General features: G+C 40.7%; 2 protein-coding genes and 1 long non-coding RNA gene across 3 annotated transcripts; all 3 read left to right on the forward strand.

Moving 5' to 3' along the window:
- Window positions 1–1,461: 1,461 nt before the first annotated feature.
- Window positions 1,462–14,686, forward strand: smyd2a (SET and MYND domain containing 2a). Its single transcript, XM_038294617.1, has 12 exons — window positions 1,462–1,774; window positions 3,060–3,123; window positions 3,384–3,494; window positions 4,501–4,561; window positions 4,958–5,085; window positions 6,241–6,308; window positions 6,485–6,587; window positions 6,678–6,788; window positions 10,143–10,263; window positions 10,368–10,542; window positions 11,177–11,285; window positions 12,352–14,686. Exons 1-12 carry the CDS (start codon window positions 1,602–1,604, stop codon window positions 12,433–12,435), a joined length of 1,308 nt encoding a protein of 435 aa, XP_038150545.1. The 5' UTR covers window positions 1,462–1,601; the 3' UTR covers window positions 12,436–14,686.
- Window positions 14,687–16,597: 1,911 nt separating this feature from the next.
- cenpf (centromere protein F) lies at window positions 16,598–41,459 on the forward strand. The gene is made up of 38 exons (XM_038294647.1): window positions 16,598–16,684; window positions 17,938–18,102; window positions 18,232–18,357; window positions 18,591–18,661; window positions 18,868–19,004; window positions 19,079–19,170; window positions 19,247–19,499; window positions 19,581–19,783; window positions 19,889–20,014; window positions 20,101–20,229; window positions 20,341–20,463; window positions 20,551–20,686; window positions 20,775–20,904; window positions 21,252–21,531; window positions 21,650–21,856; window positions 21,971–22,179; window positions 22,444–22,573; window positions 24,913–25,191; window positions 25,342–25,929; window positions 26,081–26,233; window positions 26,711–27,615; window positions 27,967–28,178; window positions 28,252–28,357; window positions 28,441–28,510; window positions 28,612–28,702; window positions 28,919–29,166; window positions 29,248–29,356; window positions 29,449–29,654; window positions 32,534–32,752; window positions 32,909–33,052; window positions 33,132–33,321; window positions 33,401–33,498; window positions 35,091–35,132; window positions 35,231–36,283; window positions 36,398–36,527; window positions 38,247–38,951; window positions 39,071–39,180; window positions 40,545–41,459. The coding sequence occupies exons 2-38, from the start codon at window positions 17,941–17,943 to the stop codon at window positions 40,722–40,724; spliced, it is 8,352 nt and encodes a 2,783-aa protein (XP_038150575.1). The 5' UTR covers window positions 16,598–16,684; window positions 17,938–17,940; the 3' UTR covers window positions 40,725–41,459.
- A 16,501-nt stretch (window positions 41,460–57,960) lies between these two features.
- LOC119789631 lies at window positions 57,961–58,819 on the forward strand. The gene is made up of 3 exons (XR_005281608.1): window positions 57,961–58,068; window positions 58,144–58,258; window positions 58,327–58,819. It is a non-coding gene; the product is annotated as an uncharacterized LOC119789631 (long non-coding RNA).
- The last annotated feature ends 12,601 nt before the right edge of the window (window positions 58,820–71,420 follow it).

Below are 71,420 nucleotides of genomic sequence, written 5' to 3' on the forward strand. Positions count from 1 at the left end.
GCCGACATCTCAAAACCTCTTGAGTAGGCAGTTTCTGTTAAACTGTTGCTCAAAATATAGGCAAACTATTAGATAAATCATGTAGCATCCATTGGTACCTGTTTGGGCACACGTTGCGAATCCACAACATTGAAATCGAGATGCCTCTGGTGAAAAACCCAAAGGAGATTAAATCTACTAATTGGCATGTGTCATATCTATACACATTCATGATTCCTCTTATGTAGTATTGATTTCAAAATAATAGAAATTGGTAGTGATACTTACATGAAATTGGTGCTTAGAAAATCTGTTTTAGTGACACCAAGGACTCAGCCATGTTGAAAGTGAGTCAGCAGTGCTATCTGGTGAGCTGGAGAGAAACTGTTGCAAATGCATAACCAAGTCCTTCTGATGTACTTCTGAGTAACAAAAGCTCTTGAAATATGGATGTGGAGTAATTAGCTAAGTGGCATTTAGCTGTTGCAAATCTGCAACATCTGCCTGGAGAGGGTTACGCTTACAATTGTCGTATTCTTTCTTCTGATCTGTTTTCTTCTATGATTAACCCACTTCTAATCAAGAATGTCAATTTAGGTAGATTGCTAAATCTAGTTTGGTTCCTCTGTTGTTCCATACTCTAAAAATATCTAAAGTTTTTCCACATTTTTATTTTGTTCCTGAAGCTGCTTTAAATATCCTCACAGCTTTATCCATAACTTGTTTTACTATGTTTCTTAGTTTCCACAATACTGCTTTTCTATCAAACATTTGACCACTTCACACAACTGAATTTCCAGTGAAATGGAGCAACACAGAAATTCACTGCTAAACAATAATAAAATAATAATCATAAACTCTAAAAGATATATATTTTTTATTTACAATTATCAAATGAGAGAAAGCTAAAACATATGTAAACCACCCTGTTTAGATATGTATTAAAAAAAAATAGATTTTGTGTTAATTTAATTGCATTAAATCTTAGTAATCAAGGTTCATGTTGTATCCTTAACCCTTTATAGGGCACTTACTGAAATCCTTTGAAAATCCACATTTCAAGCCAATAGTGTTATTGGAATCCTTCTTTATTAGCGTGTTGCCTTTTTTCCTTGACTTTCAAACATTTCAATTAGCTTTGTACCTTTTTTTCTTTGACTTTTTGACTTTTTAATACATTATGTACCTTTTTATTCTTGACTTTTTAACATTTTTGTTTTTCAATTAAATTTCTAGTAGGTCATATATCATTCAATGGCTCATCTAATTGGTCAAATGCCAAAATAAGATGTACAGCCTTGTAGCAGCATGTTTGCTGAACGGCTGGATATTGATCTTTTGCTTCTAGACCTCACTGAGGGATGGGACGGACTCTATTTGTAAGGGGGATGCAAGTGATCAGAAATGGTAACTTGCCCTATAAAGTCTTTAAAAAAAAAGAAGCAAAGCTGCAGTTCTATTGTTTGTCCAGCAGGGGGCAGTGGCAGAACTTGTAGTCCTCCGCGGTGTGCCGCCGCAAAGGAAGAACTGGGCTCAGACTGGAGCGGATTATCTCACTCAGCAGACCTTCTGTTGGAAGAGGGGAGCGTCTGAGTTGGAAAATAGAAAAACTAACAAAAAACATGAAGAACGAAGGCATAGAGGGGACAGAGAAGTTCCTGAGTCCGGACAGAGGTAGAGGCCTGCGGGCGGTGAGGCACTTCGCGGTGGGGGAGCTGGTGTTCGCCTGTCCTGCCTACTCCTACGTGCTTACGGTGAATGAAAGAGGGGCTCACTGCGAGCACTGCTTCACCAGGTAACCTGCTCCTCAGCCCCCTGAAAACTGCAGGGGAAACACGTTGAAACTGAAGGGTTTAGCCAGTTTGAAGCTGTGTGTTAGCCACTCAGGCTGTTTGATGCTACAGCAGGTGGTGCTGCTCTAATAAAAGGGCTCAGTGATCATTCACCTGCATCCTACTGCAGGCTCTGCTGCTGGCAGAGGCAGGTTCACCTGCCTGGACCATCTGAAGCTGGACAGTGTAGGTAGGATATCAATAAGCTGTTGCCACACCAATGGTTAAATATATACAGAAAGGCTGAAGTTTAGTTAGTAAATAAATCCTCTTATGTTTACCACCACACCAGGTCCATCATAATAATATGTATAGGTAAGTTAATTGAAGGAGCTTCAACTGACATGTGTCCCACCCAGGCTTCCGTTGAACCAGCAAAAGGTTATGGTGCTAAATATAGCTGGCCATGTGTCCGAGGAGAGAAGAAGGCCAGGGTGCATGTTTCTGTTAAAGTGTGGGTTGAATGAGAGCACAAATATCTATTCTTAAGATATGTCAATCCCTCTTAAAATTTGATTAAAAATAATTTTATTTTGTTCAGCTGTAATCTGACTTTCAATGCTTTAGTAGAAATTGATTCTCCATTTTTACCAGGGATGCACTTATATGGGTTTTTGGTCAATAGTTTCTTTCTGACCAACTTGTTCTGATTACTGCAAATATTTTTGATAGAGAAGTAATTATCTATTTAACTGAAATCTGGTTTTATTAGATTCTAAACTGTTTATTATGCTCTCAGTCCAGTGGATATTGACAGAAAATACATCAACACATTTTGTGGCTAGAGCAGTGCTCTTGTGCTTTGAGAAGGTTGCAAGTATCGATCCCCACAGCCTGCACTCTGGGTTCCTGAGCAAAACCTTTAACCCCCGGGTGCCACACAATGGCAGCCCACTGGTAGATTTCTCCAGTGCAAGATCAATAAAGTTCAGTTATTATTATATGAAGGATTTTTTAGGTCAGCCGTCCTTTGTTTAGCTGTCGGCTTTTGATGCTAGTCATCAGCTCATCTTGTTTTTCCTTTATTTCAAGATTAAATACAATAAAAATATAACTGATAAACCGAATTAAGCCTGTATTCAATACAGGATAATTAAGTAGAGGTGGACAAATGATTTGTTTGCTTACTTAATAATCAGTGGAGTATTAACTTTATTTTTGTAAAGTGTTCATCAGGGTTAGATCGTCAGGTTTAAATGCTTTAATTTAGATCTAATAAAGAAATAATGACTTTTTTTCTCTTTGCAGGAAAGAAGATCTTTCTAAATGTGGTAAATGTAAGCAGGCCTACTATTGCAATGTTGACTGTCAGGTAAGCAGAGCTTCATTTTTTATATGTGTAGTTTCTGCATCCTTTGCCACAATTCAGAGGAACCATCATCAGTGAACAGTTTTAAACTAAAATGTTGTTGGGAGTTTGGCAGATTCAAACTATTTATTCATTTAATTAAAACCAGAGGATATTAGGTTTAAAATCAATAAGTGATGTCTGTTGTTTCATTTGTTCATGTATTAACTTTTAAACCTGAGTTTTTTATTTTTTCGACCTCCTGTTTGCTTTTATCTCCTCAGAGAGGCGACTGGCCCATGCATAAGCTTGAGTGCGTCGCCATGTGTGCATATGGAGAAAACTGGTGTCCATCAGAGACGGTCAGACTGGTGGCCAGAATCATCATGAAACAGGTAGTAGAACCAGATGTAGGAGAATCTTCACAGCTCTGTTTAGCAGACATGCACCTTCTGTTCATTTTTAAATTGACTTGTTCAGTTGCACATTTATTTAACAAGGTGAAGAACCTTTCGCAGTCTTTAGGATCTGTCACAGTCTGTGGGATCCGTCGCAGTCTGTGGGATCCATCGCAGTCTGCAGGATCCGTCGCAGTCTTAGGCATCCGTCGCAGTCTGTGGCATCCGTCGCAGTTTGTAGGATTCGTCACAGTCTGTGGCATCCGTCGCAGTTTGTAGGATTCGTCACAGTCTGTGGCATCCGTCGCAGTTTGTAGGATTCGTCACAGTCTGTGGCATCCGTCGCAGGATCCGTCGCAGTCTGTAGAATCCGTCGCAATCTGCGTGATCCGTCGCAGTCTGTGGGATCCATCGCCTTTGTGTTTTTCTGTTTCCTCCCATCTAACTTCAGTTTTAGCACTAGTCCCTTCCAGTTCTTTTAGAAGAAGCAAAGTAAAGAATATATTTCTACTCTATTTTACATAATAGGTAAAGCTTTCTCAGTTTACAGTGTGAACTGAGAAGCAGCAGTTTAATCCAAAATATAGGAAGGCAGGGATGTATTTTTGTCAGGCTGCTTATTGGCAGGAAAGCAAACCACTCTACCACAGTCCTCAAACATGGCGGTGCCTTCCAGTTTGAGTGGGCCTGAGTAAAACAGCTATTTTTAACAGCAGAAATGTGGGCATTAAAACGACTTATCCAACTGAGACTCATACTGAATATTTTAAAGCTTTTAACACTTTTCTCATCTTGAAATATATTCATTTAGTTCTGAATTTAAACAGATCTGCAAGCTGAAAAATTTAACTCAGAATGTAAAGATTTACACAATCAGGCTATAGTCTGTATAACATTGAGCCTGATTTAAAAACTGTTTGTATTTTGTTGCATAATTATGTCGTTTGCATATTTATGTGCCCTGACCAGAATATGCTCCTTTGTCTAAACTGTTCTGTTGAAGAGAGTCACGACAGAGCGGACCCCCTCAGAAAGACTGCTCCTCCTTAAAGAGTTTGAAGCACGTAAGTTATCATCCGACTCTGCAAATTAAATCACAAGCCTTTAGTTACATATTCATGCACTTTTAGTTATGTGGTGTGTGTTCGTTTGTTCTGCTCAGTGTGTTCTTGCTGTGTATCTGCAGTTTAAGCTAAGCGTCTATTAATATTCTCCACCATAGCCTCCAGTCCCGATTCTGTCTCTTTCACTCAGAGCTCTGGGACTTAAATCCCAAGTTACTGGATGCCTTAATTTTATTATTTCTCTCTGTTCCCATTAAAAGCTGCCCCGATCCCTTTAGCAAGGTGCTTGATCGGGATTGTACTCTGATAGCTGAACAATAAGAGGTTTTCTACATGTTTGGTGTATCTTTTTGTTGTCTCTTCCTGACTTCCTGGTTTGTCACCTTTTTTTTGCAGATCTGGATAAGATGGACAGTGAGAAGGAAGAGATGAACCAGGCGGACATAGCAGCTCTGCACCATTTCTACTCCAGACACATCAGTGACCTGCCCAACGACCAGGCTCTCACTGAGCTCTTTGCACAGGTAAAAACAGAACAAACAGCATGAGGCTGCGTTTATCTCCAGTCTAGGAAATACATCAGTCCCACACCAGTATCCTTTCCTAAATAAGTCACATTTTTATAACACATTTCACCAATGAGAAGCTGAAATGGACCTTTCCACATTTTCCTTGTTTCAATCACAAAGTTCGACATATTTCCTTAAAGACTGCGTTCACCAACCTTTACTGTTAAACCCTTAACAAACGATGTAACTGTTTACATTCACAAGTTTGATGCTGAAAGTTAATATATTCAGTCAGTACCTAAACCTTAGTAAAATTATTTGGGATACATCTCCAAGTTAAACCACTAAAGAGCAGCATTTTTAAGTCTCGGTTTGATTTAGGTTTGGTCTTTGACTTAAAGACAATTCTTGTACAGGAAGCTGAACATCTGCACCGAACTTCTTTTACACAAGGATGGTGAAGAAAAAATACACCTTAAACATTTTTTTTTCTGTGTCTTTTTAATACATTGCTGCACAGAACTTGTAGAACAGAACAATGGTAATATTGCAAGTCATATTTTCCTTTTTTATCTAAAGCACAAAGCAAAAAAACACAACTGCCTTTTATATAGAAAACTATTCTAATGACAAAATAAGCTTATAGTTTTAATAGTTCATGTTACTTCTCTTGCTTTAAGATTGATGATAGAAGAAATAAGGACAAAAAAACTGGTTTCATATTATAAGGGTTTCAATATGTATTTTGGCCATTTTTTTCTTTCTTAGTTGTAATCACACTAAACTGCATTTAAGTTTGCAATTCTGTAACAAAACACAGTATGTGTGATAACTGATGTGGCCCTATTTATGGACGTGAGCTGCAAAATGCAGCTTTATTTGTATTTTTCAGCAGATAGAGACGAGTGCATGTTGGGTATTTTTGACTGGATCCTGTCTGCAGCTCTTATCTCGTTAATTTGATCCATCTGGAAGAGTTGGACCGTCTTCGCGTTTACGCTGTGCTAATGGAAACAGCCTCTCTCACCTCTTATCTCAGAACTACATTAAATATCCTGCAGAATGTCCTCCGTCTCATTGGAGCTCTCACAGGACTTTAGTGAATGATCCTAGCTTTAACATTCTGTATTTCTGCTCATGCTTTCTCTTCTTTACTTGTTTTCTTTCCAGGTAAACTGCAATGGTTTCACCATAGAGGACGAGGAGCTCTCCCATCTAGGATCAGCTGTTTTTCCTGAGTAAATACTTTGCACATCATCACTGAAAGCACCCCATCCCTCCATTAAGTTCTGTACACTATCAATGTTAAGGATGGAGTTTTGATATCTCAATAATTACACATAGCCTTTATCTCCACGTCTGATTTTTCCTGTCTTTTAGGGAATCTTAATTGTTTTTTTTTTTTTTCTTATAGTGTAGCACTGATGAATCACAGCTGTAGTCCCAACGTTATTGTAACCTATAAAGGCACAGTGGCTGAGGTGCGAGCTGTACAGGAGATAAACCCAGGTGAAGAGGTAAAATTACCCTTTTTTTTTTTTTTTTTAACAAAAAGCATATACAGGATTTAAAATGTGTCTTCATTCATATTTTATTTCTTTTTACAGATCTTTAACAGTTACATAGACCTACTGTATCCAACAGAGGACAGGAGAGAGAGGCTTTTAGATTCCTATTTCTTCATGTGCCAATGTACAGAGTGCACCACCAGGTCTAAGGTATGACTGACTGCTGCCCACAAACGTGTTTGCTGTTGCAGGTCTGAGAGAAGCAAGATAAAAATAATATAAAGGTAAATGCTGAAAACGACAAACTAAATATATGTAAAGATGGATTCGATCAGTAAATCAGTAAAAAGCTGCTTTCTGTCAGATCTCCACACTCTCTGGCTTATACACTGTTATTATGGGATCCTGCTTTCCGCTTCAGACTGCCTCCAAACACACTGCTAACAGTTTAAAGTCCCATAAACCTTAGATCATGTAGCAGGCAATATCTGTTTTGCGGATTTTATTGATTACATTCCATTATTCAGCAAGTATGCTTTTCAGAAATGCAATGATTTCCATTACCACTTCCAATTATAATGTGTAATTACTATTTTAGAGCCTATAGTTCTAAAAAAAATAATTTTCTTGTTTGTTACATTTTAGAATTACTTATATCAGTGTTGATGATATTTATGTATTAGGAGTATTTTTTTTATTGCTGGTGAAAAGTCTGTCATCCAGGTCATAGTCATTCCAAATTTCATTTTGAATTGAGAAAGCTTTCTGGATGGGAAGCAAAACGTCTTCAAACTTTGAAAACAAAGTCCAGTGGTTTTGTTTTTTTTTTTTACTTTTTTGGAATTTTCTTTTATTGGAAAAATATATTATTGAATTTTCTAAAAAAAGAATAAAATAAATAAAACTGGGCCACAATTGTTAAAGAGGAGCTCCGTTTTATTTTACATTGACCCATTGATTTTACATTATCATGTTCTACTCACCCATATGAGTTTTGTGTCATTTGGAGCCGTTCTGAAGATATTCGGTTAGGTTATATCCAAGTAACGTCTTTCTTTGGGCAACGACTTGAAGGCATCATTTATGGTTCGCCAGCAGTCATAACATGGAGGCGAATCACTGTCCCCCAGACATCTGCGGTTATATTTTTTATATTTATATCTTTTAAAAACAAAGTGGTGTGTGTATGACGTCATCCGCGTGCGCCGGCTACTATTCCTTCATCCTGTCCGCTGAACTGCTGCTAGTTTTACTCACATGCCTGGAAGATGTCTAGTGCTACTACCACAGATGATCTCGCTCTCCAAATGGAATTGAACGATTCAGGTTAGCTAGCTGAATGAATAGAAGGGGTAGAAGGTAGCCGCCTGTGGCAAGGCTGCCTGTCACAACTCTAGTCCGGCGCGCGGATGACGTCATACACGCAGTGCTTTGTTTTAAAATGTACTATTTGCTTGCAAGTACCTAAATAGATTTTTATTTTCAAGGCCAAATTTTCTCTTTATTTTTTCTAAGCTTATTACTTTCCCCTTTTTAATCAGTTCCCAATATTCTTCAGACCAGTGGCGGCTGGTGAAAAATATTTTTGGTGGGGCTGATATAGCCTAGTGCAGGGGTGGTCAATTCCAGCTCCTGGGGGCCACTATCCTGCAACTTTTAGATGTGTCCTTGGTCCAAAACACCCAAATCAAGTAAATAGATGATTAAGAGGACTGAACAAACTGACAGCATACTGAGGTGGTAATTAAGCCATTTGATTCAGGTGTGTTTGACCAAAGACACATCTAAAAGCTGCAGGATACCGGCCCTCTGGAACTGGAATTGCCCACCCCTGGCCTAGTGTATGTCTCCAACTAATCCAGAATAAGAATTCAAATAAACAATTGGAAGTGAAATACAATTTAACAGTAATGATTTCATTTACTATATAATAACAGTAACAGTGACGATTTGGGTCACTGTGACGGGGTTCTTTGGCCTCCAAGAATCCAGGCTCAGTCGGGTTACCGGTGTTGGTGATTTATTGAGCTCAAAAACTCAAAACAGGGTGCAAAAGAAACTAAACATATACAAGATCCTCTGGGCCTCAGCCTCCCTCCAGTTACCAGCAATGTAACAAAGAAATAGAAAACAGAAATTGCCGCTTTTCTTCCCACAGCCCTCATTAAATAGTTTAAGCCCCTACCCTCAGGCTCTATTTCTGATTTCTTCTCATAAATCAGTTTTGTCCATATATTACCTCCACAAACAATTGATATACAAAAACAAATAATTTTCACAACTTAATTCTTTTACACAGATTCATTGACTTATTCAATTACACCAAACTGGGTTTGAACCCAGCAAAGACGCAGCCAGACTGAAGATGACGAGTCCCCGTAGCATAAACACGTACACACCCACACCCTCCACACACACACACCCACACACACACACACACATGGCTAACCCCACTGAAATATTAAGTGTGCACCCTCAATACGCCAGCAGGTAACCAGGAACAATTTGTGTGTTTTAAGTTCATGGAGCTACTTGGCTCTGCGCGAGTGTATTGGTCCTCACAAACACAGTATAACAGGAATGTGTGTGTGGCGCGCAAAGTTACAGAGGTTATTTTAAGCGACGAGGTGGATTCGTCACAGTCACAATAACCATGACATGAAATGTTCATATCCTACAACAGGGATGTTCTTCTGGCAAACGGGTAGATAAATAAGGATCTCACCGAATTTGGTGGAAGCTGCATCTCGTTCGTTACGCTCGCCATCGTCCCTCTAATTGTCTGCACCTGCGCATTGGGTGCAGAAGCCTGTTAAAGGGCAGTATTTTCAGAGCCCCAAGACCATAAATTTTTGAGACACTGATTGGCCATTAAATTATTCAATTCACCTAGCAATAGTACATGATTGGCAGATTCTCTGCAAATGTGGCGCAGTCTGATCAGCGCCCCAAGACAGAGACGGTAGGAGTCTGTCTGTGGAAATCCACAAATGAATGACAGTAGATAGGGAATTGTAGTTTATATAATTTGTTTTGCTTATAGGTACACACTCTAGAGAGTAAAACTGACATTTATGAGTTAATTTCTAAAAATATATTTTACATTTCTCTCTTCTTATCAGGGAGGGCGGTGCCCCAGCGCCCCCTATGGGCCGGCCGCCACTGCTTCAGACCCCTCGCCCACTCGCCAAATGTTTTGTCCATTGTATTCGGTTTAAAATCTGAATCATTGGCTATCCATCTTAATAATCTAAACTGCTCTGTCAAGAACTTCTTATCTTAATATTAAAGTTTGAATGCTGGAGATAAATGCCACTCTATAGTTACTACTTGTTAACTAGAAACATTTGGTTCTACTGGCGTTTATTTGGTTTTCCAGTAAATCAGGTTGACCACCATAGTTTTTGGTGTAAGAGTAAAAATGTTGATATGTTGATAAAGCCCTGTAGACTGCTACTATTAAAACATGATGCATGCCTCTGTTTCCTGCCTTCATTAATGGGCTGTTTCATTTTCTGTCCAGAATCTTCATGATTTTTTTCCTTTATCTGTTTCATTCTGCAGGATAAAGCAAAAATGGAGATCAGGAAGCTGAGCTCCCCACCAGAACCGAAGGAAATCCAGTCCATGGTTCTTTATGCCAAAAATGTCATTGAAGAGTTCAGAAGAGCCAAACACTATAAAAATATCCTCCTCCTATTAGTGCCTTAACAGTCACAGTTTTCCACTTTCCTCTCTGCTCTCCTTTTACTTCTTGCTCTTTGTCACTGCTCCTTGACTCTGTTGCACGTCCCAGCGAGCTCCTAGAGATGTGTGAGCTCAGTCTGGAGAAGATGGGAGCTATTTTTGCAGACACCAATGTCTACATGCTGCACATGATGTATCAGGCCATGGGCGTGTGTCTCTACATGCAGGACTGGGACGGCGCCATGAGCTACGGCGAGAAGATCGTTCAGCCTTACAGGTAACCTATGAGCTGGGTCTTGATCCACAAGATCCAGTTTATAAGTTTAGGGATATACACATAAAAAAAAAATGTATATATAAAAAAACTAAATCAGACCAGTTGATTTATCTTTAATCTGGATGTTTCATTTTGTTACTCTTTAAAATTTTTACAGTAGCAGCCATTCAAAATTGCCCTTCCCAGTCAAACGCCAGCAAAATCCCCTCCAGTTTCCAGCGACTGAAGTGACTCCCTCCTTCTACTGGGGGTTCATATTTTTTTACTCTGACTCCACCCATTCACTGAATTACAGGGTCTGACCAGGAGAAGGCGCTTCTCTTTAGATCTTAATGACCATAAATCATGACGGAAAGAATAGTTTAGTACAAAGATTGATGTTTAAATAGGAATTCAAGGGGACCAGCCAAGGGCCCATCATGGAAAGTTGGGAAATTTTTAATGGCTGCTACTGTAAGTTCATGTGATGAGCTTATTATTACCTATAATCTAGTTTACTTTGTTTTTTACTACAGAAAGCTAGTGTTCTTGGAATGATTGAAGCATGACAACAAAACCATCATGTCAAGATTTGCAGTTTTATTCTCAGAGACTCCTCTTGGCTTAATTTGTTTTATTACCGTTAACCCTGCAGTGTTCACTACCCGGCTTACTCTCTGAATGTGGCGTCCATGTACCTGAAGCTGGGACGCCTATACTTGGGACTTGAGAAGAAGTCTCAAGGTGTCAAAGCTTTGAAGAAGGTGATTTTTACCTGTTCGCATTTTGTTTTTTCTTACATTTCTGCAGGAAAATAAATTCTAAAGTTCATGATTAAAACAATTCAAGAGAGAAAGTAAGGTTTGTTTATAATGGTTGCCAGCAAAAGACCCTCTAAATGAACTATTACAGCACAAGTTTGTTTTGCAAAGTTGCATCTGATGAAACCAAATCAGATAACGGTGCTTATGTGCCATTTGGGTTATCACGATTTGGGCTTCTTTTTTATATAAAGCTGACCGGCCGAGCATCAAGCTCTAAGCAGAATGAACCGATTTGGGGTCAAATATTGGACCATCTGGCTGGCAGCTAAGCCTCTTCGTACAACCAAGCTGTTGGAGAGAAAAGAATCAAGAGTGTGTTTATCAAACTGCCTCTGAGCAGCTTCTGTTCACTCTTGAAATTCAAGGAAATTTTGTTAGGATATTTTTATGGCCTAGTCAAAGCCCAACCCTCATTCTGACATGCATGACATTCTTGGCCTAAACCGGAAACAAAAAATGAGGAAACCCAAAACACTGAAAGAAATTAATTTCCAATATTAGACTACAATGTGTACTAGCCCCTACTACAATCAAGGCATTTCAATAAATCAATTAAAAATTATCAATATATTAATAAACCACTAACAATTTCGTTTCATGGCCTTTGCATGACCCCCACCGACGCAGCGGGTATGTTTGGTGTCAGTTTCCTTTTCCGTGTTGCATTCTTCTCATATTCAGAATGGTGATGGGAAGGTTTGGATTTCTATAGCATCATTTTTGTGCGCACAGTGAGACCGACGTGCAGCGTTTAAACTCACACTCTCACTCAAAACCTGTCAGCCTCAAGCTCAACTCTGAAAGATTCCGCTCCTCTACCTGTGCTCTCTTGCTTCAGTCCTTTTCTGCGCACTCGTTCTGACTGTGCTGTTCGCTTCTGTGTTAAATGTCTATTGGCCGAAAACCAAAAATGCACATTTCTGTGATTTCCGATGGATACATTTTCAGTGCATCCCCAGTATTTTCTAGAGTGGGGCTCTTATCAAACCTGCTTATCTCTCCACAGGCTTTGGATATCATGGAGGTGGCTCATGGAAAAGATCACCACTATGTAGCAGAGGTCAAACGGGAAATCGTGGAGCAGAAATAGAAGTTGAAAGTGTTGCTTTGGAACCTCTTTTAAAGCAACATATCCATCTTCAAAAGCATGGCATGCATCCTTCATTACCTCTGTTTTTACACCTTTTTTATGTCCCTACCTTACTTTGTGTGCAGAGTTCTTGCACATTCTGACTGGATTTTCAACTAGATTTGCTTTATTCAAAAAATCTATCAAAAAATAAAGTATTAATGTTTTCTTTAATATCATTGAGGCCTACAGCTGTGCGATTAAAAAAAAAGACAAAACAAAAAAAAAACACACCAGTGGGGGAAATATGTCATATTCCTGCCTTTGAAGCAGCCTTCTGCAGAACCTAAGCTTTCATCTGGTAGCTCCTTATTCTGAACTCACATTTGTGCTGTAGAGTCTAAAATAACTCAATGTTTTGTGGCTCCATCCCCAGACTGTTTAACCATCACGTTGGTGGTTTTTGCAGGATTTTAAGCTGCAATCTAACCCGATCTAAGCAGTAACTAAACTGGTGAATATTTGTAAAGGAGGTTATCACTCATCACAGCCCAAGCTTTAGGATTCTGCCTAATGTTTGCCAACAGAGCACAGTTTACCATCTCACTTGTTCTCTGTGAAACTGTGATCAAACACAAAGATTGACCATGCATCAGACACTCTGTAGCAACAGAGAGGAGCATGAAAAGGACTTGTGACTCGTCTCACAGCTTGATTTGGCTTGTTTTAAAGGAAGCAGAAGTCTGGCATGCCTAACTTGTTATGCATTTCTTTATCTTTATGTCTGTTTTTATCAAGTTAGTTGATAAAGTCTTCTTCATGTCTTCAAGAGGATTTTTACTTGTCAAGAATAAAAGCAAAGGAATGCACGGTCACCTGAAGCTGAGCTCAGAGGGCAGTGCGTGAGCCACTGCTATACCCTGATAGAAAATCAACGTAGCAAAATTAAAACTAAGAAAAAAAAATTATGTAATTAGTATTTAATCAGAAAAGATATACTTATTTCAACTGTTGCTATCATATATAAGTAAACATTGTTAATGATTTTATTCATAAGCTGGTTAGTTAGCTGTGCAATCTGCTACAGTAGCAAGCCTGCACTGCCTATCCTTTTGAGAAAGTCCAGCATCTAACGGTTATGAACACAATGAAGCAGCCACTGCATTGGGGGACCTTTTTTTTTCATTTTGAAGAAGATGACGCTCCAGACCAATCAGCCTCTTTGGTTCCCTTGATGTTCCTCTATATTTTATTGCTTTTTTTGCAAGTTTCCAGAAAACTCTTCAGATGCAAATCCTCGTTTGTCTGGGTGTGATGTTACCATGTGCTTACAATCATTTTCCGATGTATAAACTTTATGCTTTTTACTAACTTTGCACTACAGCTCATCAGAAAAATCATCTAAACAGTTCAACCTCTGAAAAAACATTAACTCAACAGAATAGATCCAAAACCATCAAGACGAGTCTTTTTTCCTGATAATGTTTAAGCGTGGAGCTGGTGTCAATTTGTGAAATTGTAGCTTTCGTTGTTTGGAGTTATCTGAATCTGTTTCGCCACTGATTGTCTTATTTTTGTGTTTCAGCTCTTAGCTTGACAAGGCAGCGTGCAATGAAAGCTTTAATGCAAAGATCACCTGGGCCTTATCTAAGGGTTCTCCTTGCACTCATGTTTTATACTCTCCGTGTGACTAAATGATGTCAAAAGGCAAACTTTAACACGTTTGACTTTGAAGAATCAACAAACCAATAGTTACGCTGTCAATGGGTTCTTATCATAAACCCGTAGCTTCTATCCTCTTGCTCACAATGCTCCACATTGTGGCCTAGTTTGTTGGAACCCTGTAACGCGTCTCCTGTGGTTTTTATTTGTAGCAACGTCTGCTTGTGACTTGGTCAACTGTATTTAAAAATGATGCATCCGGAAGGTGCCTACCTTACAGCAGCAGAAAATAGATTTCTGCAAGAAGAAAACATGCATAGAGGCTTTGCATAAGCCGAACACCATTTGGACCCTCTGTGCAGCATTAAGTCAGGATCTTTTTTTTCCTTTGGTGTTTAAAAAACTTGTTTTTTATGCTTTGAAATAATTTCTGCATGTTTACCAGACATTGGTTAACTGATATGTGTTTTACTTAAATATATTTGTTTCTGCAATAAAGTACTACGCATGAATCTTATTCTGTTGGAATGCACAAAACATCTGAGCCTGTTTATTTTTTCTGTATGTTTGAAATGGAAAATAAATAAAATACGAGATTTTTTGTTCTCTCTTCTTTATTAATTCAATTTCTTTAATTGAATCTGCTTTGCAATATTTAGTGTTCATAGTTCTTTGTTATCCATGGGTTTAATACAGTACCAAGCTACTTACAGCTATGGCTTTAAAACTGAAAATTGGAGTGACAGCAAAAGCCTAAAGTGTTATCTGGCATGCCAGCTTTGAAAAATGGCATATGCAAAGCAACACTGGCATATGCTTCTGCAGCTTGTTTTAAACCAAAGGACTGGAAAACACCTAACAAGAATTCATAAATATTTAAACAGTTATATTTTTGTAAATCCTTTTATCCCCTGAAAGGTTGGTTTGTGCCAAAGCACTAATCTGTGAAGGGATATAAAAACAATTATAGCACGGAATGCCCTAGAAAGTCCTGGACTCCATTATCTGAAAATGGAGAACCAAATTGAGGCTTGATTAGGGAGCGGACCCTAACACAATATTTCTTTGTGGACATCTATCCCTCAGATGATCATACTATTTCTTGTATATTTGATTGTTTGTGCATTGTTGCTAAAGACATTGCTCACTAAAACACACAACAGCCAATCTACATTTTGCAGAAAAACTGTTTTATGACCATCAGACCAGAATAAACTAAATCTTATGGTGTGATTAAAACCCAAAAAATGAAACTCTTAATAAAGCACTGCTCACATGTAGCCAACACCACCCCAACTGTAAAGCACAGCAGTGGCAGTATTATGCAGTGAGGATGTTTTTAGGGAGCAAGAGCTAGTTGGCTTGTCTACATAGAGATGAAAATAACAGCAGCCAAATTAGGAGATTTTTTTAAAGATGATTTGATCAACGGTGTTCTGCAATCTAGAACAAAGTGAAGATCCATCTTTGAACATGATAATCCAGAGGACTCAGCCAGGATTCTTAAAGTGGCTTAAGGAGCAGTCTGCAAATGCAATTATTGGGCCTGTTGCTCAGTAATCCAGTATTCTCTTTACAAATTAAAGCAGTTTGCATTTAATTTAGAAGCCAATGTGGGAGGAAGGGTGGAGAAGTACAGAATCCAGTACATAATACAGTTGGAAGTTTACTTAGTAATAATTTGGGGAAGGCCTACTTCTTTAAACATTTCTTTAGTTTTGAAGGTCTGTTTTTATTGTGATTTTATTCCCTTTTTATATTATTCTTTATTATTATTTTTTTCTGTTCTGTTGGTTTTTTGTACAATACTTTGAGTTTCTTCATTTGTGAAAGGCACAGGATAAATATTTTTATTTACTCACTAATTGTTTTTTTATGCAATGGTTCTCATCAAGTCTAAAGTCAGTGCCGCCATGGTCTGCTGGATTTTATGGGTCAAAAGCACCAATACCTGGTTTAATAATCATGGTATTAGTACTTTTCATTTGTCAGCAAATAAACCTTGATCTAAACCCCATAGATCATCTATTGCTTGTGCACAGGTATGTAGTACTGATGCAGGATGGGATGCAAAATAAGCCAAAACAAAATACTGATAGCCACTGTATATAACATGGACATGCATTTCAGTAGACTAATATTTCTGTATCAAAAGATACTGCTTACTTTGTTTTGTGTAATTTTCTAACTTTGACAAACTGTTTTCATAATCTGTGAGGGGTGTCTATGCAACTGAAATTATTAAATATAAGTGGTACATCTTGGATATATTACATTGAAATACAGAAACTTAATTTAATACTATTTTTCCCCTTTGTTCAGTCTATATCGTGTTTTTAATTTTGTCTGCCTACTATGTATGTTTTTTTAGCACTGTCTGCAATATTTTGTGCTGTTTTCATGATGACAGATTTTTGATTCATTATGGCATACTGAGACCACATGGGGGCACTGTGGAAACACAGAAACAAATAAGCCAATCAAGTGCGGGGTCAGAATTATGACGTCGTTTGATTGGACCAATAGCCGTGTAGCTAAGGGGATATCCGGTCCCTGGCTTACAGTTTGAATTTTGTAAAGAAGCCTAACGAGAAGCCTCGCGCCCAAAGTAAGTTGAGTAAAACGTAACATTTATGTAAAAATACATCGCGTTATTGTTATTTTTAATGCATCGGTCTTTATCGTTGCCGCTAATCTTCAGTCTCTAGACTGATCATAACCCAAATGAAAGTTTTATAGTATTTTATATTCTCAAAAGTCAGTTTAGTTTAATTTCAACTGAATCAACGCTACGTGCTCCTTACCTTTTAGTTTAGGTTTAATTATGTTTTCGTTTTTTAAAATGTGTGTTCGGCTGCCCAATATGTTTGTGTTAATTTGCAGGATCTGATAGTGCTATTATTGCCATAGTTGTACCGGCCGCCACATTATAAACAGATACTCATTACACACCTCCACTGTTGTCTTTCTGGATTTTTTATTTTTTTTTTTTTTGCAATTCTTACTGCTGTAATTTGAAAGTAATAAATGTATTTTGAAACTATACACCTTAAGGAAAGAAAATAGAAGTTCTAAAATAAGTTTTTAACCATTTGTCTGCATTATGAGATAGATATTGATGGATCACTTTCCTGAATGGGGATGCAAGTCCGCCACCTAGTGGTAGGACTCTGTACAACATGTTTATTAAATATCTTCCTTAAATAAATATCCTGTGGCAATCCTGTAAATGTGGATTATTTTATTAGTAAACTTGAATAACCATTAAGACCTGATATGATCTAGATCTACCAATGTTTTCAAAACTTTTTTTAATAGAATTTACTAAATTGTGCTTTAAAGTGGTTGGGTCTGATCTAGGACATGATACGGAAATTAACACCTCTGTTACTTGAATTTGTTTTATGAGAGATAGTGATAATTTATGGAATTTCATATCATAATCCAGCATTTTAAAAGAAACAATGACTGTGGCAATGTGCTGTAAAGGCCATTTTTTTGCCCAAAATGTAGTGGATATAAGGTAACTTAATGCAGCCTTCAAATAGGTTGAAGAAATTAGATGAAAGTTTAACGAAATGCTGCTTGTAGTTGTAGCCTGGGTTGTCCTCACTTTACAGGAAAGCTGTTTCTGCAAACGAGCGAAGCCTTTAGGTTTGGTTAATGTCACATAATGGCAGCTAGAGGAAAGACTTGGATGTATTAGGAGTTAAAGTTAATTGAAAATAGTTTCATCAGAGGTTCTAGTACAGATAAAAGCAATGCTGGCTTTTATTGGTTTGACTAGCTGCTTATCTAAGATTTTTTTTTTTCTTTTTTGATAGATTTGTAAATGATTTTTGTCTTCTGATTTGGTTGCAGGCCATGAGCTGGGCGGTGGAGGAGTGGAAGGATGGACTTCCAGGGAAAGCCCTGCAGAAGATCCAGGAGATGGAGGTCCAGCTGGACAAACTCAAAAAAGAAAGGACACAGAAGCAGTTTCAGCTGGACTCCCTGGAAGCTGCGCTGCAGAAACAGAAGCAGAAGGTCAGTGCCGCTTTAGGAGAGGCTTTGTTTCTTTCACATCTTCTATGTGTGCTCCTTTAAATGGATGACATCTTTAGAATTTATGCCACAATAATTTGATGTAAATAATCTAAAAGCTGCCCTCCTCAGGTGGACAGTGAACGCTCAGAGATATCTGCTTTGAAAAGGGAAAACCAGTCGTTGGTTGAATCGTGTGACTCTTTGGAAAAAAATCGTCAGAAGGTTGTTCACGAACTTGGTGTCAAAGAGCAGCAGGTCAGTTCCTGACATAGAACAAAACACAGTCTGTATGGAGGAAAGTTATAAACTACTTAATTTCACCTAATTTTTCTTATTTATTGTTTTATGTTGCTATGTCACATAAAATCTTAAGAAATGCATAGAAGTTTGAATGTTACAGGTTGAACATGTGTGTAACGCAACCTTTCTGGGAGGAAGGCAGTAATTTGAACTTTTTCCTGTAACTCTGATTTATTTCCTGCGCTCAGGTGAGCTACCTGGAGGGTCAGCTTAATTCCTGCAGGAAGACCATAGAGCGACTGGAGCAAGAACTCAAGAAGTGAGTTTGATTAAGCTTTTTGTCACCTTTGTTTTGTTTTGTTTTTTTGAGAGAGGAGATAGTGGTGTAGAATATAACCAACTGAAAATCAATGCATAAATGGAGTATATGCTTTACTTTTATTTATACTGCATATGGCTGCTGTCATTTATAACAGTTTGTAATTATGAGATTATTATCCCTATTTTTGTGGAATAACTGTTCAGGTACAAAAATGAGCTGGATCGCTCTCAGCCTGCTGGCTCCTCCTCGCTGTCGTCATCCTCCTCTGACCTGCAGGCGTACAGCACTCCACAGAAGAGCTTCGCAATACCAGCACCCGTCCCTGCACATAGACAGCAAGGTACCTGTGTGCAGGAGCTTAATATTCTACCGTGAGACCGAGTCTCACTAATGTGTATGAGTGTTTTTTTACAGACAACAAACTGGATGACCTACAGGATAAGTTAAACCGTGAAGTGGAAGAAAGAAAAAAGCTGGAGAGTGAGCTTAAAGTGCTGCAGATCAAGGTGAGTTTCCTCTGAGTGTCCCCTTTTTTATTTTTCTATTTTCTTTCAAAGTTATAACGTGTCTCTCCTCCTCCAGCTGTTGAATCAGTCTTCAGTCAGCGTCAGCCACAAAGACATTGCGGCACGTCAAGCCGGATCGTCTATATTCCCATGGCAACAGCAGGATCAGGTCCACTGCCTGCACGCTCAGGATAAGACGGAAACTCCGCTGAAGAGACGTGGGGCGTCTCTGTGGGACGCACACGAGGAGACGCCAATCAAACCCAGCCATAGGATGAGTCCCAGTGGACCCTCCCAACACATGGAGCAGATGAAAACTCTCAACCAAGGTGGATTCTTGGGAATCTAGCAGGTTAGATATGACCTTCATGACAAATTTGATTAAATGTTTATATGTCTTTCTTTATCAGAGCTCCGTGGACGTGTGTCAGAGCTGGAGAGGAATATATCGGCTCAGGAAAAGGAGATCCGTAACAATACGTCAAAGCTGCAAGAACTCCAAGCGCACCTAAACCAGGCTCGTAAAGACCTGGCTGAGCGGGGCAGAGACCTGGCCAAGGCCGGACATGAGCTGAGTCAAGCAGCTGACAAACACCAGCAGCTGGAGGCAAAGGTACCATGGATCATTTCCTGGATACGTTTCTCTGCATAGTCTCCCTGGTGCTGAAATGATGGAAGTCATGCAGATAAAAGTTGAAAATGATCTGTGCTCTCTTAGTGTTCATCGGTTGAGCAGAAGTTGAAACAAGTCTCAGAGGAGATGAGCTGCCAGAGGCACAACGCTGAAAGCTGCAGACGAGCTCTGGAGCAGAAGCTCAAAGACCAAGAAAGAAACAGCCAAAAGGTGAAGCAAAAGCTTGAGGATTCGAAAAGCAAAGTTAATTAATGAATCGTTATTCAAACAAGATTATATTTCATTGGTTTGTGCAGGAGTTGGCTCAGCTTCAGAGTTCCAATCAGGCTTTGGATTTGGAGCTCAACCAGACTAGAACCAAACTCACCCAGGAGATCCAACAGGCCAAAAAAGACCACAATGTGCTCCAAGCAGACATGGAGAAGGTATCTCAGAGTGGATGTGTTTAAATGAGCTACTTCCACTGTTTCCTATTGCTCAGTCAGCCTGGGGATTCCTGACAGTCTTGTCTATTTTGCTAACTTACTTAATTTTAGATGCGCATACAGAAGAGTCAGATGGAGAGAGAGCTAGAAGAACAGAAGCAGAAGCTGCTGCGCTCAGAACAAAGCCTGCAGGCCGCTCAGACCAAGGAGCAAGACCTCCGCAAAAAGATGGAGGTAGGTTTGAATTCCTTGTTTGTTGCTCTGCTTGTGTCTGTATTATGCTGTAGTTTACAGATTTTAGATGCTTCCGCTTCCCTTCAGGAGCTACAAAAAGAGAAGAACTGTGTGACTGTCCAGTTGGACCGGAGCACCAGGTCCGTTTCTCAGTTGGAAGAAGAGAAGAGGAGCTCGGAGCAGAAACTCAGAAGCACCCAGGGGCTGCTGGAGGATCTGAAAGGTGCCAGTTTGTTATCAGCAGGAACAACACATCTGTTTCTGATGCTGGTGTCTTTGTATAAGTTAACTGTTTCTTTCTTGTACTTCAGCCAAATCCGAAGGACAGGAGGTGGAGCTGAAGAGGCTTCAGTCAAAGCTGGAGCAGCAGGCTCAGACGTCAGCAAGGGAGCTGGAAAACATGAAGAGAACAATTTCTGATGTGGAGTCCAGAAATGAAAAGTAAACCTGGTTTTAGTTCTCAGAAGCTGCATTGTTTTCTTATTGGTTGGTTAAGAGGGCGGGTCTTAAAGAATTCACCAAAATCACCCAATATACCTTTAATTATACCTGTTAGCTATGTTCCACTACATTAGTGGCTCATCTCCTCCATCTTTAATCTCTTTGCTGAAGTACCAGTGCAAACCTACCAGCACTCACCCCTCTGTGCTGTTAAAGGGCTGAATGTTTATCTACTTATTACAGATTGGATCATTTAGCTCCTTGATGTTTTGCATTGTTTCTAAAACTCTTGGCTCCTAAGGATCAAATTTCATTTATTTCATTGTTACAAATCTGTTGCTCTGCAGATGTCAGAATGAGCTCCAGAAGCAGCGGCAGGAGAGCGAGAGGCTTAGCAATAAGCTGAACGGTGTGGAGAAGGAGAGCCAAGAGCTGAAGAGCAGCCTCACTGGAAGCCAGGATGAGTGTAAGGCTTTAAAACAAGAACATCAGGCTCTGCTGGACTGGAAGAAGGACAAAGAGGACTTGATAAACCAAACTGAGGCTGTGCAGAAGGAGCTCACTGATAAGATCCTTACTTTGGAAGGCAACTTGAATCTGATGAACGAGGCCAATCGTGAAAATCAGGTAAGTGTAGTGGCTATACAATGTTTTTTTTGTTTTTTTTTCTGTCTCTGTAAAGAGAAAACCAGCTTTGTCCTTGATTTTTATCTACTATTTTTTTTTTCTTTTTGAACCATTGTAGAGCAAGATCTCCTCCATAGAGGCAGACAAAGCTGGTCTGTCAGCCCACATCGACTCACTGAAAGGACAGCTCCTCATCAAGAGCACAGAGTTGGAGGAGAAGGACCACCAGTACCAGCAGCTTCAGCTTCAGGTTACCGAGGCAGAGCAGAAACACAGCAAAGACCTGGAGAATGTTGGGAAGCAGCTCGCTCAGCTGGAAGGACAGGTGATTTAACACCTACACGCCTTCGATGAACACAAATATATCCCCTTATTTTAGAAGTAAGCGAGATGGGATTCTTCTTTGATCCTGTTGATTCCTTTTTTATCTGTAAAACAGCTCAATGAACTGAAGTCCCAGTTGCAGAGGGAAACCATTCGAGCTGAGCTTGCTGAGAAGACGATCTCTGAGCTTCAGGAGGAGCAGCAGGCAGCATGTGACCTGCTTCACTCCAAAGATCAGCTGGTGGAGCTGGGCCTGGCTGAGATCAGTCAGCTGAAGGAAAGCCTTGCTCAGTCCACTGCACAGCAGGAGAAGCAAAATGCCAGGTTGGAGCTTTGAATTTGTCATTTTTTAGTTTTTACAGGTTGTAGTTGCAGCTCACTGTGTTTACATCCTAATTATAGAAAAATTGCTTCCTTGATAAGGTAGACGCAGGGTTTAAAGTAAAAAAAAAAAAAAAAAAAAATCACTCCAAAATAAATTGCAGGTAGATGAATAAAAAAAGAATCGAAATCCCCCTTGCGTTTGTCAGCCAATGGTAGCAAAGGAGCTTTCTGAAACTCACACTTTATCACAACTCTTTCTTCCAGCTTTGTGGAGGAGAAGGCCGCCCTCCTGAGGCAGTGTGAGGACAGCGTTTCTGCAAAGGCTGAGGAGACAGAACGCATCAAGCTGCAGATGGAGGAAGTCCAGCAGGAGCTGCTGCTTTCCAGAAACAAGGTCTTTTTGTTTTTTTGGGATTTATTTTTAATCACAATTAAAGTTAACCATTCATTCCTCTAAACAGAAATTACTTTGCTGTTTTTTAAAATGGTGCTGTCTGCTTTAGGTCATTAATACATTATTGGGGCACCAGCTGCAAAGTTGTTGGTTATACACAACTACATAAACAGAATAAATGAAATGTTGGTTCTTCTATAATGACAGGAAATTCTCCTTTAGTAAATATTTATCCAGAAGTGCAGTCGACCTGTTTTTAAATGGTGATGTAACAATTGCAAGGTGAGTTTTTTTTCTGTTTTTTGTGGAGTGAGAAAAATATGCCTCTTTAGATGGTAGAGGTTGCACACCGTTCACCTAGACCAGAGTTCGGCAACCCAAACTGCTCAAAGAGCCATATTGAACCAAAAAAAAAATCTGTCTGGAGCCACAAAAATGTAAAAGTCTTAAATATGCCTCATATGGCAACACGGGCTCTAAGTGTGTTATCCCACTATAGAAAAGGACTATGTGGGCTTAAATGTATAATAAGCATTCATGAATCTATTTTTATCCTGTAGCAAATGTCACATAGTAGCTTGAGGTGATGGACGAGCAGTGAACACTCCCATTGCGTGCCGCTTCACCGCCCTTAACCGTGCGGTCTAGGTTTTGTTGCATTGATGAAATGATAGAAACACAATAAAGGAATCTCTCTATGGTGGACGTGTTTCTGTTGGGAGCAGCCGTATTGGATATGCAATTCACTTCCTAAATCTATCTTTGCACTCCTAATTTATCCAGAAGTTCTATGTCATTCCGGATTCATAGAACCGTAGTTACGGTAGTAACTTTCGTTTTGCAATCACACTTTTTATCTCGGTCCCAACTTGGTAGTCGGCTGCATATATAGCATGCCTCCCCTGGAAATGCCTTTCCAAATTTTTATTTTTATTTTTTTGACAACCTCGCATTGCAAAGCAAAAATGCAGGCAATCATTCCGCATTGATAATGGAAGCAAATGATTCGCTCCATTCTTTGAATCCTCTTTCTCATTAGCCATCTTCCTTTTCTTCCCTTTTGGAATCCATGGTGCGAGACACACCCGCAACTTTGTTTGTCTGGCACTGCGCCACGCTGGTTGCAAGCTATGACTACTGATCTCTGTGGCCCCGTCCACAAGAAGCCGAACCCTGGCCTAAACGCACACATTTTTCACCAAACCAGCCTCTCATCCATACGAAGCCGGCGTTTCGGGGTCTGTAAATGATTTTTTTTTTTATTAAGCCTTCAGATTTTGAAACGCCGTTTTCGCGTTTCCATCTTTACGCTCTAACCGCATTTTTTTTTTTTACACGCATGCGTCATAGTGTCTCCTCTAAACACGCATGCGCGACACAGTATCACAACAACAATGGCGCCGTAGTGTGTTGAATGGTTGCTGCTCATGCTACTCAACCGGCTGTCGGGCATACAACAGAATCTTCTTCTTCTGGAATATCTCCAGGAAGAACAGAGCAATTTCGACGACATAGTTCAGCACCTGAATTTGACTGAACCACGAAAATGGACCCGCAGGGCAACCATGTATAAATATTAGTGCGCATGCCCAACATTTCGTTGCCTGTTTTCGCCTATTTTTGCTTTGGCACCACAGCGCCACTTACAGGCCTGGCATACATTTTGCAGCGTTTTCATGCATTTGTGTGGACGATCATATTTATTTTACGTCTCCGTCTTTACGACAAACGTTCTGGAAAATATTAGCGTTTCGTGTTCGTTTTGACTTCGTGTGGACGGGGCTTATGGCTATAATGCAAATTATTGTTTACATTTATTTATTATACAAATGTTTACAGCACTGGAGACATAATTAATTATTGTTTAACCTCCTGCACACCACAAACAAAAACAACAATCGATTTTCTTTGAAAAAGCTCCAGGGAACCGCAAGGGGGCGCTAAAGAGCCGCATGTGGCTCCGGAGCCGCAAATGGCCGACCCCTGACCTAGACTAAAGTCTAAACCAGAAATACTATTGTGAAAAAGATGGAAAAGCAAAACATTAATTTCATGTATTTATTTTTGCATAGAAAAATCAACTTTCTTTAGTCCTTTTGCTGCAGTTTTCAAACTGATCTTTGCAGCTCCATCATTGGTCTGATTAATATTTTCTGTGGATGCCTCTAGTTTTGGTGGAAGCTGCACTTTTCTGTTTTTTAATTGTTGAGAATATATCAGATATATTGTAGTACACCGTTGTGTACTAAAAGGCTGAAGGGATTCATGGTAGTTAGATAAAACGGCTACTTTCAAACATAAAGGTTAAAACCAGTTGGGTTTTTCTGTCTGTCTCTAAGATCACTTCCATAGAGCAGATGCTGAAGGTGCAGGAACAGCTGGGGGCCGAGCTGCAGAAACAAATCAACACAATGTCCAATAAGGAGGAGGAGCTCATGAAGATGTCCGAGGAGAAATCGGAGCAGCTCAGACAGTCAGAGGAGCAGCTTAAAGAGCAGAGGAGCCTGAAAGAGGAGACGGAGAAGCAGCTCAGAGAGAGTGAAGCTCGGATCGTCTCCATGGAAGCAGAAAAGTCTGAGCTCAACAGTCAGATTGAAGAGATACAGAAAAAAGTGGAGGTAAAATATACAACATAATCTTTTTCTTTTTTTCTTTTTTATGGGTGTCTTAACTATTTTCTTTTGTATGTTTTACTTTTTTGTGAAAATGCTATTTTTTTTTTTTCTTGTCTATATCCTAAATTTTTAAAACTTCCCTTTTTTGTGCAGTTCCTGCAGCACAGTCAGGCAGAAAAGATAAATACTCTCCTGGAGCAGATCTCTGCTTCGGAGAAACGGGCAGCTGCAAACCAAGAAGCAGCAGACGAGGTTCCAGTTTTAAAGAACAAACTGGACATGGTCAATCAGTCCCTTGCTCACCTCAACAGATCTACTGAAGCTTTAGAAGAGAACCTCTGCTCTGCAAACGAAAAGAAGGCCGATCTGGAGGCCGCCCTGTCTGAAAAAACAAAACTCGTCTCTGCTTTGGAGGATCAAATCAAAAATCTGACTGAGAAGATGCTGAAAGAGACGGAGAGCCACAGCGCCAAGATTGAAGACCTGATCAACAGGGAGAGAATCCTAAAAGAGCAGCTGGAGGGTACCAAAAATTCCCTAGCAGCAGCCACAGCCGAGTCCAGCTCTCATCAGGAGGAGATCCAAACCATGAATACTACTCTATCTACCGCATTGCGCGGTTTGGAAGAGAAAGACAACTCAATAAAGAGTCTAAAAGAGAAACTGAACAGAGCAGAGGCTGAGCACAGCAAAGCCTTTGAACTTCTGAAGGAGAAGTCTGTGGCCATGAACAAAATTAAGGTTGGTAGTTAATAAAACGTCTGGAAAGGATGCTTCTCATTTCTGTCTTTATTTGAAATTGTGGTGCAGAATTCGGTGTCTTAACTTGTCTAAATAATGAAAAGTGTATTTATGTACAGTCATTTTTAAATTACACATTTACTGACTAAAGGTGCAGCTGGAAATGCTGCAGATGGACCTGGAGGACAACGAGACTGCCATGAACTCTGTGGAGAGTCAGGTGGAGGAGCTGAAGGGCACTAAAGCATCGCTGGAGGCCCAGATCTCTGACATGGAGGCCATGCTACAGGAAAGCAAAGCTCAGGTTGGTCTACTGATTTTAATTAAGCAGCTGTTTAGTTCGGGACATCATAAAAGTTCATCCCAACGAATGAGGTTTATTATGGAATGGTAGATTCATGTTTAAGGTCCTTCAATGGAGCAGCAAAAGTTTTTTTTTTTTTTTTACTGAAAGTAAACCAGGTTTTTTGTTCCTTCAACGCTAATAGATTTAGGATTGATTTTTTTAATATGTTCATAAAATGATGTTTTTGCCTCATACCCTCTGTTTACCTCCCAAATAAATAAAGCTTATCTATTTTCAACTAGTTTTCTTCCACCCAACTTTCCTTTAAGATTGTCAGCAGTTCTTTTGATTCTGTAAAACAACCTTTCTCAATAACCATGTAGATGCATCTATGTGAATGAGATTCAGCTTTAAGGAATACTGAATTTGGTTGCATTTTCGATCGTACTCTCTTATTTATTTTAGATTATCTGTTTTGCTGTGCTGCGTTTTCAGGTGTCTGTTTTAGAAAGCCGTTTAGATGAGGTCCAATCCCAGAACTCTATGCTGGAGACCAAATATGTGACAGCCAAGGAGGAGCTGCTGGAGAGGAGCTGTGAGATAACGCGCCTGGAGGAGGACGCCGTGAAACGGCAGCAGCTAGAGGAGAACGTTGCCTCTTTAGAATCCAAACTGAGTCTGGTTACTGAAGAAAATACAAAGTTAGAGGAAACACTGCAGCAGATCATCCAGGAAAAAGAGAGCAGCCTGAATCGGCTAAGTGAGGAGAAAAGCAGCCTTGAGGTTTCTTTGAGGCAGTTACTGGATGAGCAGAAACAAACTGCTACTGAAATAACCCAGGTTAAAGCTGAGAAGGAGGAGCTGCAGGAGAGGGTGAACAGCCTGTCAGAGGAGATCCAGCGACTCCACACTACTGTCGGAGAGTTATCTGAGCAAAAACAGGAGGCGGAGGCAGAGATTGATCGGATTGCTGCAGAGAGACGTGAGACTGAGTCTGCCTTCAGTCTGGCCACTGAGGAGAAAGCCCTGCTAAATGTTACTGTGGGTTTATTGAACAGTGAAAAGGCTGAGCTTCAGGAGAAGCTTTTTACATTAACCTCTGAGAAAGGGGACTTGGTCAGCACCATGAAACAGATGGAAGAAGAGAAGGATCAGCTGGAATCCAACTACAGTCGAGTCTCTGAGGAAAACGTCCAGCTGCTGTCAGAGATGGCCCAGCTGTCTGAGGAGAAGCAGCAGCTTCAAACCAGTGCTGAGAGGATGAAAGAAGAGCTGGCTTCTTTTAGAGAGGAGAGCAAGCGTGTGCAGTCCTCCCTGCTATGCTCAGAGGAGGAGCGACAGAAACTGAAGGAGCAGCTCTACGTGAGGGAGGAGATTATCAACCAGGAGAACAAAGAGCGGTATGTCTCTTAAATTTGGTGGTTTTCCATGAGCCATTAGAGTCAGAGAAGCACTGATCTACCTAATACCATTTCTTTTGTTTTTTATATATTTTTTTCACCTACTAGCTCCTGTTTTGACGAATTTTGTTTTGATTTCATTCCAAGGAATATGGGGTGTAAAAGAGTTCAAATTTTGCAGAGGTTTATAATCTGACAAACTTTTATGCAATTGAATGATTGTCCACATTTCTGGTTCATAACAGGAACATTAAGGCGATTCTTTACTTTTATCAGTTTAATAGATAAAAAAACATTTAAGTGTTTAACCTATTTAACCTGATCAATAATAAGAATCTGATTTTATCACAGGAGCCAGCAGTTTGAGACTGAGCAGGCGGAACTTCATCAGAGGCTCTCAAGCCTCCAGGCGGAGCTGACCGTACTCCAGCAGAACTATTCCTTACTGCTTGAAGAAACGGACCAACAGCACCGCCGCATACAGCAGCTTACAGAATCGAGGAAATGCCAGAATCCAGCAGAAAACCTCACCCATATTGGACCCAATGACCAGGAAGAAATGGGTGCGTATTGACTGCCTCATTAAAACCTGAACTGTGCGTCTTCAGTCCTGACCATTTGCTGTGGTCTGTCTAGTGGACGGAGCTGTATGTGTCGAACCAAACCTAGAACTGGACCCAAACATCATTACCAGCACAGAGTCCAATCCTCAGAGCGAGCCGAGCTCGGATCAGGCTTTCAGGTACAGTTTAGACACATGACTGCCAATCAAATGTTTTGTTTTTTTGCTAGTAGGTAGAAGATAATCTCTCTTTTCTCTGACAGTGAGAAAGAAATGATGAGGAAGGAGGAGGCCTCTGATCAGGAGGTGCTCAGAGATGAGTTGGAAGAGGAGGCATGTAAACCTGATATACAGAAAAAGCAACTTCACAGATTCAAATAAATATTAGAACTTTTTCATAATGGTGAGTCTTTGTTTTAATGTCGTCATCAAAGGTCTCTGGGGAGAACAGCGGTGCTGGTGAAGTTCTGGGAAGTGAGAATCTAAACTGTGATCCATCTTTCCCAAAATCCTTGAAATTCTTTGGTGAGTATCTAAAGTTAACGCCATGGTTTTGTTTTCTCTTTTGACTCTTGATTATCCCTAAAAACTGTTTCTTTTGTCCTTTCTAAAGTGTTCACACTTCAACCTTTATTTTCGTTTATGATGTAATGGAAAAACAAAAGAAGCGGAAAGAACACTTCCAAATAAAACCTTTTGCGTTTAGAAGTCACTGTATTTAAACCCTAATCTTTCCTTCAGGACTCAAGTCTTCACCAGTCAGAGATGGCATCAGCTCTAACACAGAAATTGGGAGTGAAGTGGAGTTGCTGCGCTCTGAGTTGGACCTGCTGACCTCGGAGCTTCAGCTGAGGGCAGAGCTGAGCTCAGAATTGAAAGTTCAAATTCACAACCTGGAGATGAAGGTTCATGCTGCAGAGGAGCAAGCTCAGGATGCAGCTAAACAGCTGAGCATTGCCCAAGAGGAAAAGAAGAGCCTTTCTAATGAGGTAGAAGGAAGAAATTGTTTTATTCTTTCATCCGAATCATAATTTTAGGATCCTAAAGACTTTTTCTGGTCTTTTGTTCAGGTGGCCCACCTGCTGGAGGAGAGGGAGGCTTTGACTCTGCAGCTGCAAACGTCAAAATGCCAACTGACTGATGTTATGGAGATGTTGGAAGGGCTTGAGATGGCCAAAGGTTTTTTTTCTTTTCTCATGTTTCTGATAATACTTTAGGGTATTTGATCATTCATTTATAGCATTGAAGAGATGTTTGCTGTGGTTCTGTAGGTGGATGGGATGAAAAGTTCCTTCAGCAGGCGAATGAGTTAAAGAGGGTCCGCTCTGAAAAGGCTAACCTGGAGAAGCATATCCTGGGAATGGAGTCTGAACTGGAGACCATGCAGGCAGAAAGGGACAGGCTGAAGGAGGCGATGGAGACCCAGAGGAAGACTTGTTCAGGATTGAAGCAACAGGTGGAAACACTCCATGTAGAGGTCAGCATTTTACTGCAATGGATCTGAGCTCCTTTCAGGGCTGGAAAACATAAAAATTCCAGGGTTTATTCCTAATTTATTCCCAGATTCACTGTAACCTATCATTTGAAGCTGGAAAATTGCCAAACAGGAAAAGTGATAGGACTGCAAAAGAATGGAAACAAACACATCTTCAGTAATTACAGGCCTGCCTCTCTGCTGCCTCAGTTGTCCAAAATTTTAGAAAAACTTTTCAACCATAGATTAGATTTATTGAGAAACATATTATAACTAGAAAAGACTTACACCTATAACAAAAAATCGTACATGATCTTGATAATGTCCAATTTTAATGAATTGTTTCTTGACATGAGGTCCATCTTTGGTAACAATTTCCTTAAAATCCTTTCACAAGTTTATAAATAAGGCCCAGCGTGTTCTGCTCTCACCTTCGTTTACTCAGTTCTCTTGTTCGATCAGCAGGTTTAGAGACTTCAAGTGAGGCACGGCTCACCTTTCCTGTATTTTTGACTTCAGTGTAATACCAATTGAATAATTCTGCACTTTTTTGAGTCCGAGTTTTAATAGTCACTGCTGCTACTCTGTGGTTTAGGGGGGATCTGCATGTTCCTCCAAATAATGTTAATGAATCCTTCCTGTATCCTGTTTATGATGTGGATCATCACCAACATTTAATAGACTGTTCCTTGGACTGAGTTACACCTTTGGTAGAGATTTCATCAAAATCTGTTCATACGTTTTAAGTTATCCTGTACACAGACGGACAGACAAACAAACTCAAGTAAAAACATAACCTTCTTAGTGGAGGGCCAACTATATGTGAAGATGGGTAAGTTTGAATCGCGATGCTAGGGTTTTTCCTGTGGGGTTTCGCAGGGATCTATATTGGGCCCAAAGCGGTTTAATTTATACATTTAAATATTTTATGTATCAAAGTTATGTGTTTTTAGCAATAGTCTCATTGAAATTATACATATTATTAAAGAAGTACTTAAAATGGATGAATACTAACAGACTATCCCTTCATCTAGATAAAACTACAATATTATTCTTTGGTAAACAGAAGAATTAGACCAAGTAATATATATTGATAGTGTTGTGATAGTCTGTGTCAGATATTAAGTTCTTATGGCTAACTATTGACGACAGTAAGCTGGAAACTTCACATTAAAGTTTAAATATTTTTTAGTATATAATATACTGAACTTATTGCATTTTCGCATTAGTTGTGCCTTAATTTACTTTATTAAAATTTGGGACAATAACTACAAAAGTCCATTACAGCCCCATGTTATGTTTTAGAAACGTGCAGTAAAAGTTATACATAAAGTACAGTCTATTCTGCATTCTAAAGTGTTAACATTTCTTGATCTAGTTTATTTGTATACTGCACAGCTATTCTATAAAGCCAGTAAAAAATACATTACTCTCTAATATTCAAACACTTTTTACACAAAGTGAATGGAGTTATAATCTAAGGGGCTGCGCTGTGTTGTGATTTTAAATTATATTAAATTCCCAGCCAGCTGGGACTTTAAGATGTCCATTGCCCTCCCCGGTAGGGATGGTAAACATTGTATTTAATCGGATATTATTCCGGCTGTTATATATTGTTTATGAGCACATGCCCTACTAGCTGTTTGCTAGAACAATAAACAAAATTGTGATTCGAGCTCAAATGTGGTCAAACGGATAATTCTGCACAAACATGGAATAAATTTACAACTTCTGTTCAAAATGTAAGAGTTTATTAACAAAAACTAAACTACTATGTACAAAGAATAAGGGGAAAAATGGTTGAAAAACCTATTATAGTTTAAGATGGCGCTTGTGTTTGAAAACCAAAATTTATCTAGAAGAATTTGGGATATGATCAAATTAGCTTTTCACGAATTTAAAGAAACTGGAATGCTTTCAGACCAATTTACAATGCAATCCATGAGGTGAATAGAACATTATTTGGCCAAATAATGTTTTATTAAATTATTTACTTAATCAGGAACCAGTAACCTTTGGTTAAATGATTCTTTACCCTTATCATAAAACACATGAAATGATCAAAATCATCAAAAGACATATTGTCTGTTCTGTCCCCCAATTGTTCCAGACCTGCAAGCCTTTTTGTCTTTTTTGAAGGCTTGAGTTTTCATCCAGGAGGATGTTAGTAGGCAGGCTAAAAGCAAGGCAGGCTTTATTGTCCATGCGGCTCACACCAGGGGATACTTAGGAGGCCTTCTCGTCAAGTCTGGCTCTGTATGTTCTGAAACTCAAGAGAAATGATGTTTGTTGTTGATCTAAGTGTTCTGTATCAAACATTATTCAGGATGTAATGGAAGCAAACCCATGACTATTATGGACTGAATGGGGGTGGGAGTAAAACATGTTCCTTATCCCACTCCTTTTTAAGCTACTTAATTTTTTGTATCTGAGTTTATTTATTCATTTTCAAGCTGCACTGTACAGTGCATATATACATTTAGACAACTTGAGTTATCAGTTTTTTTTCATACATTTTTTTTTATAATTTGTACCGTTTTCTAACGTCCGTATCAGACATCTGTCCAACATCCATTCAATTTTGCCATCTTTCATCTAGTCGTCTATTTATCACTTACAGCACTATTCATTTACTATCCCATCATCCATTTTCTTGTACATACGATATAATTTTATTTTTTTGGGGGCATTTCTGTCAATCTTTCATCCATCTGACATTTTACCCCCTTCAGGTATCGGCCATAAATTCAGGTTCTTTGTGTTAATTCAAAGGGGACTTTGAAATTAGATTGACATTTTTGACATAAAATTGTGCATATGTAATTCTTGTGTTGATTGTGACCATCACGATTATGTCATTTTCCCATGCTTCCCCCCCCCAGACGACCCAGCTGAGGGCTGAACTTGTGTCCTGCACCGAAGACAAAGAAGAGTTAAATCAGTCTTTAGCACAGTGGAGAGATAAAGTTCACAGTTTGGAGAAGACCAACTGTGACACCAGAAATTTAATTTCCATCCTGGAGGTTGACATCCGGACGGGAAGGAAAGAGTATGAAGCTCTTCAAAGCAGCATGAAGGGAGTGGAGGCAGAGAGAGAGCAGGTACTAAATACTTTAAGGAATTCAGAGGTTTGTTAACATTATTATTTGTGGAGTTCATGAGTTGAACAATCTAACAAGATTTTGAAAAATGTAGATAAATTGTTTCTATTTTCAGTCTTTTGCTGGTAAAAGCTGATCCTTTACCCTTTCACAAAGCTTTTGCAGCAGGTTTCAGCCCTGGAAGAAGTCATTTCTAAAGAGATCGGCGAGAAAGAGGAGCTGCTCAACCGTCTCAGTGAGATGAGAGAAGATCATACCTCTACCAACCAAAACACTGAGTCCATGGCTGGAAAAATCCAGGTCAGGGAGAAGTTGGATCACTGAGGAGAAAACTAGAAGCTTATATCTTCAGGTCTGACATTTTACTGCTTTTCTCTAGGCTTTAGAGAGGGAAGTCTGCAGCCTTTCCCAATCGCTGGAGTCTTCTTTGCTAGAAAAAGGAGAGATTGCCTCTCGGTTGAATTCCACTAATGACGAGGTCCAACAGATGAGGACGGGCATCGAAAAGCTCCAGGTCCGCATCGAGTCGGATGAGAGGAAGAAAAAGAAGATGGGAGAGTTACTCAAAGGTACCAATTAGAAAAATCAAGAACACAGATCAGCTGCCTTGTAAGCTGTTGGTCTAAACGTGTCTTTGTTTCTCTATAGCTGCTCAGATCAAGTCTGACTCACTGCAGGATCGCATTGATGCTCTGGAGCGAGAGAAGGACGAACTGGAGCAAAATCTAGAGGACGCTGTGCTGCAGGTTAAGAAAACTTCCTGGTTAAGCAAACATGCCTGATTATTTACTTTTTTTTCACATATTTTATTACAGAAATGGACTTCAAGATATTTTATTTGTAATTTGTGATTGGCCAACACAGCAGTGTGCATTGTTCACTAGTGTTCAGAGACCTCCAAGTTAATGTTTACATCTATTCAAGGAGAAACGGAGAAATTATGAGTTGAACCATTGGAGATCTCTGATCTTTCAACAGGACTGGTAAAAGCTATCAAACCAGGTGTCTCATTTATGAAGCTTATACATGCGCAAAACAGGCCCTGAAACTTGCCGCCAGCTACACAATTGTGATCAATATCACAATGGAAAAAGAACATCAGAGTAAAAGCCGGACAGATATTTAAACTTTTCCTCACCTTGACATTTCTCTCCCGGTGATCATCTGGATCGACTCTCCTAACTGACTCTCTGCCTAAAGCCACTTTTTAGGAATAAAATAACAGAATTTATCCATAAATCTGGTATATCACAGTTATAAGCCCAATGCTGTCAGACTCTGAAGGCTTCATTAATAACACTTCCTTCCATTTACTGCTGCTACCTACCACTCATATTTATCAGGATCTCCTCCTTATTGATCAACACATGTATTTATTTTTTTGAGTTTTTACAGTACTAGTGGCTTGTTTTTATGGACAGTAGGCTGACAGGAAAGGGGGCATGAGAGAGGGGTAGAGACACGCAGGAAAGGACCACAGCTCAAGGCCTCCATCCATGAGCCATGCGAGCCAACCACTGCGCCACCAAAGCACGCCCAACACATTTATTTTTAATACTGCTTACTTTCTACTGCTGTAAAGCTGTGCTCTGAACATGAGGTGGAGCCTCACTCTCAAACGTGGAGCACAGCTGTGATCCATTTAAACAAATTGCTTGATTTTGTGTGATTTTATAAAACAAGGTTTTATTTTTTTTGCCATACTCCATGTTTCAATGTTTGGTGTACAGAGTGGATCCTACACAATGTCTTATAAATGAGGCCTGAGATGTGTTCTCAAAGCCTACTTGTTGCGATGATAGAAAGATAAACGAAGGAGAAATTTTACAAATTAAAATCTGAGAAATTACTATTACTAATATTAGGGCCCCTTTAATCTGAGTACCATAAATAAACCTACCTCAGAAGTCAAATAATGAGTAAGTATTAACTGTGCTTGGTTAAAGCTTGTTAGAAATGCAGTTGTTTTATAAAAGCCTTACAGGTTTTTGAACGGCATGAAGGAGCAAACTGCTTTATGATGGATTCAGATTAACCCACAGGTCAGGAAGGAAATTTTTTCAAGCAGGGTCGGTCTATAAATCAGCTTTCAAGGTTGTTCAGCTCTAAACACTTCTCATTTCATCACGTGGGAGTGAAAGACCTCAGCACAGCATCAAACTTACCGATAAACGATCACATTAATCAGAGAAGCAACCAATGTCTGAGGTGGAACACTCTAAATGCGGTACTTCTCCTAGTTTTTCAGACTGGTTGTGACAGAACAGTGTGCATAAGTTAGTGTGGAAAGGCTTTATCAAGACATGGATTAAAGTATTCTTCATCTCCTTTCACACAGGCTGAAACGGCAAAAGCTGAGCTAGAAGAAGAGAAGAGAAAGGTACCCTCACACAAGGGAGGAAATGCAGTTTTATTGGGGTTCTAGGCTTTTTCCTCATTAAAACCTGTCCTGCTTTTTGTTTAACCCCATCGTTCTAGGTGGAGGAAGAGAAGGAGGAGCTCACTGAGAAGCTATCTGAGCTCTGTGCTACGCTGGAATCCCTGAGATCTGAGAAAGCTCTTTTAGAGATGGAGCTGGACAATAAGAACATGGAGATAGAGGAGCTGAAGGCAGCTAGGGACAAACTGGAGAGGGGACTGGAGAAGGCAGAGATGGATAGAAGAGAGGAACAGGAAAGGCAGAAATACAGACTGAAAGAGATGGAAAAATTAACAAGAGAGGAGGCTGAGAGACAAAGTGTGCAAGTAGGAGACCTTCAGGGTAAGCTGGAAGCTTCTCTGCAGAGAGAGACCACCCTCGAACAAAAGTTTGCAGACTCTGTACGGGAAAAGGAGAAGATGCAGTCAGCGATGATAGAGTTGGAGAAAGAGAAACAAAGTCTGCTGACCTCTCAAGATTTGCAGACAGAGATGGAAAGGGAAAACACTAACCTGAAGGCAAATGTAGAGTCTTTAGGTGAAGAAATCAAGGATCTTCAAACACTTTTACAGGCTAAAGAGGAAGAAATCCATACTTTGGAGAAGGAGAAAGGCCTTGAGGCAGAGCAGAGGCAAGCTTTAGATGAAACCATATCATCAGTCAGGGCAGAGAAGCGACAACTGGAGGAAAGAAGGGACCAACTAGAACAGGAGAGGGATGAACTTCAGTCCACTCTGGTGTCTGTTCTTCAGGAGAAAGGAAGACTAGACCAGGAGAGAACAGAGCTGGATGAAGAGAGAGTACAGCTTCGGTCAAAGGTCTCATCTATAGAAAAGGAGAAACAAGACCTCCAACAAACCCTCTCCTCATTAGAGCAGGGCAAGCTGAGGTTAGAGGCTGCAACACAACAATTACAGTCCTCCCTGATGATGATAGAGCAAGAGAAGAGCAACCTATCCTCAGCTCTATCTCACCTGGAGGAGGAGAAGGCGCAGGAGAGTGGGGACAGAGAGAGAATCATACAAGAACGTCAGACTCTGCAGCAAAAAGTTGCTTCCATGGAGAAAGAGTTGGAGACGTGCCAGCAGTCCATCTCACAGCTCAGTGAGCAGGTATGAAGGAGTATCGATCCGAAACGGGTCCTGTCTGTTTCACATAGACAATGTGTGCGTTTGTTCACAATACATGGTACTTTATATTCATCAATCTCACCTCCATTATTCCAGGTCTCTGAGTTGACGTCCAGCACTGCTCGTCTGTCTAAAGAGAGAGACTCTGCTCTGAGCAAAATCAACCTCTGGATGAAGACCTGCAGGCAGCTGGAGCAGGAGAAACTCAACCTCGTGAACAGCTCAGGTATGAACACATCTATCTTTTCACTGTAAACAAGGGGCATCTTAGTAAATCAGGTGGACTTTAAAATTCAGGGTTATTAGAAAATTAGAAAGTAGAGTTTATACACTACAGATTTAGTACACACACTGTTAATGTTAGCATTTCCGTTTCTTAGCAAGTCTGGAGTATTGGACAAGATGAAAATGCCTTAACACTATAACTTTTGCATGGATTTCCTGTAACAATGCGGTGTAGCATGGAGACCCGCGGGTTAACTCTAGAACAGGGGTAACCAATTAAAAATCAGCAGAGTCCGAATAAAGAAAATCATCAACCAGTAAAGGTCCGGACATTTTTAATGACCTGTTACTTTAAACAGAATTTAACACTGAAGTAAAATGAGGTGTTTATGCATCCATATTATACATCGAGTACATCGAGTTTGTAAATAAAAAAAATACATAAATAAAAAAAAAAAATAATAAATATATATATATATATATATATATATATATATATATATATATATATATATATATATTAAAAACAAGGGAACATTTTAAAATCTAAAGCGTTTTTTGAGGTGAGGTAGAGAAAAACTTCCTGATTTACATGTTTTAAAAAAACACCTGAACTGATGAGAGCAATGGGATTTAAATCAGGGTTTGAATGGAGACAAAGCCGTTCTCAAGCACATATCATTGTGCTCATTCTGAGCCTGGATCCCTATTTATTTTTTATGTTTATGGTGGAAAATCCTGCTTCACAGCAGCAGGTTGAGGGAAACATACGCTAAATGTTCAGGCTTCGGTCCGGCCAGGTCAAGATTGCGATCACACCTAACATCGAAAAGAACGCCGAGAAGATACGTTTTGTCAACTTAAAATATAGTAACAACAGATCGGTAATTACAAATCAGAGCATAATTCTTATATATATATATATATATATATATATATATATATATATATATATATATATATATATATATATATATAAAAAAACAACATGCTCTCCTCGAGCTCCGGGGATAAGTCAGAGCTTAGCAAGACGGGAGGAGGGGGCTGTAGGCTTTGCTTTGCGCAGGAGGTCTGGATGGCTATGGGGCGGAGCGCTGTCGAAGGATGTGGGATTTCGGGGTAACAGGAGAAGCGGCGCAAGTGACATTTAGACACTGTTGTCAAACAACATGTAATTTATAAATGTTGTGAATCAGGTTGAGTCCGGATCCGAACCGCGGTCCGCTAATCCCTGATCTCTGCTCTTGTACAACATAGAGTCCTTTGGATTCAATGTTAGAGGAGCCAAATTACAGAGAAAATTATATGTTTTTAAAAAGCTTATGCAGATTAGTTGGCAGTAAGATTTAAATATCAGGTCCCTACAAACAAAAAAATGGTTCTTAGATTAAATCTTTTAATGAAATCTTAGTGTTAGATTAAATCAACAATGACAGAACTGTTTATAATAAGTTAGATTATTTTCATTGTTTGAAGTTTCTTTCACAAAAAGGATGAAGTAAATGACATTGGGTCACACTAAAGGTTAATTTAATTTAATTCAGCTGAAACTGATGAACTCTGATTACAGCTGATACCAGCTTGTATCCTTCCTCTTAACTTTCCCCAAAGGATGTGTAGAAAATAAAAACAGAATAATCCGTAGTTTAAGTCAATTTTAACCAAATGATGCCAACACATCAAACCTTAAACTGTTCTTTAACCCGTGATCTCATTTCAGAAGGGGATAGTAGCAATGAGGAGTTACAGGCTGAGGTGACCCAGCTGAGGGCGGAAGAAGAGGATAGAAAGAAAGAACTAGAAGAGCTGAAGAGCGCCCTGAAGAAGGAGAAGATGGAGGCCGAGAAAAGACAACAAAGTTTTATAGAAAAAGACAAAGAAGTGAAGGAGCGTACGGCTGCCCTGAAGGAAATTAGAAGGGAGATGGAGGAGAAGGAAAGAGAGCTAGAGGGGATCAGAAAGGAGCTGGATGAAGTTAACAGGCTTCTGGAGGAGAAGAGCACAGAGGCTGACGAGAGCATAGAAAAATACTGCAGCCTGCTGGTTAAAGTCCATAAGCTGGAGGAGAGCAATGATGTGCTGAAGTTACGACTGGAGCAGGTTACTTCAAGCCGATGTCCTAACGAAGCCAAGATCCCCTCGGAGACTCGCCGGTGTTCAGCAAGACGTTCTTCCTCTAAACATCAGGAAGAAAAAAACAATGAAAACACAGAGAATGCAGTTGTTCATACAGTAGCAAGCTCTCCTCAGGGATCCTTTCAGGGGAAACGGTGTCATAAAGAAATCAGTGACAGAGACAGTGTCCAGGAGGCGCTACACAACCTGACAAAGAAGCTCAAAGCCAACGGCATGACACCCAGACCAAGAGGTGAACAGCAGGATGAAGAGTTCAGACCAGAGGGCCTGCCTGACCTGGTGCAGAAAGGTCAGGGTTGCGTAGTTTCTTGATGAGTGCAGAAAATCATTGAGGTGTTTCTCTGTTTGCTTGGCCCAGCCTCTAGAATCAGGTTTTTATACTTTACTCTTTTGACATATTTTGTTCAGGGTTTGCTGATATTCCTATGGGAGAAGCCAGTCCATATATCATCAGGAGGACCACAGGGCGGCGCTGCAGTCCTCGGCTGGCTGCAAGGCAGACTCATGCTGATATAAAGGTGAGCAGCTGTCCATCAGTCTTCCTCTTCCTCCCCCACACAACAGTATTCCTCTGAAAACCAATCGGATCGGTTAAAACAGATTGGAGCTAATTTTAAAGGTCATAGCTTTATTAAAAAGATTTATTTTTTTTGTTCAAAATAAACTCATTCAATCAACACCTATGCAGAATAAAATTGTTGATTTGCTGAAAACAAGACACAAATATTTATTTCACACATTTTGACAGCTCCAAAATATATAAATATTTACTTCTGGTTACCTTGCATACATTGATAGAAAGGATTCTACACTAATAGGAATAGTGGGTTTTAATCAGGTGAAATGGATCTCAGACCATTCCAGATCAGAGTAGATGGAGCTGAGAAATGGCTTCTTCTCTGCATTACATTTCTCAAAATTACAGCCAAAAATAATAATCAAGGCTGGACATCAATCATGCTTTTGAGTGTCTGTCCTGACTTTAGGAAAGAAATGGCCTCAGAAGCCGTGGTAGCTTTATTAACTTTTTATAAACAATGATCTCTTTCCCAAAATGGTATTTATTTTAACTGAATAAAAGCCTCCTTTTTATTGCATCCTACAAAGTAAAGTTTAGTTTCAAAAAAATATGTAAAATTGAGCTATTATTTATAGATTTAAAAACCATCTATCTAGAACAGGTGTCTGCAAGTCTGGAGCCACAAAAGCCCCTTTAGAAACTCATCAATGCCTCTTCATCACTTTGGCTAAAAAGGAGGAAGAACAAGCAAGTTTTTTTTTAAAAAGAAACATATTTATCATTTTTACACCAAGTATACATATAAAAAAAGGCCAAATCTAATTATAACAAATGTTTTTGATCTTTTTCTTTGTCATAAATGTTTGTTAAATATATTTTATTTTTCTAATAATTTGATGTTTGCTGCTGTAAACATGTTTTATTAGCAGGATTGTCCATTTTCTTTTCGATTTACAAAATAAACTGACTTAAATTATATCATAAATATATTTTTTTACGTTGGCTTTTTTAACATAACTGTAAATGTATCACTAACCTGTTTTTTCTATTTAAAAAAATGTAAAGATGGTTTTTGTGTCTAAACGTGTTTTATGTACAGATGTATGGATAGATAGATATAGATATCTAGATATTTAGATGGATAGATTGATATTTATAAAGGGAAAACTTAGATTTTTTTATTTTTTAAAACAGAATTTTCCAAAAATACCAGCAAACCTACTGACAATGTATTTACTCTCTTTTTGCAAGTTTTTTCCTTAATTTCAGTACCTAAATAATGAAGTGGCACTGTCACGCCATTTCTGACTACCACTGTTAAGTGAATATTTATTTTGAATTCTCCTTTTCTATAACCCTCAGGTTTTGGGGCCTATCCAGACTCCTCCTGGTTCATCAGCAGAAACCCCTGGCAGGACACGCATGCCTCTACATAGCGAACAGAAACCTTTGCATTCTCCACTGAATTTAGAGATGGAACCAGAAAAGAAGCAAGTTTTAGTTGAGCAAACAAAACAAGGAGAAAACTGTCATGTTCAGTAGATCACTGCAAACACACAGAAATACACCAGGGTCCACATGTTAAACTTAAATCACGGATCTCCTTAAAATTTCACCTAGAATTTTGTATGTAGCACCTCAAATGTACATTTTTATTAATTTTAGTTTGGTGAGAAGGAAACTACACCTTTTACCTTAGCTGAAATGGATTTTCTGGCTATTCTTCTTGCTCTGTAGAGCAAGAGGCAAACCAATCGTGGATAGAGGAGTGCTAATGATCTTATTTTTAATAAGATCAATCGTATTTATAAAGAATCCCATAAAATTACAGCAAGTGGAATGCTATCTTTACCCTCAGTACCGCCACCACCATCCTCACCTCCCGTTCAGTCACCTGGAGGGGGACTGCATGCTGGATTGGCTGGGACTGGTCTAAAAGACTTGTATGAAGGGTATTTCACAGCAACACCAACTGCAGAAAGAGGCTGAAATAGCAGAAAGGGGGTCTGTCTGAACAAGTCTGCTAGACCCTGTAGAGCTAAGGGTTTGAAATTCTGCATCAGGTGTAAAACTTTGGTGAGTTAGATCTGGATGGGTTCTGCTGTCATCATGAAGATAAAAAAACAACAACTTAATTTTGATCTTTCATATCAGATTAACTTTGATTAGTAACATCTCTAGGTGTTCTGCTGCTGGGCTGGGGTGAAAGTATTTACTGGAAAAACTTGATTTTCATATACACAAAAAAGTATATATTCTGAGATAAAGATGACCACAATTTACTGCAGAATAAGGAATAGTCATTAATAAGACACTATCTCCTGCATTTAAATTACGTGCAATAGACAGGGCTGCTCGCTCTCAACCTTGCGCAGTCAATTCGTGCCAACCCCCTTATACAGGGATACATTACTAAAGGGACTATAAATAAAATTTCTTAATATTCGGATGATATCTTACTGTTCATAACCAATCTTCATCGTACTATACCAACATTCCCCAGATACAAACTCTGTTTGGCAGGTTTTCGGGTTATAGAATCAAGTGCTCTAAGAGTGAACTGATGCCAATTAAGCACAAAGACTCTTCGATCTTGGAAAGTATGCCATTTAAAATTGATAACAATAAATTCACCTATCTTGGAATAGACATTACTAGGGACTTTAATTTGCTGTATGAAGCTAACAAATATCCGTTTCATAAGATCAAACTTGTCACTCCAGGTGGCTAAAATTTTCATGTTCAGTATTGTTCTGTCCTATATCCCCTACTGTCTTACAACCTGGTCACAGGCAAATAACTCCACACTAAAACCTTTAGAATCTCTTTACAAACAGACTAACAATTTTGGGTTATATATATATATATATATATATCTTTATGCTGTTTGTATTTGATTTTATGCCAGTCGTATCATTTTAATTGATCATATCCCCCCGGCCGGTCCGTGAAAATATTCTCTGACATATAGCGGTCCGTGGTGCAAAAAAGTTTGGGGACCGCTGTGTTAAACTACAACTCTGCTTCCTGGTCTGCACCCTGGGTGGTCAGGGTTTTGGAGGAATAATTAATGTGGCCAAATTCCTAGAAAGAAGAGCTGCACCACCCAAAGTGGGATGGATGATGAATGTTTGATTTATCTAAAGGTTTCACTGTGTAAATGGGTTTGGCTGTAATTTAAGGACAGATTCTAATAAATCTGCAGTGTGGGGACTATGAATCTGATAGGATTTTAATTTTTTTATTGCTGTTTTACACAATATGCTTAACTAAGTATTTTTTGTTGTTGAATATTATAGATTTTGCAGAAATATTTTTTATACATACATTGTTTGTTTTATAGAATAGAAAATCCCTTTATTGTCCTACAATGAGCAAATTTACAGCAGTAGAAAGATTATTGAAAATGGTCACACAAATGTGGACCTTAGAAAAATGTATAAGACTAACATAATAGGGAAGAGTTAAAATATAAACAATACAATTCTGTAAAGTGTTTTAACAATATAAAACTGGAGAATAAATAACCAATATGCAGCTATGGACATTTTTACAGTAATGGATATTTGAAAATAGCAGCAACATGAGAGATGTGCAAAATGACAGCAGCATGTTATTTAACTGACTAAAGTTTCTATCATTACATTTGCTTTTATTTGTTCCTGCTCCCGGTGGTTGGAACATTTATTCCACTCTGGATTCTTGTGAGGGTAGCCTTTGTTCACTTTCTAATAAAAAATAAATAGGCTAAACAAACAGTTTTGAAAACTTCAGTATTCATTCTTTTCCTGCTTTGTGTGTCAACTTCACGGTCGCTAAGCAACAGAGCATACAGCGGTAAAACCTGCCGAAGGGTAGACCTGTTCGAATTCACAGCCAAAACACTTCCAGTGTCCTTATTTTCACGGACTTCGAAGGATCCAGTCTAGGTAAACCGCGTCCTTGGAGGATGCAGCCCAGGATTTCGAACAGAGCCATCTTTTGTGGGAGCCGGGGTGCCCGGAGAGAACCCATGCATGCAGCATTCATGCATACACACACCTGAGGAGAATTTAGAGAAGCCATTTAACCTATCTGATTTCTTTTGTGGGAAGCCGGGGTGCCCGGAGAGAACCTAGATTTGGATAATAGAAGTAACTAGAAGGATGCTAAGGGATAGGAGACTGGCACAAGGGGGCAACAAAGAGTAACTCAATACGTGCATCTTGAATAGAACACAAAATGGAAAAGAAAACAATGACCAACAAAAGGACTTTAGTATCTCTTAGAACATCTTTTGGGTGATTTTGGGTAAACGGACAGGTTTGGGGGGGTCTCTGGAAATATATTCAGGGAATGGATGAATTGGAAACAAGCCGTGACTTAATATTTGTAGCTGTTCCTTTTTCAGGATGGGGTTTGCTGACGTTTCTACCTCTTAGCTATTAGATACATTGGAATACAGACCTTGTTCCTCCTTTTGATCCTCGTTTTCTCAAGGATTTTTGAGAGGGGTGTACAAGGCTGATGGGGATTTTGGGCAACTATTGGAGGGAGTCGACAAAGATTCCTGTTTAAAGCTACGGGATCTACCAATCGTTCAGACCTATGGAATCTCAGTGGGGCATCAGTTTTTGCCTCTCTTTCTTGCTGTAGTCTTTCTGCAGCTTGTCTCTTCAAAGACTCAAGGGTTTTCTGTTCCTGTATAGCTCTTGCCTCGGCCTCTTGTTTGTAAGTCTCATTAAGTTGATCAAATACCACTTTACGTCTTTGGTTTTTAGTTGGCAATTCTGGGTCTTTGTAAGGCGGCTTTAGAAAAAATGTTGAATTGTTCTTGTAAAAATGTATTTTTTCTTTCTCCATGCGTTTCTCAAATTCCTTCTGTCTTGCTTCTTTAAGATTTGAGTCAGCATAGCCCTTACGTATCCTCTTTTCCCTTGCAGCCTGTACTTTCTCCGTCTCTATTTCGTCAGCCTCAATTTGAAGCCTCTTCTGTACTATTTTAGTTTCATACTCTCTTTCTTCAAGTTTGGCTGCTTTTTTCTCAGTAGCAATCCTAAAATTTTCGTTAGCATCTATGTTGTATTGTTCTGCTGTTGGAGTACAGGGCTCTTTTAGGGGTTTGGACCTATGGAATCTCAGTGGGGCATCAGTTTTTGCCTCTCTTTCTTGCTGTAGTCTTTCTGCAGCTTGTCTCTTCAAAAGGTCAAGGGTTTTCTGTTCCTGTATAGCTCTTGTCTCGGCCTCTTGTTTGTAGGTCTCATTAAGTTGATCATATACCACTTTACGTCTTTGGTTTTTAATTGGCAGATCTGGGTCTTTGTAAGGCGGCTTTGGAAAAAATGTTGAATTGTTCTTGTCAAAATCTATTTCTTCTTCTTTCTCCATGCGTTTCTCAAATTCCTTCTGTCTTGCTTCTTTAAGATTTGAGTCAGCATAGCCCTTTAGTTTCCTCTTTTCTCTTGCAATCTGTACTTTCTCCGTCTCTATTTCGTCAGCCTTAATTTGAAGCCTCTTCTGTACTATTTTAGTTTCATACTCTCTTTCTTCAAGTTTGGCTGCTTTTTTCTCTGTAGCAATCCTAAAATTTTCGTTAGCATCTATGCTGTATTGTTCTGCTGTTGGAGTACAGGGCTCTTTTAGGGGTTTGGACCTATGGAATCTCCATGGGGCATCAGTTTTTGCCTCCCTTTCTTGCTGTAGTCTTTCTGCAGCTTTTCTCTTCACAGAGTCGAGAGCTTTATGCTGCTGTATAGCTCTTGCCTCGGCCTCTTGTTTGTAAATGTCATTCATTTGATCATATACCACTTTACGTCTTTGGTTTTTAATTGGCAGATCTGGGTCTTTGTAAGGCGGCTTTAGAAAAAATGTTGAATTGTTCTTGTCAAAATCTATTTCTTCTTGTTTCTCCATGCGTTTCTCAAATTCCTTCTGTCTTAATTCTTTAAGATATAAGTCAGCATAGCCGTTACGTATCCTCTTTTCTCTTGCAGCCTGTACTTTCTCCGTCTCTATTTCGTCAGCCTCAATTTGAAGCATCTTCTGTACTATTTTAGTTTCATTCTCTCTTTCTTCAAGTTTGGCTGCTTTTTTCTCAGCAGCAATCCTTACATTTTCGGCCTGGTAAGGTTTCATGTGGTAATTTTCTGTGGTTGCATGACAGGGATAGTTTTTTAACTGATCATATACAATTTTTTTCCTTCTTTCCCTTTCAATGACCACTTCCCTGTCTCTGTAACACTTTGAAGGCTTTGAAAAAAACATATTTGTTTGATTAAAGTCATTTTTTTCTGCTCCTTTCTTCCCAGCAATCCTTTCATTATAAGCCCTGTTATTTTCCATGTTGTCTCTATTGTTTGAAACAGTACAATAATGTCTGCGTTTATCTAATTTTTTTTTTTTTTTAAATAGTATAGCAGCAAACCTTCCGAACAATCCGCGTGAATCGGCTCTCAAACGAAGAATGGCTAAGACCTTCGAATTCAGGCGTTGATACTTTCCTGCATAGAACCCTGTGACGTCACGGGCTTTGACTGTGGGCGGGAATGTTCTGTTCTCGAACGTTACGTCACCATGCCGCGCTATATAAAGCTGTCGCGATATTTATCTTTAAGCAATGGCACCTCGCGTTCTGGCTGGAAACGCGCGGTGACGTAAAAAACGCGCGCTCGCGTAAAATACGTGCGGTGGCGTTAATAACGTTTGGTGGCGTTTTTTGCATATTATATCATCAGGAGGTTGTCTTTTAGGTGCTCAGCCACTAGATTTAAAGGTGTTTTACCCAATAAGAACACTGCAGCACCAAACATCACCAGGAGATCCCTGATCGTTGGGGAAAGGCAGAAAGAAGATGCACCTTCCTTTCTGATCCTGTCTAAATCCTGTTTAGTTCAATAATAAAGTCTGATATTACGCAAAACTCACTCTGCTTGTTCTCCCTACTTATGCCCTTGGTGCGGAAGATAAATGAAATCTTTAACAGAAAAGTTATTATTAATTCTGAAAATATAATCATGTGAATATAAATACAAAGCATACAAAAAATGCAGCTTTATTAAGTGACCTGGTTTATTTTATTTAGCTTTTAATTTCTTTTCAACAATTAGTCATACTACTTTGCTTGTGCTTTGGTAGTTTCATGTTTAAAATGACAAAAGAAATATGAAAAAGCTTATGGTCGTCAAGTTGTACTTATTCTCATATGACAGCAGATGGCAGTGAAAGCCCAAATTCATGAGATTAAATATTTGAAGTCAATTTTTAAACGTCTGTCTACCACTTTTTTGTGATTTGAATCATCAGTGGCCGGTCTAAACATATTAAATTTCCAAGAATGCAAAGTGAGCATGAAACTATACCATTTTCCAGGGAATAAACAGTATTATGTGACGCTATGCTTCATTTTTTTTTGTCTGTATGTACTGTTTTATTTTCTTCGTGTCTTTCTTTAAATGCCTCAGTACTACTGTTTGTATTATAACCTAATTTTACAGACTGTAAGTTAGTCTAACAAAGCTTAGTCAGAATCCTGAATTAAATTGTCACACCGAATACTGTATGGCTTGCTGATATTCAAAAAGTACAATTTCCAACTAATCTAAGTTTTACAAGTTGATAAGGAGTAAGCACTAGCTCAAATATTTGGTTCCCTAATCCTTCACACACCCCAGATCATCAAGATCTTCCCTCCTGTGTTCCTCCAACCAGCTCTGCTGCTCCTCACCTATCAAACACTTCCTTGAGGCCATTTTTGTCCAGATTACACCTTAATTACACTTGTATGCTTAATTTACACACTTTATTTGGATGATGAAATTATAGTTTCAATGTTTCAATTTGTCCAAATGACTATTTTGTTTCCGGTGGTTTCAATAAGAATTTCAGTTCTGCCTCCTTTATATCCATTTTAAACATCATAAACATAGCATTCATTAACTTGTTTATGAACTGTTTTATTGTAGAGGAGATCAAGGCTATGGCTTAAAACCGGTCGGACTTCAAATGCACAAAGCAAGTTGCTGAGTGAACAAAGATAAATCTTGAGTGGACTAATTACTGTTTTCCTAACACACATCATGTGTTCCACCAACCAGCTTTCTTAAGGCCATTTTTGTTCAGTTTGCAATCGAAAGCTTCATTTATTTTTTTCACCAATATGATTGTTACAATTTGTCAAAAAAATGTATTAGATTTAGTCTTTTTAACGTATTTAATGTATTACTATGCAAGAAGGATCTGTCTATCATCACAATGTTGCTCCAAATCAGACTGATGCAAACTTGCAAAGCATGTTGCTGTGTGAGCAAAAATAAATCTGCACTGCTCTATACTTGATGTTTTTTTCTTGCTTTGGTGCTCATGACCTGTGGATCAGCCTCAGTTATATTGTAGTAGAGTATGCTTAATTTGCACACATGCTTCAATTTTACTCCTTAGCGGGATATGTTGCATCTCAATGGGCCATCTTTAAGTGGACAGCAATTTTGTATAGTATGGTTCAATTAGTCCATAATATAAAGCCTTAAACTGGTTTACAGTATACATCTAAGAGAACCATAAGAAAGGTCAGAAAACGGATAACCTTTGAAACTTTTATTATCACCAGGGTTTTTTTTTTATCAGACTTTTCCAAAGCCATGTGAGCCCTTGATGGACATTTCCACCATGGCTTTAAATTGCTCCTCACACTCCACTCTTGGAAGGAAAAGGGTGATGCTGCAGGTAGATGAGTATGGCAGGCGTTGCTCTCCTGGTTCATGGTCAAAAAATTCAACTGATGGGTTTGGTGAAAACCCAAGCGGGGGAATGGTATCCGCCCCTGACACAAACACAAGTATTTGCTCAAAGGAGATGTCTACTTCTCCATGTGTAGAAGGATAGGGAGAGGTCACTCACCATTGATTCAAATGCAAATTAAGGACAGGTGTGTAAAATTACCTTGAATAGCAACCAGCCACCAATCCCACCAGAAAATGGTCTGCTCTTCAGCCTCCTTGCGGTTGCTTCCAGGTGGACTCAATTTTATGGTGAAGAGAGACTGCATGCAGCTTCTCCCAAGTTTCTCACCTACGTTTGTAAACACAGGGAGAAACTGCATGCAGTGTCTTTCCACCACCTGCCAGAAACCACCACATGAGTTGAACCCACTTATATATATATAAATATACTGATTTCTGCAAATGTACCATTGATTTTGTTGGGTTTTTAATCCAGAGAAATGTGAGTTTAAAAGATTAAAAGGAAATGATCAACACAGAGACAGGGTTTTGTGACGTCAGCGTGTGCCGGGTGGAGAGAAGATCCTGGCTTGGAAAGCCATCACCTTCTCCCACAGATCCCTTCATGGCAAAGCCTTTTATTAACAGTTTACAACATCAAACAGGCGGGCCTAAAACAGAAGAGCCAGTAATCATTGTCTGGGAGGATGCAGGTAACAAGATAGTGTGAATTGACCAACTGGCTGGATGGAAGTCACACATCCGTGTGATTCTGCCTCATGACCTACAGGAGGTCATAAAAGTTTATGACCCTTCTGGTTGAAACACAGGATAGTTATCACTCTAACATTTCCCTCCTCTTATACATAAAAACATCAGCATATAGCACTTCTAAAAAGATTTTCACTACATACATCATGAATGCATTGCAGATAGGGAATTCAGTAATCAAAGTTTAATATGCAAAACACAACTATATTAAAAGGAAAATTCAAGCACAAAGGTAAAAAAGAATGTAAAAACTTTAAAAATAATCTGTCCCTTGAGTAGGCAAAAACTCTCCAATAGAGAAAAAATTCCTACCCAGCCCCTCCCGAGGAGGCGACCATTATCCCTGTAAAAGATTACATAACTTCATCATCATCATTATCTTCATCAGCATCTCGGCGGAGTTGAGCATAATTGATAGCTGAATATTGGATTAGAGTGGTTCCTATCATTTTCTGAAACATTGATTGCAGGCATGGTATTAAGCAACAAATAAAAAGGAAAAATATGATTAACAATCCTATAAATGGTAAAGCTATCTTCATCAGTACCTGCCACCATGATCCCATGGTGAACCAAACTGTCCATGGTGCTGGAACTGCACCGGAAGTGTGACGGTTAACATACCTCTTTAGATCTTTCAACTCCTCCAGAGCAATCTGTATTTTTTCATCATTAGTGTCATTAGTTATATAAGTACAACATGTCTGGCCAATAATAGTACACACACCCCCTTGGGAGGCTGTCTGCAGATCCATTACCATTCTGTGTTGAATGAGGGTCTGCTTAACATAGCTGAATTCCTGTTTTATTGCTAGTCCTAAATCCTCAGTGGCGTTTATTAGTCTCATCAGGGTATATCTGTTGATTTCAACATGGTCTCGAACCTCTCCAATCCCCACCCATGGAAAAATACCTTGCAGGACTTTAGGTCCCCACCCCCATATCCTGAATTCCATGGGGACTCCTGTGTCTGTGGTCACACCCCAGTGTGATGCTGGGAAATTGATTCCTGTGTCTTTCTCAGTTTCCCTTTTTTGTAGGTGGGAATGATAGGGGTGTTGCTCAACTTTTTCCATGACCATGGTGTGATCTGACACTAGTGCCAGAGTGCAACGACCCCCCCATCCAGCAGGCAAAGCTGGGTGAGCTTTATGGCCGCAGACATAGTACCAATCTGCCAAGGTGCGAGTTCCTAGCAGTGAAGGCACTATTGAAGAGCATCTGGTGTTTGCTATGGCATGGGAATGGTTTTTTGCACATTGAGTCGTCCTGTCTGGGGTACTGGTACGACAGGTTTTATTTTTCTTGCAGGCCAAACATGCAGTTTCATTTATATATGGGCAGAAAGAATAAGTAGCATTCCTTTTGGAATATTGCCCACTGAAACGCTGCCATTACCTTCTACACACACAGGGAATATTTCGCTTACTATCATGACGTGTGTGGAAATTGGGATTGAAACCTGTGGTAACACTGTGGCATCCTTATCTGCAGTACATGGCAGGCCCAATATAGGACTAGTTGAAATCTTTAGTGGCTGTGAGAAATTCGCTTTAGAATGAATAACACCGATTCCTGGAAGAGTTGAAAGAGCCATTAGGCAGTAAGTTTGACGTTCAGACATATTGTATGCATAGACAGTCTGAATGGTAGAAGTAGGCATATGAGTACAAACATAACAGTCTGTTTTGTTCAAATCTTCAGCAACATGTTTGGCATGTTGCCACCACATATTGGCACCGTATGGATGACTTTCTGTGGATCCATCAAAAATCATCCTGCTCTTCCTTTGTTTCAGACGGTCAGTTTGAGTCCCTAGAGACACCACTCCAACGGTCACCACCAGGCAGATGAATGTCATTAGTTTTTCCATCTTCATCAGCTCTTAGTTATGGGGTTCCTGTGAAGGTAATTGGGCTTCTTGCTGTGGAAAGTTTTTAATCAGTTTACAATGACTCTGGTGGATCCAAGTGTCTCTCTCCTGGATTTTCACAGCAGTGGGGGTTGTTAGTTGCACTATGTAGGGTCCTTCCCACCTCGGAGCTTTCCAAGTTTTTCTTTTGATGATTTTAATCAGCACTCGGTCTCCAGGCTTCAGGCCTTCCTGTGGGGAAACAAAAGGAGCACTAGGCAGATTACATGTTTTCCGAACAGTTTTGTCGCTGAAAAGCTTCAGCATCCACTTAGTTAGCGGGTCAATGTCATCTTGTTCGTTTTCTGCCCATGGCTTTCCTGTTCTGCCATGAATTTTCTCAATCTATTTTTAACATCCTCGAGCCATTTAACTGGGTTCTGTCTGGCTGGAGGTAAACCTCGACAGGCAGTCCGCATCTCTGCATCTGACCATGGCCCACACACAAGAACAGTGGGTCCACAATCCAGTGGGTCACCATCTTGGGGTCCCGTGCGTTGACCACAATGAGGGTTGGCCACCTCCAACACCGGAAAAGCACATGCCCCCCTCCCAGGATCTTGGTCCTGTTCTTGTTTTTTTAATTCAGCCAATCTTGGATGAATAGGGGCAGATGGGCCCCTTCCACAAGCCTCCACTTGATAATCATCCCTGAAACACTTCGAATCAAGCTTCACATCCCCCCCTGATCCTCCCAACTCATGCTCACAAGAGTCAGAGGCACTGAGTTCCATACCATCCACAGAGGACGACACAGACAGGGGGCCTGCTCCTGCTCCTCCAATATTACCACACGATGGTGGGGCTACTGGAGGAGGAACAGTGGCATGGCTGTGTTCATATTCACCGTGATGGGGTTTATCTCCACCTTCCTGCGCAGCTGATGCCACTGCTTGAACCCCATCACCCCCTTGAATTTGTTTAGGATCAGGATATTGAGGAAGCATACGGGATACAACAGTTTCTTCATCAGCTTTAACTTTTACAGCAGCAATTGTAGCTGTCTTTCTATCCTTCTTCTGTTGTATTTGGCTTTCCCTATTTTTTGCTTGTGTGGTGGGATGGTGTTCCACCCTCCCAACTACACACACCAGGTGTAGTGACTGATTGGGGGGCGGGGCAGATAGCTTTAAAGCTGAGCAGTCCGCTGCGAGGTGCGTGTGCTTTGTTTCCTTACTGTGTGTCGGCTGCCCAAGTGGCTGGTGTGCTCGATCCACTCATCCAAAATAGTAAGTGCCATTTTGCCATCTGGGCTGGGGATTGTTGTCGGGTTCTGGTGCAATGCCTGCCGTGTGTTTCTGCAGCGTTGCGCAGCTGGCGTTGGCGGCTGCAGTTGGCGGTTGGTGCGGCGAGCGGCTTCCGTCCGGCCCTCGCCTGCTGATCCGCTCCCTCCCTGGTCGGCTGTGTCACCACATCTGGGTAAGCTACCGGTTTAGAGTTTAATTTACTCTTACCTGAATCCACCGTTAACGAGTTTTCTAATTTAGGATTCTTCCGGAGTTGCAGCGCTTGGACGCTCCTGCTGTCTTGTCTGTCTTGCCGGTTTTGTTTGGGCCGCTCTCGGCGGAGCCTGCTGACGCTTGGGCTGGCGGAACGAGCGGGGCACGACTCCTCTGGCCCCGTGAAAAGACATTAGAAGTCGGACAACAACAGTTTGTCCCATCTTTGCAGTGGTTGTGTTCTTTTCTTTGCCGTTTGTTTGCTTATTATTTAAATTACTAATTTGTTTGCTTTGTTGTGATTTACTAATTTGTTTTCTTTTGCATTGCATGATTTGTTTGTTCATTCATTTTTTTGGGAATAATTTAAATTGTCCTTATTTTTGATGCCTTTTCCTTCTAGGGGCTGAGTAGTGGGCCTGAGGCCATGTTTTAAAAGAAAAATGTTTTAATGAAATTTGTTAATAAATCATTGGAGACTACTCCGTGCTCTGGTGCGTCTTGCCTAAAAAGATCTACCTCCTCTGCTGGTCACATTTGGCGTTGCTGGTAGGATTCACCATTGAGCACGGACTTGTCTTTGTTTTTTATTTTTTTATTATTTTTTTTTGTGTGTTTAGGGTCTTAGCTGTGTTTTTATTCATGATGTTGTAAGACAAGACAGCAGTAGCTATCCAAGGAAGACTTAACTGTGGGTTCAGGATTTATTTTCACTGTTTCTTTTGTTTGTTTTTTTCTCTCGCGTTTCCTTTTGGTAGTCTTCCCCTGTAGGTATGGAGGAGGTGGCAGGCCGCCCGGTGGATGGAGTTGGTCGGCAGAGTGTGACGGTTGGAGGTTCGCTGGGCGCTGCTCCTTCCCCAGCTGTGGCTGGTGGTGTCATGCCTGCTGGTGCTGTAGTTGCTGAGCGGTTGGTGGTTGTGCCCAGGGACCGGCGATGTCCCGTGTTCGGTGGTAGGACTGGCATCGGGATTGGTGAGTGGATCGAGGAGGCCCAATCATGTATTCGGGCCCGCCATTTGTCAACGGCAGACCAGGCTTTCTTCCTTTTTGATCATCTAGAGGGGGAAGCAAGGGAGGAAATAAAGTACCGCACCAGTGCAGAGAGGAATGATCCAGCTAAGATCTTGGCTATTTTGAGGGAGTTATATGGTTGCACAGAGTCCTATGTAACCCTCCAGCATGCATTTTTTTCTAGGAAGCAGCAAGAGGAGGAAACACTGTTGCAGTTTTCCCTAGCATTGATGGCCCTTATGGAACCAGTTAAGCAGAATGCTCCTGATGGGTTGTTGAATGCTGATATTCTGCTGCGTGACCAGTTTGTAGAACATGTGTTGGATAGTGCTCTCCGCCGGGAACTTAAGCAGTATGTTCGGGGTCATCCCACTGCCACCTTGTTGGATGTGCGTGGGGAGGCAATTCGGTGGGAGAGGCAAGGGTTTCCAGGTGGCGCTAGGGAGCGTAGTCATTCTCTCCCTTCTACATATGGGCTGCAGTACAGGGTGTATGGCGGTTCTCGGCTAACTCCACCTACTGCTGCCTGTTCTGAGTTTGGTGAGTTAAGGGAACTTCTAAAACAGCAACAAGAACAGATTAACCAACTCACCCAGTGTATTGCTTCTCTGCAGACTTCTTTACCACAGGTGCGGCATCCTCGTCCAGGTTCTGTGGTCTGCCACAGGTGCCAACAGCCGGGTCACTTTGCCAGAGAGTGTGATGGTGAGCGGGTTCGTGTCCGGGTTAACTCTGTGGCAAGGCCAGCTAATGTTAACCAGGCGGAAAACTAGCGCCCACTGAGCTGTTGAGCCACAACTCAGGTGGGGGAATAGCAGGCTCGCAAACAGCAGCCGCGTCAAAATTGTTGGCATCCTGCCCAGTCATTGATGTCGTCATGAGTGGTGTCTCTGTTACTTGTTTAGTAGATACAGGTTCCATGGTGTCGACAATCACCGAGAGCTGTTTTCAGGAACATTTTGCATCATTGGGGCATGATGGCCTTCAGTCATGTCACTGGCTGCAGCTTCGGGCAGCCAATGGTCTTTCCATCCCATACATTGGCTATTTAGAGTTGGATGTCACTCTGTGTAACAAAGTGCTTCCTCATTGTGGAATTCTGGTTGTGAAGGACCCCACTAATGTTGGTTCTTCTGTTCCTGGCATTTTGGGAATGAACATAATTAATCGTGTCTACCAAGAACTTTTTGGGGCACATGGAGGCTCTTTCTTTGATTTACCTTCAGTAACACAGTCTCCTGGTCCAGTTGTGGAGGCCCTGCAGCAGTGTCATCAAGCAGCAGCTAAGTCCCCAACACAGTTGACTGGTGCTGTTAGGGTCCGGGGCCCTCGACCAGTGAGGATAACTGGTGGGGTTATGAAATTTGTAGCTGCAACCTGCCCTGAACAACTTGCTGGTCAGGTTTTATTGTTTGAGCCTCCAGAGTCCGACTTACCAGCTGGCTTATTAGCCTCTCCATGTCTCATTCAGGCTGTGCACGGTACTGCTTATGTTCCTGTCCTAAATTTTGGAACTACGGATGTTGTACTCTATCCCCGAACTCACCTTGGTTTGTTGAGTCGAACTGAAGTGGTTAGCCTGCCCCGTGATGTGACAGAAATAAGACCCTGTGCTACAGTTTCTTCTCAGGTCGCTCTTGGTCCAGAACAGAGTTTGCTTGATTCTGTTGATTTGTCTGCACTGACAGAAACTGAACAAAGGCAGGTCCAGTCACTTCTACAGAAGTACAGCTCTGTCTTTTCAGCTCATGAAGGTGACTTGGGGTGCACTAATCTGGTGTCCCATGACATTCCCCTGTTGGATGAGGTCCCGGTCCGGCAGAGGTACCGACGTATCCCTCCCTCAGAGTACGAGGCTGCCAAGTCACACATTAATCAGCTCCTACAGAACCAGGTAATAAGGGAAAGCAGCAGTCCTTATGCCTCTCCCATCGTTCTTGTTAGGAAGAAAGATGGCAGCCTTCGTATGTGTGTGGATTACCGTCAGCTTAACAGCAAGACGAGAAAAGATGCTTTCCCATTGCCTCGCATTGAGGAAAGCCTGGACCATCTTTCTGGGGCCCAGTGGTTTTCCACCCTAGATCTAGCCAGTGGGTACAATCAGGTTCCTGTGTCAGAACAGGATAAGTCAAAAACTGCTTTTTGTACGCCATTTGGACTCTTTGAGTGGAACCGTATGCCCTTCGGGCTTTGTAATGCACCTAGTACCTTTCAGCGTCTAATGCAGAGGATGTTTGGGGACCAGCAGTGCCAGTCTCTTCTTTTGTATTTGGATGACATCATTGTGTTTTCAGGTTCAGTCTCCCAGCACATTGAGCGCCTGGAAACTGTTCTTGCTCGGCTCCAGAGAGAAGGTCTGAAGGTAAAGCTTGACAAGTGTTCATTTTTCAAGCGACAGGTTAACTACTTGGGACACCTTATCTCAGATAAAGGTGTAGCCACAGACCCAGCCAAGACTGAAGCTGTGGCTAAATGGCCACGTCCCACACATGTTTCAGAGCTTCGCTCCTTTTTGGGCTTTGCAAGTTATTACAGGCGCTTTGTGGAGGGTTTTGCTAGGCTAGCGGGTCCGCTTCATAGGCTGGTGGCACAACAAGTGGGCACAAAGCCCAGGAAGGGGTCTGGCCAGGCTTTTCAATCTGCTTGGACATCAGAGTGTGAGGAGAGCTTTGAGGCCTTAAAAGTTAAATTAACATCTGCACCAGTGTTGGCATATGCTGATTTTTCACGTCCCTTCATTCTAGAGACTGATGCCAGTCACAGTGGACTTGGGGCAGTACTGTCACAGGAAACAGAGGATGGAGTGAGGCCCATTGCATATGCCAGTCGAGGTCTTAAACCTTCAGAGCGTAACATGGCCAATTATAGCTCTATGAAGTTGGAGTTTCTGGCATTAAAATGGGCCATGACTGAGAAGTTCCGGGAGTATCTCTTGGGCCACCGGTGTATAGTTTACACAGATAACAACCCGTTGAGTTATCTTCAGTCGGCCAAGCTTGGTGCCATGGAGCACCGTTGGGTTGCGCAACTTGCTGCTTTTGATTTCGATATTAAGTATCGTTCTGGACGCAGCAATACTAATGCTGATGCGCTTTCCCGCCAGCCAACATCAGGAGCCAGCCTGGCAGAACTCTTGTCATGTACCTCTGTTCCAGAGGCTCTTCAGTGTGCCCCAATTCCTGCTCCATTGTCGGTAACCCAATCTATGGTGACTGTTTTGCCGTCTCATTCTGTGTCTGATCTTTGTGCTTTGCAGGAAGCTGATCCTCTCCTGAAGGACGTTTTGGGTTTTTGGAGGAGGCAGGTTTATCCTACTCCTGAGGAGAGGCAGCGCTTTCCCAAATTATCCTTGGTTCTTTTGAGACAGTGGGGTCGTTTCGTGGAGAGAGATGGTGTGGTGTACCGTCAGGTCCATCGGTCAGATGGTGGTGAGGAGGTCTTACAGCTGGTTTTGCTGTCAGTTCTTAAACCGGATGTTCTGACTCAATTACATCAAGAGCATGGACACCAGGGTGTGGAGCGCACCACAGAGTTGGTACGGCAGCGCTGTTACTGGCCGGGGATGTCTAATGACATCAAACAGTGGGTACAAGAGTGTCAACGGTGCCAGGTTGCTAAAAATGTACCATCTAGCTCTGGCACTTTCATGAGTCATCTGTTGGCTTCTCGGCCAAACGAGATTGTTGCCATGGATTTTACCATGTTGGAGCCTTCACAAAATGGCCTGGAAAATGTTCTTGTAGTTACTGATGTATTTAGTAAGTACACCATTGCTGTTCCAACTCGGGATCAGAAGGCAGCCACTGTTGCCCAGATTTTGCTCACTGAATGGTTCTTTAGATTTGGGATTCCAAGTCGCATTCATTCAGATCAGGGTCGGAGTTTTGAGAGTGCGTTAATTCAGCAGCTCTGTAACCTGTATGGGGTTAAAAAGTCACGCACTACCCCTTACCACCCTGCTGGAAACGGGCAGTGTGAGCGCTTTAATAGAACACTTCATAATCTGCTGCGCACTTTACCAACATCTAGGAAGCGGGATTGGGCTTCCTGTCTTCCACAAGTACTCTTCTGTTATAACACTACCCCTCATCAGAGCACTGGCGAGTTTTTTCTTATGTTTGGCCGTGAACCTCAACTGCCTGTGGATTTCTTGTTGGGTCGCATTCGGGACCCTGCACCAGGTGAAGTGGTGGACTGGCTGGCTGAGCATCAGACCAGGTTAACTATGGCGTTCCGTCATGCTCAGGATCACTTGTTGGCAGCTGCAGGGCGTAGAAAAGAGCATCATGATCAGGGCATCCGGGAGGTTCCATTGCAGGAGGGACAGTTGGTTTACCTGCGCGATCATAGTGCTAGAGGTCGCCATAAAATCCAGGACCTCTTTAGCCCGGTTATCCATCAGGTCGTGGGAGCTCCAACAGCTGGAGGGCCGGTTTATACTGTGGCGCCTGTAGGTGACTTGCAGAGAACTCGAAAGGTGCATCGGGACATGCTGAAAGCTCGGGTTGGGCCAGAGCCTACGCCAGTACCCCTGCAGTTAAAACCTACCTTTCCTTCAGGGGGACTGGATGACTCTTTGGAGGATGATTTGTGCTTATTGGTCCCCGATACTTCAGTACCATCCACCTCTGCAGCTCCACAGGTCGCTTCAGGACATGGTCACCCTGCTCAAACTTCTGGGACAGCTCCTCTACCCTTGCGTCGCACTGTTCGTTTTGGGGCTGGTCAGCACTCGAATGTCCATCACCTTCCTCGACCTGTGGGTCATACTGCAGGATCTAGTCAGCCAGTCTCCAACTCCCAGTTAGCAGTTTTTCGTCCTTGGTGCTGAGGTTTGTAGATTCATCGTCGGGGCGACGATGCAACACAGGGGGGTAGAATGTGGTGGGATGGTGTTCCAGCCTCCCAACTACACACACCAGGTGTAGTGACTGATTGGGGGGCGGGGCAGATAGCTTTAAAGCTGAGCAGTCCGCTGCGAGGTGCGTGTGCTTTGTTTCCTTACTGTGTGTCGGCTGCCCAAGTGGCTGGTGTGCTCGATCCACTCATCCAAAATAGTAAGTGCCATTTTGCCATCTGGGCTGGGGATTGTTGTCGGGTTCTGGTGCAATGCCTGCCGTGCGTTTCTGCAGCGTTGCGCAGCTGGCGTTGGCGGCTGCAGTTGGAGGTTGGTGCGGCGAGCGGCTTCCGTCCGGCCCTCGCCTGCTGATCCGCTCCCTCCCTGGTCGGCTGTGTCACCACATCTGGGTAAGCTACCGGTTTAGAGTTTAATTTACTCTTACCTGAATCCACCGTTAACGAGTTTTCTAATTTAGGATTCTTCCGGAGTTGCAGCGCTTGGACGCTCCTGCTGTCTTGTCTGTCTTGCCGGTTTTGTTTGGGCCGCTCTCGGCGGAGCCTGCTGACGCTTGGGCTGGCGGAACGAGCGGGGCACGACTCCTCTGGCCCCGTGAAAAGACATTAGAAGTCGGACAACAACAGTTTGTCCCATCGTTTGCAGTGGTTGTGTTCTTTTCTTTGCCGTTTGTTTGCTTATTATTTAAATTACTAATTTGTTTGCTTTGTTGTGATTTACTAATTTGTTTTCTTTTGCATTGCATGATTTGTTTGTTCATTCATTTATTTGGGAATAATTTAAATTGTCCTTACTTTTGATGCCTTTTCCTTCTAGGGGCTGAGTAGTGGGCCTGAGGCCATGTTTTAAAAGAAAAATGTTTTAATGAAATTTGTTAATAAATCATTGGAGACTACTCCGTGCTCTGGTGCGTCTTGCCTAAAAAGATCTACCTCCTCTGCTGGTGACACTTGCATAATCCACTTATTTAACTCTTCTAATTCTTTTCTGTATTTAGCTTGTTTTCTTTTTGATTTATACACCAACTTCATCTCCACCTTCTGCTGAATCTTTGTCAGCGGCTCAACTCTCAACTTTCCATCCCAGTCCTCCTTCTCAATCCACTTTCTGGCAAACTCTGGGTCACCACCACAACACGCCACCATCCATCTAACATCATCTGGCATTTCCTTCTTACTACTGCCTTGTCCCATTTTTAAAGAATTTAGTCCAGTACACAGCGGTTCGATTGTTTCCTCACACACTTTCACACAGTCACACACACCTAAGGCCTAATATTTTTTATTTTTTAACCAACATAGAGTCCCAGACTCGAATGCACAGAATACCCAGGTCCCAGACTTGTAAACAAAACTTGGTTTCGTCAAATATTCTTGCAACTACAACTAGTTATAGCTTTCACACAGAGGGTCCCAGACCCAAACGCATAGAATACCGATCCCAGATCTCTCACAACAAACCCTGTTTGTCAAATATTCTAGCGACTACAACTAGTTATAGCTTTCACACAGAGGGTCCCAGACCCAAAACGCATAGAATACCGATCCCAGATCTCTCACAACAAACCCTGTTTGTCAAATATTCTAGTGACTACAACTAGTTATAGCTTTCACACAGAGGGTCCCTGACCCAAAACGCATAGAATACCGATCCCAGATCTCTCACAACAAACCCTGTTTGTCAAATATTCTAGTGACTACAACTAGTTATAGCTTTCACACAGAGGGTCCCAGACCCAAACGCATAGAATACCGATCCCAGATCTCTCACAACAAACCCTGTTTATCAAATATTCTAGCGACTACAACTAGTTATAGCTTTCACACAGAGGGTCCCTGACCCAAAACGCATAGAATACCGATCCCAGATCTCCCACAACAAACCCTGTTTGTCAAATATTCTAGCGACTACAACTAGTTATAGCTTTCACATGGTCCCAGACCAGCTTTTGATAAAAAACTTTAGGCGTACCGTTTCTGTGCAGATCAGTCCTCAGCTTGAGTCGTCACCAGGATGTCCAGGGCAGGGCTGGACCAACCTATTGGCTCCGTCCGGCAAAGGGTGGACGGCTGTTGACAGTTTCTTGGCCTTGGTCCCGCACGGTCCTGGACAATTGGATCTTGACTCCCGGGTTTCAGCACCAAAAATGTTGGGTTTTTAATCCAGAGAAATGTGAGTTTAAAAGATTAAAAGGAAATGATCAACACAGAGACAGGGTTTTGTGACGTCAGCGTGTGCCGGGTGGAGAGAAGATTCTGGCTTGGAAAGCCATCACCTTCTCCCACAGATCCCTTCATGGCAAAGCCTTTTATTAACAATTTACAACATCAAACAGGCGGGCCTAAAACAGAAGAGCCAGTAATCATTGTCTGGGAGGATGCAGGTAACAAGATAGTGTGAATTGACCAACTGGCTGGATGGAAGTCACACATCCGTGTGATTCTGCCTCATGACCTACAGGAGGTCATAAAAGTTTATGACCCTTCTGGTTGAAACACAGGATAGTTATCACTCTAACAGATTTATTACAGGTTTGAGTGAATGTACAAGGACTAAGCGGAACAGTCATCTTTCTGCTTATATGGAGAAATTTTACCCATCACGGTCCACATTTCATGTTTTATTGGCATTTTACAGTTTATATTGCATTTATCTGTATTTGAAGGTTTAAGAACATTGCACAGCACTGCAAAAAGGTAACTAAAAGTAGGTAAAATTTTCTGGAAATGTATATTTTTGTCTTTGATATGAAAAGGGATGTGCGAGTACAAGCGGATTCCAATAAGTACTTATTGCATGCTTTAAACTCTATAGAGAAAAATGTTAGTATTTGTTGTTTACAATGTTATTAGCTGCATCTATTGTATATTGTCTGTTGTTTGTAACTCAAGCCATGCCCTAAAAAATGTCATTAAAGTAAGATGCCGTGACAGCTTCTTGATGTTAGTTTTTTACTTTTGAGGCAAGGCAAATGTATGCATATTAGATTATTCTTGTTTTTGCCACTCATTTTTAATAAAGATCCTGCATTTTCTTTCATTGTATAAGTCATTTTTAGATGCCTAATGAGAATTTGTCTCCATATTACAAAAATACAGTAGATGGTTAACATAATACAGCAAAACATGTTATAAAAAATTTGTCCAGTCAAGATTTATCTATGTTCACTCAGCAACTTGCTTTGCATGGTTGAGGTCCGACCGGTTTTAGAGCCACACTAAATATAGCCACATAACTTTGTTGCATGAAAATGGTTAAATTAAAGTTTAAAATGACTACTGTCTGTGTTGTTATGGTCCGGCTCTTAAACCATAACAAATGAAAGGGAAGCAACGCTAGGGATAACTTAAAAAGGGAATTTATTTAACAAAAATCATAACTGGTTGGGGAAGAAAGGGAGAAGGGGGAGAGAGTGGCAGGGAGACAGAAAATAAGGGGCTTAGTCAAAGAAAGTGGTACATCTTAAAGTGGATCTGACATCATCTGGAGACACTGGCCAGCTGCCTCCACTTCCAATCAGCACCAATTAGGGAATCCAAAACATGGAGGTTAGAGACCCAGAGGAAAAGGCCTTGGGTCGTAACACCCCCCCTCTTCAAGACAGGGTCCCCACTGGAACCCTGGGCAACCTGTACAATCACATCTGGAAAAAAAAAAGAAAAACAAAATTAAGTGCACTAACAATATCTCAGACCAGCTGAAATAAAACAAAAACTTAAATCCTCTCCGACCCCATCCATAACTCAACGACAGGTACCTTGAAGTGACTATTAGACAGGTAAGGAGAGAAAAAAAAAACAAACAAAAAAAACAAATTACTGACTTGGTGCTCTTGATAATGCATCTGCAATGACATTATCCTTCCCCTTGATATGATAAATATCTAAGGAAAAAGACTGCAGAAACAATGACCATCTCACAAGTCTTTGATTTGGACAACGAAAAGAATTCAAGGTCAAAGGATTGTGATCTGTAAAAACAGAGGCCCTGAACCTACATAGACCTCAAAATGCTGTAAAGACCAAATAAGAGCAAGGGTCTCTTTTTCAATGACTGAATAATTCAGCTGATGCTTGTTAAATTTGTTAGAAAAAAACAACTCACAGGTCTTTCAATTGAAAAGCCATCCTGTTGCAAAAGAACCCCCCCTGCACCAACAAGACTGGCATCAACCTGGAGCTGAAAAGGCTTAGTCATATCAGGAGCTAACAAGACAGGAGAATTGCATAGCATCATCTTAACATCTTCAAAAGCCTGCTGACAGACAGAGGACCAAATGTATTTCACATTGCTTTTCAAAAGGTCTGTCAGAGGTGCAACCACAGTTGAAAAGTTTCAGCAGAAAGCTCTATAGTATCCCACTAAACCCAAGAATTTCATGAGTTCCTTTTTAGTCGTTGGTATTGGATATTTTCCAATCGCTTCAACTTTTGCACTAACTGGACGTACTTTACCTTGACCCACTTGATGACCAAGATCAGTAACAGTCGCTTGAGCAAAGTCACATTTGGTCAGATTCACTGTCAAACGCGCATCGCGCAAACGGTCAAACAAAGCGGTGAGTCGTTCCATGTGAGAAGACCAACTATCAGAATAGACGACAACGTCATCCAAATAGACAGAACAGCCTTCTAAACCCCCAACAACTTTATTCATCAAGCGTTGAAAAGTCGCTGGCGCGTTTCTCAAGCCAAAAGGCATAACATTGTATGAATATAAGCCACTTGGTGTAATAAAAGCAGAAATTTCTTGTGCCCTTTTAGTTAAAGGGACCTGCGAATAACCTTTTAACAGGTCTATCTTACTAATGAATTTAGCATTACCAATCTGGTCAATGCAATCATCCATACGAGGTAGAGGATACGAATCAGGTTTGGTTATGCTATTGACTTTCCTAAAATCGGAACAAAATCTATAGTTTTGTCCGATTTTGGAACCAGCAAGCAAGGTGAAGACCAGCTTGAACATGATGCTTGAGCGATGCCATTTTTTAACATGTACATAACCTCAGCATCCAGATGTTTACGCTTCTCTGGGTTAACCCTGTAAAGCTGCTGTTTTATGGGTTGTACATCACCCACCTCAATATCATGTTCGATCAGGTGCGTGCAGGATGGGACGTCTGCAAATAAACCAGAATGGGATTTTATCAACTGAATCAACTCAAAGCGTTGAGATTCTGACAAATAACTTACTACAGTATCTATGCTGTCCAATACTTCGGAATTCTTGAGTCGACCAGTTAACATGGCTGAATCTGGAACAGGCAACCCATCACCACTCCCTTCATCACCAGCACATGTCACTGTTTCAGCAATGCACACAGGGTGAACTTCATCCACCAAGACATTATCAGCACGAGCATGATAAGGTTTCAATAAGTTGACATGAAGCATTCGCCGTTTCTTCCGCCTTTCTGGAGTTGCAATGAGATAGTTTTGGTCAGACAGCCGTTTCAAAACTGTGTGCGGACCAGAAAATTTGGCCTGAAATGGCGAAGTCACAACAGGAAGTAAAGCCATTACTTGATCACCTGAAAGGAAAACACGATGTCCAGCTTTCTTATCATACAAACGCTTCATCTTTTCCTGTGCAGATGATAGTTTCTCTTTTGCCAACTGAGTAGCAGTAAAGAGTCTCTGCTTAAACCCATTAACATAATCCAACAAGTTTTGTGGTGGTTCAGCATCCTGGCACTCATCTTTCAAAACTTTTAACGGACCACGCACAGTATGACCAAACACCAATTCATTAGGGCTAAAGCCCGTACTCTCTTGTGTTACTTCTCTTGCTGCAAGCAAAAAACAAGGTAGACCATCCTCCCAATCAGCATTCATCTGAACACAATAAGCACGGAGCAAAGATTTTAATGTTTGATGAAATCGTTCCAGTGCTCCTTGGCTCTGCGCATGGTATGCTGTAGACTGGTTATGCTTAATGTGCAGCTGCTTCAAAACCTGTGCAAACATATGAGAGGAGAAATTAGATCCTTGGTCACTCTGAATGACCTTGGGTATCCCAAAAATACCAATAAACTGCATAAGAGCCCGCACCACAGACTTTGCAGCAAGTGTGTGCAATGGATATGCTGCTGGATACCTGGTACTTTGGCACATAACAGTCAATAAGTACTTCGCACCTGAACGTGAAGGGGGAAGAGGACCCACACAATCAATTATTAAGTGCTCAAACGGTCTACCAATAGTTGGAATAGGATACAGTGGTGCCCGGTTTAGCACTTGATTGGGTTTACCAGTAAGTTGACAGGTGTGACAAGTTTTAATATAAGAAGAAACATCCTTTTTCAGTCGTGGCCAAAAGAAATTTCTCAAAATGCGGTCGTAGGTTTTCCTAACTCCCATGTGTCCAGATTCATCATGAGACACCTGTAAAACCAAGTCACGCCATTTCAAAGGCACCACAACCTGATAAACTGGCTCCCCAATAACATTCTCACCACATGGCATCCACTTCCTTAACAATATCTTGTTTTCAACAAAGTACCCATGAGCATGGCTCTGCAACTCCTCAGCAGACAATGCAGACTGAAATAAATGCTGTATGGTGGGGTCAGATCTTTGCTCCTGTCCCAGATCATTCTGTGAAATAGACAGAGGAATATTAGACAAACATAAAGAGGGAATCCATTTATCTTTTCCCAAGTCTACATCCTGATGTACATCAGTGGATGCTGTCATTGCCCGTGTCACAGCACATGCTTGGAAAATGTCAGGGTGTGACTTTTCACTGTCATCAGGACCACTGCTAATCAAAGGTACTGAAACAACAACTGGAGACTCTGGTTGATCAGGCCAGACTTTCCCTCCAGCTATATTGTTCCCCAGTATAACTGTAACACCCATCACAGGCAGCGCAGGTCTCACACCCATCCTTACTTCTCCTTCAAACAACTCCGAATGGAGCATGAGTTTATGTACTGGAACACAAAACACAGACATGCCCATACCCAACACGGGTATAGATAATCCAGTGTCAGAATCATCCGAAAAAGGTAAAACAGATGCCAAAATGAACGAATCATATGCACCAGTATCCCTTAAGATAGTAACTGGCACCTTAACATCACTCCCAACCAAAGAAACTTGTCCTTCCAACAGAAATGGTTTGTACAAACTCAAATCAGATTTCACAGGAGATTTTACTTCAGCCACTTCGTGAGGAACACTCACAGAAACTGATGCAGCAAACGCTGCTGGTTTAGCCTGAGTTCCATTTCTATTTCTGGATTTCAACAAAGCACAGTCTCTCTTCCAATGACCTTTTCTGTGACAATAATTACAAATTTTGTCCAGATCATGGTTACTGCGATCAAGAAAAGAAACTCCAGAATGTGTCGAATGCCAGTTTGGAACTCTCCTTCCATCTGCATGCTCTCCACTTGTATCTTTATGCGTCAAGACAAAATCATCAGCCAACACTGCAGCTTCTGACACCGTTTTAACCTTCTGTTCACTAATGTACACTGCAATATTATGAGAAACAGAGTTTTTAAATTGTTCCAAAACCATTAAATTACAGAGGTCACCAAGTGTTATAACCTCAGAGGAAGTGCACCATCGGTTGAAATGAATTTCCAAATCTCTTGCAAATTCCACATAAGTTTTGTCACCTTTTTTCCAGTTTCTAAACTTTTGTGTGTATGCTTCAGGGACTAATTCATATGCTTTCAATATTGCAGCTTTAACCCTAGCATAATCTTGGCCATCAGTGTTGTGCCTGAACGCGTTCATTGAACGAAAGTTCATGAACTCGTTCATATTTTGGGCGAACGTGAACTGAACGTACTGCATTATTGCCTGATGAACGTTATTGTGAACTCGTTCATTCTGGTGTCTGTGAACGGCACGCTCTCTCAGTTCAGCTTCCTTCAATAGGTAGCCAGATTTCTATAGAGTCCTCCAGGCGAAACCCCAGCTAAATCAAACCGTAAACAGGCCTTAATATGTAGCGGGAAAAACACCCAATCTGGCAACAGCAGCTACCAGTGTCGTAGCCTACAGCCGCGTGCGTCGTCAAAACAAAATGCAGCGTGGAAGCTACAGCAGCATGTAGGCTACCGTGGAGGCGACAAAGCAGCAGTATGATCACTTAAAACAGTTTTATGACCAGGTGGTTGGTGAGGATGATGGCAACAAGTTTGCCCGCCGGCTTTCAGTAAAAAAATCCGCACTTCAGTAACCTTAAATTCCTACCTCAGCCTGGTCCCTCAGTTTGTGTTAGTAAAATCTTCTTGAGCGGAGGTCTTCAACAGGGGATCCGCGACCCCTAGGGGGTCTACGGAGGTACTGCATGAGGGTCTGCATGGTTAGTTGATATTTTTATATTCCCCCCCTGCAATTTTTCCCCCCACTAATTGAAATGTCTTTAAATACTCATTAACATGAAATCAACACACTGTAGTAAACAGATAAATGGAGACAAAAGATGTCTTTCAGTCATCAATGCACACATTCAGCGACACACAGGAGCTCTTTCAAGCTGGGCACCGTTTCCTTCACAACAACCAGGAATCAGAATCAGAAAAACTTTAATAATCCCAGGGAGAAATTAATTTCTTTACATTACTCCATCTGTAATAGAGTGACTATAGGACACAATTTCATACAATATATATAAATAGGGGGTCCCCGCTCCATCTCACCATCAGTTTGGGGGTCCTTGGTCTGGAAAACATAGAAGACCCCTGTTCTTGAGGGTTTTACTATCCATGTAACTTGTTTTTTAAACCTGCCTGGTATAATTTTCCAGGATTCCAGTATTCCTTTTTAGTATGTATTGAAATGGAATTTCAAATGGAAAAAATTATTAAAATAATAAAAAAAAAATTTGCACCTTAAAGACTACTTTCCTATTTTTCTTTTAATAATTACTCATAAAAAAGACCATTCAAGCAGCACATTTTTCCTGATGTTTTTGAGAATATACTGTAGGGGTGAAAGCTGCAGCTGCTACTAGTGTGAAGTGAATGGACAGCAACAAAGCGTTAAAGCAACAATGGGGAAATGCTGTCCCCTCAATGCTAATGTAAACCCTGGTTGGATAAGGATTCAAAACTGGATAGGAAGATGAAATCTGACGCACAGTTTCAGAGTTATAACTGATAAAATAATTGCTGTCTGTGGTTCTACAGTAGGCTATGGTGTAATTGAGCAATATATGAAAAAAAAAAAAAAGAACTATGAACTAGTTCATTTTTTGGTTTTGAATTATGAACTATGAACTGAACTAGTTCATTTTAAAATGTGTGAACTGAACTTTGAACTAGTTCACGTAGAAAGAGAACTTTCCCAACACTGTTGGCCATCATTCAAACTCAACATAGAGAAAGCTTCCTGAGCACGACCAACCAAAACACACTGAAGCAAAATTATGCGGTCTGAATCAGACCAATCTCTTGTGTCTGCAACCCTTTCAAACAAAGTGAAAAAAGTGTCAACATCCTTTTCACTGAACTTGGGCACCAAACGCAAGTCATTTAAAATATCAGAGGGTTTGCATTTTGAGTCCCCACCACAAGATTCCACAGATAATTTGCCATCTTTCACCAGATTTAATTTTTCACTTTCCAAATTTATTCTCGCCAATTCAGTTTCCTGTCTCATCTTTTCCAAAGCAAGAGCCTTATCCAAATCTGCCTGCTGTCGCAACCTCTCTAAAGCCAACTCCTTTTCCTTCTCCAGTTGCATTCTCAACCTTAACATCTCTTTTTGTTGCTCAAAATCCAAAAGGTCAGGCTTTACAACCCGAGCACCCAAATCTTCAGGTCTGGAAGGTGAAAACAAAACACCCATCTCAATTAGGTTCTCCCTTAAAACTGCTTTGACATTGTCTTTCAACCTTTTGTCACCAACACTTATTTTATAGTGTTCAGCAATTTTTACCAATTGTTCTCTAGAACATTGCTCCAAAAATTCTACTGATGGGGATTTATTAAAGTCCTCCACAGACATGACTAAAGTCTTAATCAAAAAAACAGTGATTCAAAAGTTTAATTGCTGACAATCCGTGCAACACAAAACAACCAACCCGAACCTCCCCTCTAACTGCCTATCAAAACTTTCTAGCTCAACCCTAGTCTTCAGAGATCAGAGACGGTGGGTATTTACGCACTTAATACCAGTAGAGTGGAAGAGGCGACCAGAAAATCGGCAATCCCCCCAACACTATGGCTGTGCCCCCGAGACAACTGCTCCAACCATATGATCTCACACTATTGTTTTTGAGCACATGAATCCCAAAGGGGAGACACGCTGAGGCCTACAGGGGAATCAGTTCAGATCAGACATAATGAACTGCACAAATCAGACAACAATCAAGACTTACCAGTTAGCTCATCAGATGAGATAAAAGCAAGCCACTTACCCCAAACCAGAGAAAAAAGAAACAAAAAAAAAACAGTTCCCCAAAACTAAACGCAAGATTTCCACACTAGCTTCCCAATTAAATTAACAAACAATGTTTACTAATTAACTAACGTAACAAACCTTATTATTATTCAATTCTTTTTATTGGGTTTTCAGAAGGGTTTTTTTTTCAAAACATACAATACATACAAACACAAGAAAAGTGGAAGATAGATACAAAATTACCCATGTTCTGAAGTGGTTCAAACTAAAAGAAAGCTGTTAATCATAAAAATATGCATTAGTATATCAATACTGGTTGCTGGAATGACAGTATGAATAAGTAACAACAAAATAATTACAGACCGGATCTAAAATAGAGAAGAAAAGGTTGCCAAATCTTGTAGTACTTTTGCTCTGATCCATTCACAGTATGCCGAAAATGTTCAAGTTTTAAATGTGAAATAACATCCTCGACCCACCGTTTAAAAGATGGTGCAGTTGCATTTTTCCACCCAAACAGTATTATGCGTCTTGCAAGCAATGTCATGAAGGCTATAGCGTCTGCCTGATGAGGGGTCATGGACACACTTGGAGGAACAATTCCAAACAAAACAGAACTCGAGTTCGGCAAAATAATTCTTTTACATACATGTGAAAAGACCTTAAAGATTTTCTCCCAGAATTCATTTAGCTGGGGGCAGTGCCAAAACATATGGCTAAGATTGGCTGAATTATGCCCACAGCGTCTACAGGAGGGATCTGCTTCAGTGTAAAGTCTGGCTATTTTACTTGGTGACATATGTAACCTGTGCAATACCTTAAACTGTAGTAAACCATGCCTGACACAGATAGATGTAGAATGAATTTTCGAAACAGCTTTTTGCCAGGTAGTTTCAGTTAGTTGTTCACCAAGTTCTTCTTCCCATTGCGTTTTTAGATGGACAAGAGATGGGGAAGCTTCACATTGTATTTTGTTGTAAATTACTGATATTAGACCTTTCTCAGAGGGATCTAGGTCGAAGCATTCATCAAGCCATGATTTTGAAGGCATGGTTAATGAAAAGAACTTCTTAACAAAGCTACGTAGTTGGAGATATTTGAAAAAGTCTGTTTGTGGGATGTCAAAGTCAGTCATTAATTGTTCAAAAGATATAAATACATTATTTTGGAAAAAATCTTTGACACATCTTAGTCCTCTTCTATGCCATTGTTGATAAGAGGGGTCAATTAGTGATGGTTTAAAGTGTTTATTTTGCTGAATAGGAGCTGAGATTAAAGGTTGTTTAAATTTAAAATGAGTTCTAAATTGACACCATATTTTTAGTGCACCCTGGACAATAGCATTGTTAGTCAGCATGTGTTTACCCAATGGAAGTGGACTACATAAGAGGGATGACAGTGAGACTGGGTTACAAGAGTGCTGTTCCAGCTGCACCCAAGATGGAGATTCAGCACCCAATCCATATGCGGCCCAAAAGAGAAGTTTGTGGATGTTTGTTGCCCAATAAAAATATAGGAAATTAGGCAGAGAAAGCCCCCCTTCCTCCTTCCGTCTTTCTAGAAATTCTTTTCTGATCCGAGGAATGTTTTTATTCCAGATGAACATGGACATAGACTTATTTAGTTCTTTAAAGAAGGCTTTAGGAATGAAAACGGGTATTGTTTGGAACAGATATAGAAGTCTAGGCATGATTATCATTTTAATGGAATTGATTCTTCCTGCCAGAGATAGGGGAAGTTTTGACCATTTATCCATGTCTTGTCTGGCTTTTTCCAAAGCTTTTGTGAAATTCGTTACATATAATAAATTATAATTGTAGGTAACAGATACACCTAGGTAATTAAAGTCACTTTTGTTAATTGTAAAGGGGAAAACCTGATAATCTAATTGTTGAGCTCTTTTATTTATCGGGAACAGCACACTTTTAGTCATGTTCAATTTATATCCCGATACTTGACCAAATTTGTGTATAAGTTCTAGCGCAACAGGAATAGTGGTAAGTGGATCGGACAAAAAGTGGAGGAGATCATCAGCGTATAAGGCTAATTTATGAATTTGTCCACCTCTCTGAATACCTGCCAACTGCCCAGACTCCCTTAACATTATTGCCAGAGGTTCAATGGAAATATCAAACAAAATTGGGCTCAATGGACAACCTTGCCTTGTCCCACGTGAAAGGGGAAAGAAGTCAGACACAATCCTGTTTGTTCTTATAGAAGCCTGGGGTGCCGCATATAAAATATTGATCCAAGAGCAAAAATTAGGACCAAATCCCATCTTTTTTAAAGTGGCGAATAAAAAACTATACTCAACCCTATCAAATGCTTTTTGCGCATCTAGGGAAATCGCTACTTCTGGAATGGATTCATTACGCTGATAGATAATATTGAATACCCGTCGAAGATTAGTTGATATTTGCCTTCCCACCACAAACCCAGTTTGGTCCGGGTGTACCAATTTTGGAAGAACAGTCTCCAGTCTCCCTGCTAGCACCTTTGCTAATATTTTATAGTCACAATTGAGGAGACTGATAGGCCGATATGAATCACAATGCAGTGGATCTTTAGATTTTTTCAATAATAGGGAGATTGAGGCTTGTGTCATTGTTGTGGGGAGAGCTTGCTTGACCATTATTTCTCTAAAAACTTTTAGCATCAGAGGGACTAGTTTGAGGGCAAATGTTTTAAAAAATTCTATTGGATAACCATCTGGTCCAGGACTCCTGCGGGACCTCATCTTTTTGATGGCATTGTTTATTTCCAGTAGTGATATGTCTGACTCTAGTCTAAGTCTGTCTGAATCTTCTACAGTTGGTAATGGTAGTTCACTGAAAAAATCCTCAATCTGTGCTAGATCATTGGTTTCTGAGGTGTATAGGTTTTCATAATATAATTTAAATTTCAAATTTATTTCTTTCTGATCAATATGTACATGTCCATGTTCACCTTCAATTGCTGTTATAAATCCAGCTGTTGCTGAATGCTTTAATTGGTGTGACAGAAGCTTGTTGGCTCGGTCACCATATTCATAGTATGTTGCACGGGACCTGAGATGGAGGTCAATAGCCTTAATGTTGGTGACTACATCAAGTTGACTTTGAAGAAGGGTTCTCTTTTTATAAAGATCATCAGAAGGTGAAATGGAATGAAGTTGATCAATTTCTTTGATGCTATCAATTAACTCCGA

This window comes from Cyprinodon tularosa, unplaced genomic scaffold, assembly GCF_016077235.1.
Source record: "Cyprinodon tularosa strain WSP-4 unplaced genomic scaffold, ASM1607723v1 ctg342, whole genome shotgun sequence".
Classification (NCBI taxonomy): Eukaryota; Metazoa; Chordata; class Actinopteri; order Cyprinodontiformes; family Cyprinodontidae; genus Cyprinodon; species Cyprinodon tularosa.

Bases quoted from the DNA above. Each gene is read 5' to 3' on its own strand.
- cenpf (XM_038294647.1), top strand. From the start codon at position 17,941: ATGAGCTGGGCGGTGGAGGAGTGGAAGGATGGACTTCCAGGGAAAGCC. The intron at 29,167-29,247 runs GTAGAAGGAAGA...TCTTTTGTTCAG, and splicing joins AGAAGAGCCTTTCTAATGAG to GTGGCCCACCTGCTGGAGGA. The intron at 39,181-40,544 runs GTGAGCAGCTGT...TATAACCCTCAG, and splicing joins AGACTCATGCTGATATAAAG to GTTTTGGGGCCTATCCAGAC.
- smyd2a (XM_038294617.1), top strand. From the start codon at position 1,602: ATGAAGAACGAAGGCATAGAGGGGACAGAGAAGTTCCTGAGTCCGGAC. The intron at 3,124-3,383 runs GTAAGCAGAGCT...TTATCTCCTCAG, and splicing joins ATTGCAATGTTGACTGTCAG to AGAGGCGACTGGCCCATGCA. The intron at 10,543-11,176 runs GTAACCTATGAG...TTAACCCTGCAG, and splicing joins AAGATCGTTCAGCCTTACAG to TGTTCACTACCCGGCTTACT.